The sequence below is a fragment of the Schistocerca serialis genome, chromosome 4 (genome assembly GCF_023864345.2).
Source record: "Schistocerca serialis cubense isolate TAMUIC-IGC-003099 chromosome 4, iqSchSeri2.2, whole genome shotgun sequence".
NCBI classification, from domain to species: Eukaryota; Metazoa; Arthropoda; class Insecta; order Orthoptera; family Acrididae; genus Schistocerca; species Schistocerca serialis.
The window spans coordinates 960,463,057-960,535,145 of record NC_064641.1 but is presented as its reverse complement, the minus strand read 5'-3'; positions in this window follow the sequence as shown (position 1 = coordinate 960,535,145).

The following is a 72,089-nucleotide window of genomic DNA, read 5'->3' as shown; positions in this document are numbered from 1 at the left end:
CAGGTTCAATGTATATCGGTAGACCTTCACATTGACGATGAAACACAGAAATAGCATCGGATTAAATACAAAAGGCACAATTCCGCCTTAAGTACAAGAATAGAGACACTTCTTACAATCGGTGCTTTGAGCATTCCCTCTGAGTGCAGTATTAGTTTCCGATACACCACTGCAGGTTCAAGGTATTCCTTGGACCTTCACATTGACTATGAAACACAGAAATCGCATCGGAATTAAATACAAAAGGCACATGGCCGCCGTAAGTACAAGAACAGAGACTCTTCTTACAGTCGGTGCTTTGAGCATTCCCTGTGAGGCCAGTATTAGTTTCCGATACACCACTGCAGATTCAAAGTATTCCTTGGACCTCCACATTGACTATGAAACACAGATATCGCATCGGAATTAAATACAAAAGGCACAATGCCGGCTTATGTACAAGAATAGAGACTCTTCTTACAGTTAGTTCTTTGAGCATTCCTTGTGAGACCAGTTTTAGTTTCCGATACACCACTGCAGGTTCAATGTATTCCTTGGACCTTCACATTGACGATGAAACACAGAAATCGCATCGGAATTAAATACAAGAAGCACAATGCCGCTTTAAGTACAAGATCAGAGACTCTTCTACAGTCTGTGCCTTGAACACTCCCTGTGAGACCAGTATTACTTTCCGATACACCACTGCAGGTTCAAATAATTCCTTGCACCTTCACATTGACTATGAAACACAGAAATCGCATCGGAATTAAATACAAAAGACACAATGCCGCCTTAAGTACAAGAATAGAGACACGTCTTACAAGCGGAGCTCTGAGCATTCCCTCCGAGAGCAGTATTAGTTTCCGATACACCACTGCAGGTTCAAGGTATTCCTTGGACCTTCACATTGACTATGAAACACAGATATCGCATCGGAATTAAATACAAAAGGTACAAGGCCGCCTTAAGTACAAGAATAGAGTCTCTTCTTACAGTTGGTTCTTTGAGCATTCCCTGTGAGACCAGTTTTAGTTTCCGATACACCACTGGAGGTTCAAAGTATTCCTTGCACCTTCACATTGACTATGAAACACAGAAACCGCATCGGAATTATATACAAAAGACACAATTCCGCCATAAGTACAAGAATAGAGACACTTCTTACAAGCGGTGATTTGAGCATTCCCTCCGAGAGCTGTATTAGTTTCCGATACACCACTGCAGGTTCAAAGTATTCCTTGGACCTTCACATTGACTATGAAACACAGAAATCACATCGGAATTAAATACAAAAGGCACAATGCCGCCTTAAGTGCAAGAAGAGTGAGACTTCTTGGAGTCTGTGCCTTGATCCATTCCTGTGCGACCAGTATTGGTTTCCGATACACCACTGCAGGTTCAATGTATTCCTTGGACCTTCACATTGACGATGAAACTCAGAAATCGCATCGAAATTAAATACAAAAGGCACAATGCCGACTTAAATACATGAATACAGGCTCTTCTTACAGTCGGAGCTTTGAGCGTTCCCTGTGAGACCAGTATTAGTTTCCGATACACCACTGCAGGTTCAATGTATTGCTTGGAGCTTCAAATTGACGATGAAACAGAGAAATCGCATCGGAATTAAATACAAAAGGCACAATGCCGAGTTAAGTAAAGGAGTAGAGACCCTTCTTACAGTTGGTGCTTTGAGCATTCCCTGTGAGGCCAGTATTCATTTCCGATACACCACTGCAGTTTCAATGTATTCCTTGTCATACACATTGACGATGAAACACTGATATTACATCGGAATTAAATACAAAAGCCACAATGCCGCCTTAAGTGCAAGAAGAGTGAGACTTCTTGAGCCTGTGCTTTGATCCTTTCCTGTGAGACCAGTATTAGTTTCCGATACACCACTGCAGGTTCAATGTATTCCTCGGACCTTCACATTGACGATGAAACACAGAAATCGCATCGGAATTAAATACAAAAGGCACAATGCCGACTTACGTACAAGAATAGAGACTCTTCTTACAGTCGGTGCTTTGAGCATTCCCTGTGAGACCAGTATTAGTTTCCGATACACCACTGCAGGTTCAATGTATTCCTTGGAACATCAAGTTGTCGATGAAACACAGAAATCGCATTGGAATTAAATACAAAAGGCACAATGCCGACTTAAGTACAAGAATACAGACTCTTCTTACAGTCGGTGCTTTGAGCATTCCCTGTGAGACCAGTATTAGTTTCCGATACACCACTGCAGGTTCAATGTATCCCTTGGACCTTCACATTGACGATGAAACCCAGAAATCGCATCGGAGTTAAATACAAAAGGCACAATACCGCCTTAAGAACAAGAATAGAGACTCTTCTTACAGTCGGTGCTTTAAGCATTCCCTGTGAGACCAGTATTAGTTTCCGATCCACCACTGTGGGTTCAATGTATTCCTTGGACATACACATTGACGTGGAAACACAGATATTACATCGGAATTAAATACAAAAGGCACAATGCTGCCTTAAGTGCAAGAAGAGTGAGACTTCTTAGAGTCTGTGCTTTGATCCTTTCCTGTGAGACCGGTATTAGTTTCCGATACACCACTGCAGGTTCAATGTATTCCTTGGACCTTCACATTGACGATGAAACACAGAAATCGCATCGGAATTAAATACAAGAAACACAATGCCGCGTAAAGTACAAGATCAGATACTCTTCTACATTCTGTGCCTTGAACTCTCCCTGTGAGACCAGTATTAGTTTCCGATACACCACTGCAGGTTCAATGTATTCCTTGGACATACACATTGACGATGAAACACTCAAATTACATCGGAATTAAATACAAAAGGCACAATGCCGCCTTAAGTGCAAGAAGAGTGAGACTTCTTAGAGTCTGTGCTTTGATCCTTTCCTATGAGACCAGTATTAGTTTCCGATACACCACTGCAGGTTCAATGTATTCCTTGGACCTTCACATTGACGATGAAACACAGAAATCGCATCGGAATGAAATACAAAAGGCACAAAGCCGCCTTAAGTACAACAATAGAGATTCTTCTTGCAGTCGGTGCTTTGAGCATTCCCTGTGAGACCAGTATTAGTTTCCAATACACCACTGCAGGTTCAATGTATTCCTTAGAACTTCAAGTTGACGAAGAAACACAGAAACCGCATCGGAATTAAATACAAAAAGCAACAATGCCGCCTTAAGTACAAGAATAGAGGACCTTCTTACAGTCGGTGCTTTGAGGATTCACTGTGAGACCGGTATTAGTTTCCGATACACCACTGCATGTTCAATGTATTCCTTGGACATTCACAATGACGATGAAACACAGAAATTACATCGGAATTAAATACAAAAGACAGAATGCCGCCTTAATGCAAGAAGATTGAGACTTCTTAGTGTCCATTCTTTGATCCTTTCCTGTGAGACCAGTATTAGTTTCCGATAAACCACTACAGGTTCAATGTATTCCTTGGACCTTCACATTGACTATGAAACACAGAAATAGCATCGGAATTAAATACAAAAGGCACAAGGCAACCTTAAGTACAAGAACAGAGACTCTTCTTACAGTCGGTGCATTGAGCAATCCCTGTGAGGCCAGTATTAGTTTCCGATACACCACTACAGATTCCAAGTATTTCTTGAACATTCACATTGACTATGAAACACAGAAATCGCATCGGAATAAAATGCAAAAGGCACAATGCCGCCTTAAGTACAAGAATAGTGACTCTTCCTACAGTCGGTGCTTTGAGCATTCCCTGTAAGACAAGTATTAGTTTCCGATACACCACTGACGGTTCAAAGTATTCCTTGGACCTTCACATTGACTATGAAACACAGAAATCGCATCGGAATTAAATACAAGAAGCACAATGCCGCTTAAAGTACAAGATCAGAGACTCTTCTACAGTCTGTGCCTTGAACACTCCCTGTGAGACCAGTATTACTTTCCGATACACCACTGCGGGTTCAAATAATTCCTTGCACCTTCACATTGACTATGAAACACAGAAATCGCATCGGAATTAAATACAAAAGACACAATGCCGCTTTAAGTACAAGAATAGAGACACTTCTTACAAGCGGAGCTTTGAGCATTCCCTCCGAGAGCAGTATTAGTTTCCGATACACCACTGCAGGTTCAAGGTTTTCCTTGGACCTTCACATTGACTATGAAACACAGATATCGCATCGCAATTAAATACAAAAGGTACAAGGCCGCCTTAAGTACAAGAATAGAGTCTCTTCTTACAGTTGGTTCTTTGAGCATTCCCTGTGAGACCAGTTTTAGTTTCCGATACACCACTGCAGGTTCAAAGTATTCCTTGCACCTTCACATTGACTATGAGACACAGAAATCGCATCGGAAATATATACAAAAGACACAATTCCGCCATAAGTACAAGAATAGAGACACTTCTTACAAGCGGTGCTTTGAGCATTCCCTCCGAGAGCTGTATTAGTTTCCGATACACCACTGCAGGTTCAAAGTATTCCTTGGACCTTCACATTGACTATGAAACACAGAAATCACATCGGAATTAAATACAAAAGGCACAATGCCGACTTAAGTACAAGAATAGAGACACTTCTTACAGTCGGTGCTTTGAGCACTCCCTCTGAGAGCAGTATTAGTTTCCGATACACCACTGCAGGTTCAATGTATTCCTTGGACATACACATTGACGATGAAACACTGAAATTACATCGAAATTAAATACAAAAGGCACAATGCCGCCCTAAGTGCAAGAAGAGTAATACTTCTTATAGTCTGTGCTTTGATCCTTTCCTGTGAGACCAGTATTAGTTTCCGATTCACCACTGTGTGTTCAATGTATTCCTTGGACATACACATTGACGATGAAACACTGAAATTACATCGAAATTAAATACAAAAGGCACAATGCCGCCTTAAGTGCAAGAAGAGTGAGACTTCTTAGAGTCTGTGCTTTGATCCTTTCCTGTGAGACCAGTATTAGTTTCCGATTCACCACTGTGTGTTCAATGTATTCCTTGAACATACACATTGACAATGAAACACTGAAATTACATAGAAATTAAATACAAAAGGCACAATGCCGCCTTAAGTGCAAGAAGAGTGAGACTTCTTAGAGTCTGTGCTTTGGTCCTTTTCTGTGAGACCAGTATTAGTTTCCGATTCACCACTGCTGGCTCAATGTATTCCTTGGACCTACTCATTGACGATGAAACACACAACTTACTTCGGAATTAAATACAATAGGCACAACTCCGTCTTAAGTACAAGAATAGTGACTGTTCTTACAGTCTGTGATTAAGCATTCCCTGTGAGACAAGTATTAGATACCGCAGCACCAATGCAGGATTAATGTATCCTTTGGACCCACACATTGACGATGAAACACAGAAATTTCATTGGAATTAAATACAAAAAGCACGATGCCGACTTAAGTGCAAGAAGAGTGAGACTTCTTAGAGTCTGTGCTTTGATGCTTTCCTGTGAGACCAGTATTAGTTTCCGATACACCACTGCTGGTTCAATATATTCCTTGGACATACACATTGACGATGAAACACAGAAATTGCATTGGAATTAAATTAAAAAGGCACAATGCTGCCGTAAGTACAAGAATAGAGACACTTCTTACAGGCGGTGTTATGAGCTTTCCCTGTGAGACCAGTATTAGTTTCCGATACACCACTGCAGGCTCAATGTATTTCTTGGACCTACACATTGACTATGGAACATAGAAATCGCATCGGAATTAAATACAAAAGGCACAGTGCCGACTTAAGTCCAAGAATAGAGACTCTTCTTACAGTTGGTGCTTTGAGCTTTCCCTGTGAGACCAGTATTATTTTCCGATACATCACTGCAGGTTCAATGTATTCCTTGGACATTCACATTGACGATGAAACACAGAAATCGCATCGGAATTAAATACAAAAGGCACAATGCCACCTTAAGTACAGGAATAGAGACTCTTCTTACAGTCGGTGCTTTGAGCATTCCCTGTTACCAGTATTAGTTTCCGATACACCACAGCAGGTTCAATGTATTCCTTGGACATACACAATGACGATGAAACACTGAAATTACATCGGAATTAAATACATAAGACACAATGCCGCCTTAATGCAAGAACAGTGAGACTTCTCAGAGTCCATTCTTTGATCCTTTCCTGTGTGACCAGTATTAGTTTCCGATACACCACTGCAGGTTCAAATAATTCCTTGCACCTTCACATTGACTATGAAACACAGAAATCGCATCGGAATTAAATACAAAAGACACAATGCCGCCTTAAGAACAAGAATAGAGACACTTCTTACAAGCGGTGCTTTGAGCATTCCCTCCGAGAGCAGTATTAGTTTCCGATACACCACTGCAGGTTCAAATAATTCCTTGCACCTTCACATTGACTATGAAACACAGAAATCGCATCGGAATTAAATACAAAAGACACAATGCCGCCTTAAGAACAAGAATAGAGACACTTCTTACAAGCGGTGCTTTGAGCATTCCCTCCGAGAGCAGTATTAGTTTGCGATACACCACTGCAGGTTCAAGGTATTCCTTGGACCTTCACGTTGACTATGAAACACAGATATCGCATCGGAATTAAATACAAAAGGCGCAATGCCGCCTTAAGTGCAAGAAGAGTGAGACTTCTTAGAGTCTGTGCTTTGATCCTTTCCTATGAGACCAGTATTAGTTTTCGATTCACCACTGCGGGTTCAATGTATTCCTTGGACATACACATTGACGATGAAACACAGAAATTACATCGGAATTAAATACAAAAGGCACATTGCCGCCTTAAGTACAAGAATAGAGACACTTCTTACAAGCGGTGCTTTGAGCAATCCCTCCGAGAGGAGTATTAGTTTCCGATACACCACTGCCGGTTCAAGGTATTCCTTGGACCTTCACGTTGACTATGAAACACAGAAATCGCATCGGAATTAAATACAAAAGGCACAATGCCGCTTTTAGTGCAAGATGAGTGAGACTTCTTAGTATCTGTGCTTTGATCCTTTAGTGTGAGACCCGTATTAGTTTCCGTTACACCACTGCAGGTTCAATGTATTCCTTGGACTTACACATTGACGATGAAACACATAAATTCCATCGGAATTAAATACAAAAGGCACATTGCCGCCTTAAGTGCAAGAAGAATGAGACATCTTAGAGTCTGTGCTTTGGTCCTTTCCTGTGAGACAAGTATTAGATACCGAAGCACCAATGCAGGATTAATGTATCCCTTGGACCCACACATTGACGATGAAACACAGAAATTTCATTGGCATTAAATACAAAAGGCACGATGCCGCCTTAAGTGCAAGAAGAGTGAGACTTCTTAGAGTCTGTGCTTTGATCCTTTCCTGTGAAACCAGTATTAGTTTCCCATACACCACTGCAGGTTCAATGTATTCCTTTGATACACACATTGACAATCAAACACTGAAATTACATCGGAATTAAATACAAAAGGCACAATGCCGCCTTAAGTGCAAGAAGAGTGAGACTTCTTAGAGTCTGTTCTTTGATCCTTTCCTGAGAGACCAGTATTAGTTTCCGATACACCTCTGCAGTTTCAATGTATTCCTTGGAGCTTCACATTGACGATAAATCACAGACATCACATCGGAATTAAATATAAGAAGCACAATGCCACTAAAGTACAAGATCAGAGACTCTTCTACAGTCTGTGCCTTGAACACTCCCTGTGAGGCCAGTATTAGTTTCCGATACACCACTGCAGGTTTAATGTATTCCTTGATCATACACATTGACGATGAAACACTCAAATTACATCGGAATTAAATAGAAAAGGCACAATTCCGTCTTAAGTATAAGAATAGTGACTCTTCTACAGTCTGTGCCTTGAACACTCTCTGTGAGACCAGTATTAGTTTCCGATACACCACTGCATGTTCAATGTATTCCTTGGACATACACATTGACGATGAAACGCAGAAATTGCATTGGAATTAAATACAAAAGGCACAATGCTGCCGTAAGTACAAAAATAGTGACACTTCTTACAGTCGGTGCTTTGAGCTTTCCCTGTGAGACCAGTATTAGTGTCCGATACATCACTGCAGGTTCAATGTATTCCTTGGACCTTCACATTGACGATGAAACACAGAAATCACATCGGAATTAAATACATGAAGCACAATGCCGCGTAAAGTACAAGAACAGAGACTCTTCAAAAGTCAGTGCCTTGAACACTCTCTGTGAGACCAGTATTAGTTTCCGATACACCACTGCAGGCTCAATGTATTCCTTGGACACACACATTGACGAGGAAACACAGAAATTTCATCCGAATTAAATACAAAAGGCACAAGACCGCCCTAAGTACAAGAATAGTGACTCTTCTTACAGTCTGTGATTTGAGCATTCCCTGTGAGACCAGTTTTAGATGCCGATGCACCAATGCAGGATTAATGTATTACTTGGTCCCACACATTGACGATGAAACACAGAGATTGCATTGGATTTAAATACAAAAGGCAAAATGCCGCCGTAAGTACACAAATAGTGACTCTTCTTACAGTCTGTACAATGAGCATTCCGTGTGAGACCAGTATTAGTTTCCGATAAACCACTGCAGGTTCAATGTATTAACTGGACCTTCACATTGACGATGAAACAAAGAAATTGCATCGGAATTAAATACAAAAGCCACAATGCCGCCTGATGTCCAAAAAGAGAGACTCTTCTATGAGTCTATACTTTGACCGTTTTCTGTGAGACCAGTACTAGAATCCGATGCACCACTGAAGGTTTAATGCATAACTCGGACCTTCACATTGACGCTGAAACACAGAAATTGCATCGGAATTAAATACAAAAGGCACAATGCCGCCTTAAGTACAGGAATAGAGACTCTTCTTACAGTCGGTGCTTTGATCCTTTCCTGTGAGACCAGTATTAGTTTCCGATACACCACTGCAGGTTCAATGTATTCCTTGGACCTTCAAATTGACGACGAAACACAGCAATCGCATCGGAAATAAATACAAAAGGCACAATTCCACCTTAAGTACATGAATATAGTCTCTTCTTAGAGTCGGTGCTTTGATAATTTCCTATGAGACCAGTATTAGTTCCCGATACACCACTGCTGGTTCAATGTATTCCTTTTACATACACATTGACGATGAAACACTGAAATTACATAGGAATTGAATACAAAAGGCACAATGCCGCCTTGAGTGCAAGATGAGTGAGACTTCTTGGAGTCTGTGCTTTGATTCTTTCCTATGAGACCAGTATTAGTTTCCGATACACCACTGCCGGTTCAATGTATTTCTTGGACCTTCACATTGACGGCGAAACACATAAATCGCATCGGAATTAAATACAAAAGGCACAATGCCGCCTTAAGTACAAGAATATAGACTCTTCTTAGAGTCGGTGCTTTTATCCTTTCCTGTGAGACCAGTACTAGTTTCCGATACACCACAGCAGGTTCAATGTATTCCTGGGACATTCACATTGACGATGAAAAACTGCAATTACATCGGAATTAAATACATAAGGCACAATGACGCCTTAAATGCAAGAAGAGTGAGACTTCTTAGAGTGTGTGCTTTGATCCTTTCCTGTGAGACCAGTATTAGTTTCCGATACACCACTGCAGGTTCAATGTATTCCTTGGACCTTCACACTGACGATGAAACACTGAAATTACATCGGAATTAAATACAAAAGGCACAATGCCGCCTTAAGTGCAAGAAGTGTGAGACTTCTTAGAGTCTGTGCTTTCATCCATTCCTGTGAGACCAGTATTAGTTACCGATACACCACTGCAGGTTCAATGTAATCCTTGGACCTTCACATTGACGATGAAACACAGAAATCGCGTCGGAATTAAATACAAAAGGCACAATGCCGCCTTAAGAGCAAGAAGAGTGAGACTTCTTAGAGTCTGTGCTTTGATCCTATCCTGTTACACCAGTTATAGTTTCCGATACACCACTGCAGGTTCAATGTATTCCTTGGACCTTCACATTAACGATGAAACACAGAAATCGCGTCGGAATTAAATACAAAAGACACAATGCCACCTTAAGTACAAGAATAGAGACTCTTCTTACTGTCGGTGCTTTGATCCTTTCCTGTGAGACCAGTATTAGTTTGCGATACACCACTGCAGGTTCAATGTATTCCTTTTACATACACATTGACGTTGAAACACTGAAATTACATCTGAATATAAATACAAAAGGCAGAATGCCACCGTAAGTGCAAAAGGTGAGAGACTTCTTCCAGTCTGTGCTTTGATCCTTTCCTATGAGACCAGTATTAGTTTCCGATACACCACTGCAGGTTCAATGTATCACTTTTACATACACATTGACGATGAAACACTGAAATTACATCGGAATTAAGTACAAAAGGCACAAAGCCACCTTAAGTGCAAAAGGAGTGAGACTTCTTAGAGTCTGTACTTTGATCCTTTCCTATGAGACCAGTATTGGTTTCCGATACGCCACTGCAGGTTCAATGTATTCCTTTTACATACACATTGACGATGAAACACTTAAATTACATCGGAATTAAGTACAAAATGCACAATGCCGCCTTAAGTGCAAGAAGAGTGAGACTTCTTAGAGTCTGTGATTTGATCCTTTCCTGTGAGACCAATATTTGTTTCCGATACACTACTGCAGGTTCAATGTATTCCTCGGACCTTCACATTAACGATGAAACACAGAAATCGCGTCGGAATTAAATACAAAAGGCACAATGCCGCCTTAAGTACAAGAATAGAGACTCTTCTTACAGTCGGTGCTTTGATCCTTTCCTGTGAGACCAGTATTTGTTTGCGATACACCACTGCAGGTTCAGTGTATTCCTTTTACATACACATTGACGATGAAACACTTAAATTACATCGGAATTAAGTACAAAAGGCACAATACCGCCTTAAGTGCAAGAAGAGTGAGACTTCTTAGAGTCTGTGATTTGAACCTTTCCTGTGAGACCAGTATTGGTTTCCGATACACCACAGCAGGTTCATGGTATTCCTTGGACCTTCACATTGACGATGAAACACAGAAATCGCATCGGAATTAAATATAAAAGGCACAACGCCGCCTTAAGTACAAGAATTGAGTCTCTTCTTACAGTCGGTGTTTTGATCCTTTCCTATAAGACCAGTATTAGTTTCCGATACACCACTGCAGGTTCAATGTATTCCTTGCACCTTCACATTGACGATGAAACGCAGAAATCGCATCGGAATTAAATACAAAAGGCACAATGCCGCCTTAAGTACCAGAATAGAGACACTTCTTACAGTCGGTGCTTTGATCCTTTCCTGTAAGACCAGTATTAGTTTCCGATACACCTCTGCAGGTTCAATGTATTCCTTAGACATTCACATTGACGATGAAACACTGAAATTACATCGGAAGTAAATACAAAAGGCACAATGCCGCCTTAAATGCAAGAAGAGTGAGACTTCTTAGAGTCTGTGCTTTGATCCTTTCCTATGAGACCAGTATTAGTTTCCGATACACCACTGCAGGTTCAATGTATTGCTTTTACATACACTTTGACGATGAATTACTGAAATTACATCGGAATTAAATAGAAAAGGCATAATGCCGCCTTAAGTGCCAAAGGAGTGAGACTTCTTAGAGTCTGTGCTTTGATCATTTCCTATGAGACCAGTATTAGTTTCCGATACACCACTGCAGGTTCAATGTATTCCTTGGACCTTCGCATTGACAATGAAACACAGAAATTGCATCGGAATTAAATACAAAAGGCACAATGCCGCTTTAAGTACAAGAATAGAGACTCTTCTTACAGTCGGTGTTTGATCCTTTCCTGTGAGACCAGTATTAGTTTCCGATACACCACTGCAGGTTCCATGTATTCCTTGGACATTCACATTGACGAAGTGAAACACTGAAATTACATCGGAATGAAGTACAAAAGGTACAATGCCGCCTTACGTTCAAGAAGAGTGAGACTTCTTAGAGTCTGTGATTTGATCCTTTCCTGTGAGACCAGTATTAGTTTCCAACACACCACTGCAGGTTCAATGTATTCCTTGGACATTCACATTGACGATGAAACACAGAAATCGCATCGAATTAAATACTAAAGGCTCAATGCCGCCTTAAGTACAAGAATAGAGACTATTCTTACAGTCGGTGCTTTGAACCTTTCCTGTGATACCAGTATTAGTTTCCGATACACCACTGCAGGTTCAATGTATTCCTTGGACTGTCACATTGACGATGAAACACAGAAATTACATCGGAATTAAATACAAAAGGCACAATGCCGCCTTAAATTCAAGAATAGTTAGACACCTTAGAGTCTGTGCTTTGATCCTTTCCTATGTGACCAGTATTAGATTCCGATACACCACTGCAGGTTGAATGTATTCGTTTTATGTACACATTGCCAATGAAACACTGAAATTACATCGGAATTAAATATAAAAGGCACAATGCCGCCTTAAATGCAAGAAGAGTGAGACTTCTTAGAGTCTGTGATTTGATCCTTTCCTGTGAGACCAGTATTAGTTTCCGATACACCACTGCAGGTTCATGGTATTCCTTGGACCTTCACATTGAAGATGAAACACAGAAATCTCATCGGAATTAAATACAAAAGGCACAACGCCGCCTTAAGTACAAGAATTGAGTCTCTTTTTACAGTCGGTGCTTTGATCCTTTCCCGTGAGACCAGTATTAGTTTCCGATACCCCACTGCTGGGTCTATGTATTCCTTGGACATTCACATTGACGATGAAACACTGAAATTACATCGGAATTAAATACAAAAGTCACAATGCCGCCTTAAGTGCAAGAAGAGAAACACTTCTTAGAGTCTGTGCTTTGTTCCTTTCCTGTGAGACCAGTGTTAGTTTCCGATACTCCACTGCAGGTTCAATCTATTCCTTGGACTTTCACATTGACGATGAAACACAGAAATCGCATCGGAATTAAATACAAAAGGCACAACGCCGCCTTTAGTACAAGAATTGAGACTCTTCTTACAGTCGGTGCTTTGATCCTTTCCTGTGAGACCAGTATTCGTTTCCGATACACCACTGTTAGTTCTATGTATTCCTTGGACATTCACAATGGCGATGAAACACTGAAATTACATCGGAATTAAATGCAAAAGGCACAATGCCGCCTTAAGTGCAAGAAGAGTGAGACTTCTTACAGTCTGTGCTTTGATCCTTTCCTGTGAGACCAGTGTTAGTTTCCGATACTCCACTGCAGGTTCAATGTATTCCTTTTACATACACATTGACGATGAAACACTGAAATTACACCGGAATTAAATACTAAAAGGCACAATGCCGCCTTAAATGCAAGAAGAGTGAGACTTCTTAGAGTCTGTGCTTTGATCCTTTCCTATGACACCAGTTTTAGTGTCCGATACACCACTGCAGGTTCAATGTATTCCTTTTACATACACACTGACGATGAAACACTGAAATTACATTGGAATTAAATACAAAAGGCACAATGCCGCCTTAAATGCAAGAAGAATGAGACTTCTTTGATTCTGTGCTTTGATCCTTTCCTATGAGAACAGTATTAGATTCCGACACACCACTGCAGGTTCAATGTATTCCTTTTACATACACATTGACAATGAAACACTGAAATTACATCGGGATTAAATACAAAAGGCACAATGCCGCCTTAAATGCAAGAAGGTTGAGACTTCTTAGAGTCTGTGCTTTGATCCTTTCCTATGAGACCAGTATTAGTTTCCGATACACAACTGCACTTTCGATGTATTCCTTTAACATACACATCGACGATGAAACACTGAAATTACATCGGAATTGAATAGAAAAGGCACAATGCCGCCTTAAGTACAAGTATAGAGACTCTTCTTACAGTCTCAGCTTTGATCCTTTCCTGTGAGACCAGTATTAGTTTCCGATACACCACTGCACGTTCAATGTATGCCTTGGACATTCCCAATGACGATGAAACACTGAAAATACTCCGGAATTAAATACATAAGGCACAATGCCGCCTTAAGTGCAAGAAGAGTGAGACTTTTTAGAGCCTGTGCTTTGATCCTTTCCTGTGAGACCAGTATTAGTTTCCGATACACCACTGCAAGTTCAATGTATTCCTTTTACAAACACATTGACGATGAAACACTGAAATTACATCGGAATTAAATACAAAAGGCACAATGCCGCCTTAAGTGCAAGGAGAGTGGGACTTTTTAGAGTCTGTGCTTTGATCCTTTCCTATGAGACCAGTACTATTTTCCGATACACCACTGCAGGTTCAATGTATTCCTTGGACCTTCACATTTTCGGCAAATCACAGAAATCGCATCGGAATTAAATACAAACGGCACAATGCCGCCTTAAGTACAAGAATATAGACTCTTCTTACAGTCGGTGCTTTGATCCTTTCCTGTGAGACAAGTATTAGATTTCGATACACCACTGCAGGTTCAATGTATTCCTTGGACATTCACATTGACGATGAAACACTGAAATTACATCGGAATTAAATACAAAAGGCGCATTGCCGCCTTAAATGCAAGTAGATTGAGACTTCCTAGAGTCTGTGCTTTGATCCTTTCCTGTGGGACCATTTATAGTTTCCGATACACCACTGCAGGTACAATGTATTCCTTGGACATTCACATTGACGCTGAAACACTGAAATTACATCGGAATTAAATACAAAAGGCACAATGCCACCTTAAGTCCAAAAGGAGTGAGACTTCTTAGAGTCTGTGCTTTGATCCTTTCCTATGAGACCAGTATTAGTTTCCGATACACCACTGCAAGTTCAATGTATTGCTTGGACCTTCACATTGACGATGAAACACAGAAGTCGCATCGGAATTAAATACAAAAGGCACAACGCCGCTTTAAGTACAAGAATTAAGACTCTACTTACAGTCGGTGCTTTGATCCTTTCCTGTGAGACCAGTAATAGTTTTAGATACACTACTGCTGGTTTTATGTATTCCTTGGACCTTCACATTGACGATGAAACACAAAAATCGCAACGGAATTAAATACAAAAGGCTCAACGCCGCCTTAAGTAGAAGAATTGAGAGTCTTCTTACAGTCGGTGAATTGATCCTTTCCTGTGAGACCAGTATTAGTTTCCGATACACCACTGTAGGTTCAATGTATTCCTTGTACCTTCACATTGACGATGAAACCCAGAAATCGCATCGGAATTAAATACAAAAGGCAAAACGCCGCTTTAAGTACAAGAATTAAGACTCTACTTACAGTCGGTGCTTTGATCCTTTCCTTTGAGACCAGTATTAGCTTCAGATACACCACTGCTGGTTTTATGTATTCCTTGGACCTTCACATTGACGATGAAAAACAAAAATCGCATCGGAATTCAATACAAAAGGCTCAACGCCGCCTTAAGTAGAAGAATTGAGACTCTTCTTACAGTCGGTGCTTTGATCCTTTCCTGTGAGACCAGTATTAGTTTCCGATACGCAACTGCAGTTTCAATGTATTCCTTGGACATTCACATTGACGATGAAACCCAGAAATCGCATCGGAATTAAATACAAAAGGCACAACGCCGCTTTAAGTACAAGAATTAAGACTCTACTTACAGTCGGTGCTTTGATCCTTTCCTGTGAGACCAGTATTAGTTTCAGATACACCACTGCTGGTTTTATGTATTCCTTGGTCCTTCACATTGACGATGGAACACAAAAATCGCATCGGAATTAAATACAAAAAGGCTCAACGCCGCCTAAAGTAGAAGAATTGAGACTCTTCTTACAGTCGGTGCTTTGATCCTTTCCTGTGAGACCAGTTATAGTTTCCGATCCACCACTGCAGGTTCAATGTATTCCTTGGACCTTCATATTAACGATGCAACACAGAAATCGCGTCGGAATTAACTACAAAAGGCACAATGCCGCGTTAAGTACAAGAATAGAGACTCTTCTTACAGTCGGTGCTTTGATCCTTTCCTGTGAGACCAGTATTAGTTTCCGATAGACCACTGCAGGTTCAATGTATTCCTTGGACCTTCACATTAACGATGAAACACAGAAATCGCATCGGAATTAAATACAAAAGGCACAACGCCGCTTTAAGTACAAGAATTAAGACTCTACATATAGTCGGTGCTTTGATCCTTTCCTGTGAGACCAGTATTTGTTTCAGATACACCACTGCTGGTTTTATGTATTCCTTTGACCTTCACATTGACGATGAAACACAAAAATCGCATCGGAATTAAATACAAAAGGCTCAACGCCGCCTTAAGTAGAAGAATTGAGACTCTTCTTACAGTCGGTGCTTTGATCCTTTCCTGTGAGACCAGTTATAGTTTCCGATCCACCACTGCAGGTTCAATGTATTCCTTGGACATTCACATTGACGATGAAACACTGAAATTACATCGCAATAAAATACAAAAGGCAGAATGTCGCCTTACATGCAGGAAGAGTAAGACTTCTTAGAGTCTGTGCTTTGATCCTTTCCTGTGAGACCAGTGTTAGTTTCCGATACTCCACTGCAGGTTCAATGTATTCCTTGGACTGTCACATTGACGATGAAACACAGAAATTACATCGGAATTAAATACAAAAGACACAATGCCGCCTTAAATGCAAGAATAGTGAGACACCTTAGAGTCTGTGCTTTGATACTTTCCTATGAGACCAGTATTAGTTTCCGATACACCTATGCAGGTCGAATGTATTCGTTTTACGTATACATTGCCAATGTAACACTGAAATTACATCGGAATTAAATACAATAGGCACAATGCCGCCTTAAGTGCAAGAAGAGTAGGAATTCTTAGAGTCAGTGCTTTGATCTTTTCCGGTGAGACCAGTATTAGGTTCCGATACACCACTGTCGGTTCAGTGTATTCCTTGGACCTTCACATTGACGATGAAACACAGAAATCGCATCGAAATTATATACATAAAGCACAATGCCGCCTTAAGTACAAGAATTGAGACTCTTCTTACAGTCGGTGCTTTGATCCTTTCCTGTGAGACCAGTATTAGTTTCCGATACACCACTGCTGGTACTATGTATTCCTTGCACCATCACATTGACTTGAAACACAGAAATCGTATGGGAATTTAATACAAAAGGCACAACGCCGCCTTAAGTACAAGAATTAACACTCTTCTTACAGTCGGTGCTTTGATCCATTCCTGTGAGACCAGTATTAGTTTCCGATACACCACTGCTGGTTCTATGTATTCATTGGACATTCACATTGACGATGAAACCCTGAAATTACATCGGAAAAAAATACAAAAGGCACAATGCCGCCTTACGTGCAAGAAGAGTAAGACTTCTTAGAGTCTGTGCTTTGATCCTTTCCTGTGAGACCAGTGTTAGTTTCCGATACTCCACTGCAGGGTCAATGTATTCCTTGGACTCTCACATTGACGATGAAACACAGAAATCGCATCGGAATTAAATACAAAAGGCACAATGCAGCTTTAAGTTCAAGAATAAAGACTCGTATTACAGTCGGTGCTTTGAGCATTTCCTGTGAGACCAGTATTAGTTTCCGATACACAACTGCAGGTACAATGCATTCCTTGGACCTTCACTTTGACGATGAAACACAGAAATCGCATTGGAATTAAATACAAAAGGTATAATGACGACTTAAGTACAAGAATAGGGACTATTCTTTCAGTCGGTGCTTTGATCCTTTCCTGTGAGACCAGTATTAGTTTCCGATACACCACTGCAGGTTCAATGTATTCCTTTTACATACACATTGACGATGAAACACTGAAATTACATTGGAATTAAATACAAAAGGCACAATGGCGCCTTAAATGCAAGAAGAGTGAGACTTCTTAGAGTCTGTGCTTTGATCCTTTCCTATGACACCAGTATTAGTTTCCGATACACCACTGCACGTTCAATGTATGCCTTGGACATTCCCAATGACGATGAAACACTGAAAATACTTCGGAATTAAATGCAAAACACACAATGCCGCCTTAAGTGCAAGAAGAGTGAGAATTTTTAGAGTCTGTGCTTTGATCCTTTCCTATGAGACAAGTATTAGTTTCCGATACACCACTGCAGGTTCAATGTATTCCTTTTACATACACATTGAAGATGAAACACTGAAATTACATCGGAATTAAATACAAAAGGCACAATGCCGTCTAAAGTGCAAGAAGAGTGAGACTTCTTAGAGTCTGTTCTTCGATCCTTTCCTGTGAGACCAGTATTATTTTTCGATATACCACTGAAAGTATTCGTAAGGAGTGTAGCCATGTATGGAAAGGAAACATGGACGATAAATAGTTTGGACAAGAAGAGAATAGAAGCTTTCGAAATGTGGTGCTACAGAAGAATGCTAAAGATTAGATGGGTAGATCACATAACTAATGAGGAAGTATTGAATAGGATTGGGGAGAAGAGAAGTTTGTGGCACAACTTGACCAGAAGAAGGGATCGGTTGGTAGGACATGTTCTGAGGCATCAAGGGATCACCAATTTAATACTGGAGGGCAGCGTGGAGGGTAAAAATCGTAGAGGGAGACCAAGAGATGAATACACTAAGCAGATTCAGAAGGATGTAGGTTGCAGTAAGTACTGGGAGATGAAAAAGCTTGCACAGGATAGAGTAGCATGGAGAGCTGCATCAAACCAGTCTCAGGACTGAAGACCACAACAACAACAACAACACCACTGCAGGTTCAATGTATTCCTTGGACCTTCAAATTGACGGCTAAACACAGAAATCGCATCGGAATTAAATACAAAATTCACAATGCCACCTTAAGTGCAAAACGAGTGAGACTTGTTAAAGTCTGTGCTTTGATCCTTTCCTATGAGACCAGTATTAGTTTCCGATACACCACTGCAGGTTCAATGTATTCCTTTTACATACACACTGACGATGAAACACTGAAATGACATCGGATTTAAATACAAAAGGCACAATGCCACCTTAAGTGCAAAAGGAGTGAGACTTCTTAGAGTCTGTGGTTTGATCCTTTCCTATGAGACTAGTATTAGTTTCCGATACACCACTGCAGGTTCAATGTATTCCTTTTACATACACATTGACGATGAAACACTGAAATGACATCGGATTTAAATACAAAAGGCACAATGCCACCTTAAGTGCAAAAGGAGTGAGACTTCTTAGAGTCTGTGGTTTGATCCTTTCCTATGAGACCAGTATTAGTTTCCGATACACCACTGCAGGTTCAATGTATTCCTTCTACCTTCACATTGACAATGAAACACAGAAATCGCATTGGAATTAAATACAAAAGGCACAACGCCGCTTTAAGTACAAGAATTAAGACTCTACTTACAGTCAGTGCTTTGATCCTTTCCTGTGAGACCAGTATTAGTTTCAGATACACCACTGCTGGTTTTATGTATTCCTTGGACCTTCACATTGACGGTGAAACACAAAAGCCGCATCGGAATTAAATACAAAAGGCTCAACGCCGCCTTAAGTAGAAGAATTGAGACCCTTCTTACAGTCGGTGTTTTGATACCTTCCTGTTGGACCAGTATTAGTTTCCGATACACCACTGCTGGTTCTATGTATTCCTTGGTCATTCACATTGACGATGAAACACTGAAATTACATCGGAATTAAATACAAAAGGCACAATGCCGCCTTAAATGCAAGAAGAGTGAGACTTCTTAGACTCTGTGCTTTGATCCTTTCCTATGAGACCAGTATTATTTTCCGATACACCACTGCCGGTTCAATGTATTCCTTGGACCTTCACATTGACGATGAAATACAGAAATCGCATTGGAATTAAATACAAAAGGCACAATGCCGCCATAAGTACAAGAATAAAGACTCTTCTTACAGTCGGTGCTTTGAGCATTCCCTGTGAGACCAGTATTAGTATTCGATACACCACTGCAGGTTCAATGTATTCCTTGGACCCCTACATTGTCGATGAAACACAGAAATTGCATCGGAATTAAATACAAAAGGTACAATGCCGCCTTAAGTACAAGAATAGAGACTCTTCTTACAGTCGGTGCTTTGATCCTTTCCTGTGAGACCAGTATTAGTTTCCGATACACCACAGCAGGTTCAATGCATTCCTTGGACATTCACATTGACGATGAAATACTGAAATTACATCGGAATTAAATACAAAAGGCACAATGCCACCTCAAGTGCAAAAGGAGTGAGACTTCTTCGAGTCTGTGCTTTGATCCTTTCCTATGAGACCAGTATTAATTTCCGATACACCACTGCAGGTTCAATGTATTCCTTTTACATACACATTGACGATGAAACACTGAAATTACATCGGAATTAAGTACAAAAGGCACAATGTCACATTAAGTGCAAAAGGAGTGAGACTTCTTAGAGTCTGTGCTTTGATCCTTTCCTATGAGACCAGTATTAGTTTCCGATACACCACTGCAGGTTCAATGTATTCCTTTTACATACACATTGTCGAAGAAACACTGAAATTACATCGGAATTAAGTACAAAAGGCACAATGCCGCCTTACGTGCAAGAGGGGTGAGACTTCTTAGAGTCTGTGATTTGATCCTTTCCTGTGAGGCCAGTATTAGTTTCCGATACACCACTGCAGGTTCAATGTATTCCTTGGACCTTCACATTCACGATGAAACACAGAAATCGCATCGGAATTAAATACAGAAGTCACATCGCCGCCTTAAGTACAAGGATTGAAACTCTTCTTACAGTCGGTGCTTTGATCCTTTCGTTTGAGACCAGTATTCGTTTCCGATAAACCACTGCAGGTTCAACGTATTCCTTGGACCTTCGCATTAACGATGAAACACAGAAATCGCGTCGGAATTAAATACAAAAGGCACTATGCCGCCTTAAGTACAAGAATAGAGACTCTTCTTACAGTCGGTGCTTTGATCATTTCCTGCGAGACCAGTAAAAGTTTCCGATTCACCACTGCAGGTTCCATGTATTCCTCTTACATACACATTGACGATGAAACACTGAAATTACATCGGCATTAAATACAAAAGGCTAAATGCCGCCTTAAGTACAAGAATAGAGACTCTTCTTACAGTGTGAGCCTTGATCCTTTCCTGTGAGACCAGTATTAGCTTCCGATACACCACTGCACGTTCAATGAATTCCTTGGAAATTCCCAATGACGATGAAACACTGAAATTACATCGGAATTAAATACAAAAGGCACAATGCCACCTTAAGTACAAAAGGAGTGAGACTTCTTAGAGTCTGTGGTTCCATCCTTTCCTATGAGACCTGTATTAGTTTCCGATACACCACTGCAGGTTTAATGTATTCCTTTTACATTCACATTGACGATGAAACACTGAAATTACATCGGAATTAAATACAAAAGGCACAATGCCGCCTTAAGTGCAAGAAGAGTGAGACTTCATAGAGTCTGTGCTTTCATCCATTCCTGTGAGACCAGTATTAGTTACCGATACACCACTGCAGGTTCAATGTATTCATTTTACATACACATTGACGATGAAACACTGAAATTGAATCGGAATTGAATACAAAAGGCTAAATGCCGTCTTAAGTGCAAGAGGAGTGAGATTTCTTAGAGTCTGTGCTTTGATCCCTTCCTGAGAGACGAGTATTAGTTTCCGATACACCACTGCAGGTTCAATCTATTCCTTGGACCTTCACATTGACGACGAAACACAGAAATCGCGTCGCAATTAAATACAAAAGGCACAATGCCGCCTTAAATGCAAGAAGAGTGAGACTTCTTAGAGTCTGAACTTTGATTCTTTCCTATGAGACCAGTATTAGTTTCCGATACACCACTGCAGGTTCAATGTATTCTTTTACATACACATTGACGATGAAACACTGAAATTACATCGGAATTAAATACAAAAGGCACAATGCCATCTTAAGTGCAAAAGGAGTGAGACTTCTTAGAGTCTGTGCTTTGATTCTTTCCTATGAGACCAGTATTAGTTTCGGATACACCACTGCAGGTTCAATGTATTCATTTTACATACACATTGACGATGAAACACTGAAATGACATCGGATTTAAATACAAAAGGCACAATGCCACCTTAAGTGCAAAAGGAGTGAGACTTCTTAGAGTCTGTGCTTTGATCCTTTCCTATGAGACCAGTATTAGTTTCCGATACACCACTGCCGGTTCAATGTATTCCTTGGACCTTCACATTGACGATGAAACACAGAAATCGCATCGGAATTAAATACAAAATGCACAACGCCGCTCTAAGTACAAGAATTAAGACTCTACTTACAGTCGGTGCTTTGATCCTTTCCTGTATTAGTTTCAGATACACCACTGCTGGTTTTATGTATTCCTTGGACCTTCACATTGACGGTGAAACACAAAAATCGCATCGGAATTAAATACAAAAGGCTCAACGCCGCCTTAAGTAGAAGAATTGAGACCCTTCTTACAGTCGGTGCTTTGATCCCTTCCTGTGAGACCAGTATTAGTTTCCGATACACCACTGCTGGTTCTATGTATTCCTTGGACATTCACATTGACGATGATACACTGAAATTACATCGGATTTAAATGCAAAAGGCACAATGCCACCTTAAGTGCAAAAGGATTGAGACTTCTTAGAGTCTGTGCTTTGATCCTTTCCTATGAGACCAGTATTAGTTTCCGATACACCACTGCAGGTTCAATGAATTCCTTGTACCTTCACATTGACGATGAAACACAGAAATCGCATCGGAATTAAATACAAAAGGCACAATGCCGCCATAAGTACAAGAATGAAGACTCTTCTTACAGTCGGTGCTTTGAGCATTCCGTGTGAGACCATTATTAGTAATCGATAAACCACTGCAGGTTCAATGTATTCCTTGGCCCTCCATATTGTCGATGAAACACAGAAATTGCATCGGAATTAAATACAAAAGGTACAATGCCGCCTTAAGTACAAGAATAGAGACTCTTCTTACAGTCGGTGCTTTGATCCTTTCCTGTGAGACCAGTATTAGTTTCCGATACACCACAGCAGGTTCCTTGCATTTCTTGGACATTCACATTGACGATGAAACACTGAAATTACATCGGAATTAAATACAAAAGGCACAATGCCACCTTAAGTGCAAAAGGAGTGAGACTTCTTCGAGTCTGTGCTTTGATCCTTTCCTATGAGACCAGTATTAATTTCCGATACACCACTGCAGTTTCAATGTATTCCTTTTACATACACATTGACGATGAAACACTGAAATTACATCGAAATTAAGTACAAAAGGCACAATGCCACCTTAAGTCCAAAAGGAGTGGGACTTCTTAGAGTCTGTGCTTTGATCCTTTCCTATGAGACCCGTATTAGTTTCCGATACACCACTGGAGGTTCAATGTATTCCTTTTACATACACATTGTCGGAGAAACACTGAAATTACATCGGAATTAAGTACAAAAGGCACAAGCCGCCTTACGTGCAAGAGGGGTGAGACTTCTTAGAGTCTGTGATTTGATCCATTCCTGTGAGACCAGTATTAGTTTCCGATACACCACTGCAGGTTCAATGTATTCCTTGCACCTTCACATTGACGATGATACACAAAAATCGCAACAGAATTAAATACAAAAGGCTCAACGCCGCCTTAAGTAGAAGAATTGAGACTCTTCTTACAGTCGGTGATTTGATCCTTTCCTGTGAGACCAGTATTAGTTTCCGACACACCACTGCTGGTTCTATGTATTCCTTGGACATTCACATTGACGATGATACACTGAAATGACATCGGATTTAAATACAAAAGGCACAATGCCACCTTAAGTCCAAAAGGAGTGAGACTTCTTAGAGTCTGTGCTTTGATCCTTTCCTATGAGACCCGTATTAGTTTCCGATACACCACTGCAGGTTCAATGTATTCCTTTTACATACACATTGTCGGAGAAACACTGAAATTACATCGGAATTAAGTACAAAAGGCACAAGCCGCCTTACGTGCAAGAGGGGTGAGACTTCTTAGAGTCTGTGATTTGATCCATTCCTGTGAGACCAGTATTAGTTTCCGATACACCACTGCAGGTTCAATGTATTCCTTGAACATTCACATTGACGATGAAACACTGAAATTACATCGGAATTAAATACAACAGGCACAATGCCGCCTTAAATGCAAGAAGAGTGAGACTTCTCAGAGTCTGTACTTTGATCCTTTCATATGAGACCAGTATTAGTTTCCGATACACCACTGCAGGTTCAATGTAGTCCTTTTACATACACATTGACGATGAAACACTGAAATTACATCGGAATTAAATACAATATGCACAATGCCGCCTTAAGTGCAGGAAGAGTGGGACTTCTTAGAGTCTGTGCTTTGATCCTTTCCTATGAGACCAGTATTAGTTTCCGATACACCACTGCAGGTTCAATGTATTCCTTGGACCTTCACATTGACGATGAAACACAGAAATCGCATTGGAATTATGTACAAAAGGCACAACGCCGCCTTAAGTACAAGAATTTAGACTCTTCTTACAGTCGGTGCTTTGATCCTTCCCTGTGAAACCAGTATTAGTTTCTGATACACCACTGCAGGTTCAATGCATTCCTTGGACATTCACATTGACGATGAAACACTGCAATTACATCGGAATTAAATACAAATGGCTCAATGCCGCCTTAAATGCAAGAAGAGTGAGACTTCTTAGAGTCTGAACTTTAATTCTTTCCTATGAGACCAGTATTAGTTTCCGATACACCACTGCTGGTTTTATGTATTCCTAGGACCTTCACATTGACGATGAAACACAAAAATCGCAACGGAATTAAATACAAAAGGCACAACGCCGCCTTAAGTAGAAGAATTGAGACTCTTCTTACAGTCGGTGCTTTGATCCTTTCCTGTGAGACCAGTATTAGTTTCCGATACACCACAGCAGGTTCCATGCATTCCTTGGACATTCACATTGACGATGAAACACTGAAATTACATCGGAATTAAATACAAAAGGCACAATGCCGCCTTAAGTACAAGAAAAGAGACTCTTCTTACAGTCGGTGCTTTGATCCTTTCCTGTGAGACCAGTATTAGTTTCCGATACACCACTGCTGGTTCTATGTATTCCTTGGACATTCACATTGACGATGATACACTGAAATGACATCGGATTTAAATACAAAAGGCACAATGCCACCTTAAGTGCAAAAGGAGTGAGACTTCTTAGAGTCTGTGCTTTGATCCTTTCCTATGAGACCAGTATTACTTTCCGATACACCACTGCAGGTTCAATGTATTCCTTGTACCTTCACATTGACGATGAATCACAGAAATCGCATCGGAATTAAATACAAAATGCACAATGCCGTCATAAGTACAAGAATAAAGACTCTTCTTACAGTCGGTGCTTTGAGCATTCCCTGTGAGACCAGTATTAGTATTCGGTACACCACTGCAGGTTCAATGTATTCCTTGGACCTCCACATTGTCGATGAAACACAGAAATTGCATCGGCATTAAATACAAAAGGTACAATGCCGCCTTAAGTACAAGAAAAGAGACTCTTCTTACAGTCGGTGCTTTGATCCTTTCCTGTGAGACCAGTATTAGTTTCCGATACACCACAGCAGGTTCAATGCATTCCTTGGACATTCACATTGCCGATGAAACACCGAAATTACATCGGAATTAAATACAAAAGGCACAATGCCACCTTAAGTGCAAAAGGAGTGAGACTTCTTCGAGTCTGTGCTTTGATCCTTTCCTATGAGACCAGTATTAATTTCCGATACACCACTGCAGGTTCAATGTATTCCTTTTACATACACATTGACGATGAAACACTGAAATTACATCGGAATTAAGTACAAAAGGCACAATGCCGCCTTACGTGCAAGAGGGGTTGGACTTCTTAGAGTCTGTGATTTTATTCTTTCCTGTGAGACCAGTATTAGTTTCCGATACACCACTGCAGGTTCAATGTATTGGTTTTACGTACACATTGCCAATGAAACACTGAAATTACATCGGAATTAAATACAAAAGGCACAAAGCCGCCTTAAATGCAAGAAGAGTGAGACTTCTTAGAGTCTGTGCTTTGATCCTTTCCTATGAGACCAGTATTAGTTTCCGATACACCACTGCAGGTTCAATGTATTCCTTGTACCTTCACATTGACGATGAAACACAGAAATCGCATCGGAATTAAATACAAAAGGCACAATGCCGTCATAAGTACAAGAATAAAGACTCTTCCTACAGCTGGTGCTTTGAGCATTCCCTGTGAGACCAGTATTAGTATTCGGTACACCACTGCAGGTTCAATGTATTCCTTGGACCTCCACATTGTCGATGAAACACAGAAATCGCATTGGAATTATGTTCAAAAGGCACAACGCCACCTTAAGTACAAGAATTTAGACTCTTCTTACAGTCGGTGCTTTGATCCTTTCCTGTGAGACCAGTATTAGTTTCTGATACACCACTGCAGGTTCAATGCATTCCTTGGACATTCACATTGACGATGAAACACTGAAATTACATCGGAATTAAATACAAATGGCACAATGCCGCCTTAAATGCAAGAAGAGTGAAACTTCTTAGAGTCTGTGATTTGATCCTTTCCTGTGAGACCAGTATTAGTTTCCGATACACCACTGCAGGTTCAATCTATTCCTTGGACCTTCACATTGACGGTGAAACACTGAAATTACATCGGAATTAAATACAACAGGCACAATGCCGCCTTAAATGCAAGAAGAGTGAGACACCTTAGAGTCTGTGCTTTGATCCTTTCCTAGGAGCCCAGTATTAGTTTCCGATACACCACTGCAGGTTCAATGTATTCGTTTTACGTACACATTGTCAATGAAACACTGAAATTACATCTGAATTAAATACAAAAGGCACAAAGCCGCCTTAAATGCAAGAAGAGTGAGACTTCTTAGAGTCTGTACTTTGATCCTTTCCTATGAGACCAGTATTAGTTTCCGATACACCACTGCTGGTTCAATGTAGTCCTTTTACATACACATTGACGATGAAACACTGAAATTACATCGGAATTAAATACAATATGCACAATGCCGCCTTAAGTGCAGGAAGAGTGGGACTTCTTAGAGTCAGAGCATTGATCCTATCCGGTGAGACCAGTATTAGTTTCCGATACACCACTGCAGGTTCAATGTATTCCTTTTACATAGACATTGACGATGAAACACTGAAATTACATCGGCATTAAATACAAAAGGCTAAATGCCGCCTTAAGTACAAGAATAGAGACTCTTCTTACAGTCTGAGCTTTGATCCTTTCCTGTGAGACCAGTATTAGTTTCCGATACACCACTGCACGTTCAATGAATTCCTTGGAAATTCCCAATGACGATGAAACACTGAAATTACATCGGAATTAAATACAAAAAGCACAATGCCACCTTAAGTACAAAAGGATTGAGACTTCTTAGAGCCTGTGCTTTGATCCTTTCCTATGAGACCAGTATTAGTTTCCGATACACCACTGCAGGTTCAATGTATTCCTTTTACATACACATTGACGATGAAACACTGAAATTACATCGGAATTAAATACAAAAGGCACAATGCCGCCTTAAGTGCAAGAAGAGTGAGACTTCATAGAGTCTGTGCTTTCATCCATTCCTGTGAGACCAGTATTAGTTTCCGATACACCACTGCAGGTTCAATGTATTCCTTTTACATACACATTGACGATGAAACACTGAAATTACATCGGAATTAAATACAAAAAGCACAATGCCACCTTAAGTACAAAAGGATTGAGACTTCTTAGAGCCTGTGCTTTGATCCTTTCCTATGAGACCAGTATTAGTTACCGATACACCACTGCAGGTTCAATGTATTCATTTTACATACACATTGACGATGAAACACTGAAATTGAATCGGAATTGAATACAAAAGGCTAAATGCCGTCTTATGTGCAAGAAGAGTGAGATTTCTTAGAGTCTGTGCTTTGATCCCTTCCTGAGAGACGAGTATTAGTTTCTGATACACCACTGCAGGTTCAATCTATTCCTTGGACCTTCACATTGACGACGAAACACAGAAATCGCGTCGCAATTAAATACAAAAGGCACAATTCCGCCTTAAATGCAAGAAGAGTGAGACTTCTTAGAGTCAGAACTTTGATTCTTTCCTATGAGACCAGTATTAGTTTCCGATACACCACTGCTGGTTCAATGTATTCTTTTACATACACATTGACGATGAAACACTGAAATTACATCGGAATTAAATACAAAAGGCACAATGCCATCTTAACTGCAAAAGGAGTGAGACTTCTTAGAGTCTGTGCTTTGATTCTTTCCTATGAGACCAGTGTTAGTTTCCGATACACCACTGCAGGTTCAATGTATTCCTTTTACATACACATTGACGATGAAACACTGAAATGACATCGGATTTAAATACAAAAGGCACAATGCCACCTTAAGTGCAAAAGGAGTGAGACTTCTTAGAGTCTGAACTTTAATTCTTTCCTATGAGACCAGTATTAGTTTCCGATACACCACTGCTGGTTTTATGTATTCCTAGGACCTTCACATTGACGATGAAACACAAAAATCGCAACGGAATTAAATACAAAAGGCACAACGCCGCCTTAAGTAGAAGAATTGAGACTCTTCTTACAGTCGGTGATTTGATCCTTTCCTGTGAGACCAGTATTAGTTTCCGATACACCACTGCTGGTTCTATGTATTCCTTGGACATTCACATTGACGATGATACACTGAAATGACATCGGATTTAAATACAAAAGGCACAATGCCACCTTAAGTGCAAAAGGAGTGAGACTTCTTAGAGTCTGTGCTTTGATCCTTTCCTATGAGACCAGTATTACTTTCCGATACACCACTGCAGGTTCAATGTATTCCTTGTACCTTCACATTGACGATGAAACACAGAAATCGCATCGGAATTAAATACAAAAGGCACAATGCCGTCATAAGTACAAGAATAAAGACTCTTCTTGCAGTCGGTGCTTTGAGCATTCCCTGTGAGACCAGTATTAGTTTCTGATACACCACTGCAGGTTCAATGCATTCCTTGGACATTCACATTGACGATGAAACACTAAAATCGCAACGGAATTAAATACAAAAGGCTCAACGCCGCCTTAAGTAGAAGAATTGAGACTCTTCTTACAGTCGGTGATTTGATCCTTTCCTGTGAGACCAGTATTAGTTTCCGATACACCACTGCTGGTTCTATGTATTCCTTGGACATTCACATTGACGATGATACACTGAAATGACATCGGATTTAAATACAAAAGGCACAATGCCACCTTAAGTGCAAAAGGAGTGAGACTTCTTAGAGTCTGAACTTTAATTCTTTCCTATGAGACCAGTATTAGTTTCCGATACACCACTGCTGGTTTTATGTATTCCTAGGACCTTCACATTGACGATGAAACACAAAAATCGCAACGGAATTAAATACAAAAGGCACAACGCCGCCTTAAGTAGAAGAATTGAGACTCTTCTTACAGTCGGTGATTTGATCCTTTCCTGTGAGACCAGTATTAGTTTCCGATACACCACTGCAGGTTCAATGTATTCCTTGGACCTCCACATTGTCGATGAAACACAGAAATCGCATTGGAATTATGTTCAAAAGGCACAACGCCACCTTAAGTACAAGAATTTAGACTCTTCTTACAGTCGGTGCTTTGATCCTTTCCTGTGAGACCAGTATTAGTTTCTGATACACCACTGCAGGTTCAATGCATTCCTTGGACATTCACATTGACGATGAAACACTGAAATTACATCGGAATTAAATACAAATGGCACAATGCCGCCTTAAATGCAAGAAGAGTGAAACTTCTTAGAGTCTGTGATTTGATCCTTTCCTGTGAGACCAGTATTAGTTTCCGATACACCACTGCAGGTTCAATCTATTCCTTGGACCTTCACATTGACGGTGAAACACTGAAATTACATCGGAATTAAATACAACAGGCACAATGCCGCCTTAAATGCAAGAAGAGTGAGACACCTTAGAGTCTGTGCTTTGATCCTTTCCTAGGAGCCCAGTATTAGTTTCCGATACACCACTGCAGGTTCAATGTATTCGTTTTACGTACACATTGTCAATGAAACACTGAAATTACATCTGAATTAAATACAAAAGGCACAAAGCCGCCTTAAATGCAAGAAGAGTGAGACTTCTTAGAGTCTGTACTTTGATCCTTTCCTATGAGACCAGTATTAGTTTCCGATACACCACTGCTGGTTCAATGTAGTCCTTTTACATACACATTGACGATGAAACACTGAAATTACATCGGAATTAAATACAATATGCACAATGCCGCCTTAAGTGCAGGAAGAGTGGGACTTCTTAGAGTCAGAGCATTGATCCTATCCGGTGAGACCAGTATTAGTTTCCGATACACCACTGCAGGTTCAATGTATTCCTTGGACCTTCACATTGACGATGAAACACAGAAATCGCATTGGAATTATGTACAAAAGGCACAACGCCACCTTAAGTACAAGAATTTAGACTCTTCTTACAGTCGGTGCTTTGATCCTTTCCTGTGAGACCAGTATTAGTTTCTGATACACCACTGCAGGTTCAATGCATTCCTTGGACATTCACATTGACGATGAAACACTGAAATTACATCGGAATTAAATACAAATGGCACAATGCCGCCTTAAATGCAAGAAGAGTGAGACTTCTTAGAGTCTGAACTTTGATTCTTTCCTATGAGACCAGTATTAGTTTCCGATACACCACTGCAGGTTCAATGTATTCTTTTACATACACATTGACGATGAAACACTGAAATTACATCGGAATTAAATACAAAAGGCACAATGCCATCTTAAGTGCAAAAGGAGTGAGACTTCTTAGAGTCTGTGCTTTGAATCTTTCCTATGAGACCAGTATTAGTTTCCGATACACCACTGCAGGTTCAATGTATTCCTTTTACATAGACATTGACGATGAAACATTGAAATGACATCGGATTTAAATACAAAAGGCACAATGCCACCTTAAGTGCAAAAGGAGTGAGACTTCTTTGAGTCTGTGCTTTGATCCTTTCCTATGAGACCAGTATTAGTTTCCGATACACCACTGCCGGTTCAATGTATTCCTTGGACCTTCACATTGACGATGAAACACAGAAATCGCATCGGAATTAAATACAAAAGGCACAACGCCGCTCTAAGTACAAGAATTAAGACTCTACTTACAGTCAGTGCTTTGATCCTTTCCTGTGAGACCAGTATTAGTTTCAGATACACCACTGCTGGTTTTATTGTATTCCTTGGACCTTCACATTGACGGTGAAACAAAAAAATCGCATCGGAATTAACTACAAAAGGCTCAACGCCGCCTTAAGTAGAAGTATTGAGACCCTTCTTACAGTCGGTGCTTTGATCCCTTCCTGTGAGACCAGTATTAGTTTCCGATACACCACTGCTGGTTCAATGTATTCCTTGGTCATTCACATTGACGATGAAACACTGAAATTACATCGGAATTAAATACAAAAGGCACAATGCCGCCTTAAATGCAAGAAGAGTGAGACTTCTTAGACTCTGTGCTTTGATCTTTTCCTATGAGACCAGTATTAGTTTCCGATACACCACTGACGGTTCAATGTATTCCTTGGACCTTCACATTGACAATGAAACACAGAAATCGCATCGGAATTAAATACAAAAGGCACAACGCCGCTCTAAGTACAAGAATTAAGACTCTACTTACAGTCGGTGCTTTGATCCTTTCCTGTGAGACCAGTATTAGTTTCAGATACACCACTGCTGGTTTTATGTATTCCTTGGACCTTCACATTGACGATGAAACACTAAAATCGCAACGGAATTAAATACAAAAGGCTCAACGCCGCCTTAAGTAGAAGAATTGAGACTCTTCTTACAGTCGGTGATTTGATCCTTTCCTGTGAGACCAGTATTAGTTTCCGATACACCACTGCTGGTTCTATGTATTCCTTGGACATTCACATTGACGATGATACACTGAAATGACATCGGATTTAAATACAAAAGGCACAATGCCACCTTAAGTGCAAAAGGAGTGGGACTTCTTAGAGTCTGTGCTTTGATCCTTTCCTATGAGACCAGTATTAGTTTCCGATACACCACTGCAGGTTCAATCTATCCCTTGTACCTTCACATTGACGATGAAACACAGAAATCGCATCGGAATTAAATACAAAAGGCACAATGCCGCCATAAGTACAAGAATAAAGACTCTTCCTACAGTCGGTGCTTTGAGCATTCCGTGTGAGACCATTATTAGTAATCGATAAACCACTGCAGGTTCAATGTATTCCTTGGACCTCCACATTGTCGATGAAACACAGAAATTGCATCGGAATTAAATACAAAAGGTACAATGCCGCCTTAAGTACAAGAATAGAGACTCTTCTTACAGTCGGTGCTTTGATCCTTTCCTGTGAGACCAGTATTAGTTTCCGATACACCACAGCAGGTTCCATGCATTCTTTGGACATTCACATTGACGATGATACACTGAAATTACATCGGAATTAAATACAAAAGGCACAATGGCACCTTAAGTGCAAAAGGAGTGAGACTTCTTCGAGTCTGTGCTTTGATCCTTTCCTATGAGACCAGTATTAATTTCCGATACACCACTGCAGTTTCAATGTATTCCTTTTACATACACATTGACGGTGAAACACTGAAATTACATCGGAATTAAGTACAAAAGGCACAATGCCACCTTAAGTGCAAAAGGAGTGAGACTTCTTAGAGTCTGTGCTTTGATCCTTTCCTATGAGACCAGTATTAGTTTCCGATACACCACTGCAGGTTCAATGTATTCCTTTTACATACACATTGTCGAAGAAACACTGAAATTTTATCGGAATTAAGTACAAAGGGCAAAATGCCGCCTTACGTGCAAGAGGGGTGAAACTTCTTAGAGTCTGTGATTTGATCCTTTCCTGTGAGACCAGTATAAGTTTCCGATACACCACTGCAGGTTCAATCTATTCCTTAGACCTTCACATTGACGATGAAACACAAAAATCGCAACGGAATTAAATACAAAAGGCTCAACGCCGCCTTAAGTAGAAGATTTGAGACTCTTCTTACAGTCGGTGATTTGATCCTTTCCTGTGAGACCAGTATTAGTTTCCGATACACCACTGCAGGTTCAATGTATTCCTTGGACCTCCACATTGTCGATGAAGCACAGAAATTGCATCGGATTTCATACAAAAGGTACAATGCCGCCTTAAGTACAAGAATAGAGACTCTTCTTACAGTCGGTGCTTTGATCCTTTCCTGTGAGACCAGTATTAGTTTCCGATACACCACAGCAGGTTCAATGCATTCCTTGGAAATTCACATTGACGATGAAACACTGAAATTACATCGGAATTAAATACAAAAGGCACAATGCCACCTTGAGTGTAAAAGGAGTGAGACTTCTTCGAGTCTGTGCTTTGATCCTTTCCTATGAGACCAGTATTAATTTCCGATACACCACTGCAGGTTCAATGTATTCCTTTTACATACACATTGACGATGAAACACTGAAATTACATCGGAATTAACTACAAAAGGCACAATGCCAGTTTAAGTGCAAAAGGAGTGAGACTTCTTAGAGTCTGTGCTTTGATCCTTTCCTATGAGACCAGTATTAGTTTCCGATACACCACTGCAGGTTCAATGTATTCCTTTTACATACACATTGTCGAAGAAACACTGAAATTACTTCGGAATTAAGTACAAAAGGCACAATGCCGCCTTACGTGCAAGAGGGGTGAGACTTCTTAGAGTCTGTGATTTGATCCTTTCCTGTGAGACCAGAATTAGTTTCCGATACACCACTGCAGGTTCAATGTATTCCTTGAACATTCACATTGACGATGAAACACTGTAATTACATCGGAATTAAATACAACAGGCACAATGCCGCCTTAAATGCAAGAAGAGTGAGACACCTTAGAGTCTGTGCTTTGATCCTTTCCTATGAGACCAGTATTAGTTTCCGATACACCACTGCAGGTTCAATGTATTCGTTTAACGTACACATTGCCAATGAAACACTGAAATTACATCGGAATTAAATACAAAAGGCACAAAGCCGCCTTAAATGCAAGAATAGTGAGACTTCTTAGAGTCTGTACTTTGATCCTTTCCTATGAGACCAGTATTAGTTTCCGATACACCACTGCGGGTTCAATGAATTCCTTTTACATACACATTGACGATGAAACACTGAAATTACATCGGAATTAAATACAATATGCACAATGCCGCCTTAAGTGCAGGAAGAGTGGGACTTCTTAGAGTCAGAGCATTGATCCTATCCGGTGAGACCAGTATTAGTTTCCGATACACCACTGCAGGTTCAATGTATTCCTTGGACCTTCACATTGACGATGAAACACAGAAATCGCATTGGAATTATGTACAAAAGGCACAACGCCACCTTAAGTACAAGAATTTAGACTCTACTTACAGTCGGTGCTTTGATCCTTTCCTGTGAGACCAGTAATAGTTTCTGATACACCACTGCAGGTTCAATGCATTCCTTGGACATTCACATTGACGATGAAACACTGAAATTACATCGGAATTAAATACAAATGGCACAATGCCGCCTTAAATGCAAAAAGAGTGAGACTTCGTAGAGTCTGTGCTTTGATCCTTTCCTATGAGACCAGTATTAGTTTCCGATACACCACTGCAGGTTCAATGTATTCCTTTTACATACACATTGACGATGAACACTGAAATTACGTCGGAATTAAATACAAAAGGCATAATGCCGCCTTAAGTGCAAGAAGAATGAGACTTCTTAGAGTCAGGGCTTTGATCCTTTCCTGTGAGACCAGACTTAGTTTCCGATACACCACTGCAGTTTCAATGTATTCCTTGGACCTTCACATTGACGATGAAACACAGAAATCGCATCGGAATTAAATACAGAAGTCACATCGCCGCCTTAAGTACAAGAATTGAGACTCTTCTTACAGTCGGTGCTTTGATCCTTCCTGTGAGACCAGTATTCGTTTCCGATACACCACTGCTGGTTCTATGTATTCCGTGGACATTCATATTGACGATGAAACACTGAAATTACATCGGAATTAAATTCAAAAGGCAGAATGCCGCCTTAAGTGCAAGAAGAGTGAGACACTTAGAGTCTGTGCTTTGATCCTTTCCAGTGTGACCAGTATTAGTTTCCGATACACCACTGCAGGATCAATGTATTGCTTGGACCTTCACAGTGAAGATGAAACACAGAAAACGCATCGGGATTAAATACAAAAGGCACAACGCCGCCTTAAGTACAAGAATAGAGACTCTTCTTACAGTCGGTACTCTGATCCTTTCCTGTGAGACCAGTATTAGTTTCCGATACACCACTGCACTTTCAATGTATTCGTTTTACATACACATTGACGATGAAACACTGAAATTACATCGGAATTAAATACAAAGGCCACAATGCCGCCATAAATGCAAGAAGAGTGAGACTTCTTAGAGTCTGTGCTTTGATCCTTTCCTATGACACCAGTATTAGTTTCCGATACACCACTGCAGGTTCAATATATTCCTTTTACATACACATTGGCGATGAAACACTGAAATTACGTCGGAATTAAATACAAAACGCAAATTGCCGCCTTAAGTGCAAGAAGAGTGAGGCTTCTTAGAGTCTGTGTTTTGATCCTCTCCTGTGAGACCAGTATAAGTTTCCGATACACCACTGCCGGTTCAATGTATTCCTCTTACATACACATAGACGATGAAACACTGAAATTACATCGGCATTAAATACAAAAGGCTAAATGCCGCCTTAAGTACAAGAATAGAGACTCTTCTTACAGTCTGAGCTTTGATCCTTTCCTGTGAGACCAGTATTAGTTTCCGATACACCACTGCACGTTCAATGAATTCCTTGGAAATTCCCAATGACGATGAAACACTGAAATTACATCGGAATTAAATACAAAAAGCACAATGCCACCTTAAGTACAAAAGGATTGAGACTTCTTAGAGCCTGTGCTTTGATCCTTTCCTATGAGACCAGTATTAGTTTCCGATACACCACTGCAGGTTCAATGTATTCCTTTTACATACACATTGACGATGAAACACTGAAATTACATCGGAATTAAATACAAAAGGCACAATGCCGCCTTAAGTGCAAGAAGAGTGAGACTTCATAGAGTCTGTGCTTTCATCCATTCCTGTGAGACCAGTATTAGTTTCCGATACACCACTGCAGGTTCAATGTATTCCTTTTACATACACATTGACGATGAAACACTGAAATTACATCGGAATTAAATACAAAAAGCACAATGCCACCTTAAGTACAAAAGGATTGAGACTTCTTAGAGCCTGTGCTTTGATCCTTTCCTATGAGACCAGTATTAGTTACCGATACACCACTGCAGGTTCAATGTATTCATTTTACATACACATTGACGATGAAACACTGAAATTGAATCGGAATTGAATACAAAAGGCTAAATGCCGTCTTATGTGCAAGAAGAGTGAGATTTCTTAGAGTCTGTGCTTTGATCCCTTCCTGAGAGACGAGTATTAGTTTCTGATACACCACTGCAGGTTCAATCTATTCCTTGGACCTTCACATTGACGACGAAACACAGAAATCGCGTCGCAATTAAATACAAAAGGCACAATTCCGCCTTAAATGCAAGAAGAGTGAGACTTCTTAGAGTCAGAACTTTGATTCTTTCCTATGAGACCAGTATTAGTTTCCGATACACCACTGCTGGTTCAATGTATTCTTTTACATACACATTGACGATGAAACACTGAAATTACATCGGAATTAAATACAAAAGGCACAATGCCATCTTAACTGCAAAAGGAGTGAGACTTCTTAGAGTCTGTGCTTTGATTCTTTCCTATGAGACCAGTGTTAGTTTCCGATACACCACTGCAGGTTCAATGTATTCCTTTTACATACACATTGACGATGAAACACTGAAATGACATCGGATTTAAATACAAAAGGCACAATGCCACCTTAAGTGCAAAAGGAGTGAGACTTCTTAGAGTCTGTGCTTTGATCCTTTCCTATGAGACCAGTATTAGTTTCCGATACACCACTGCCGGTTCAATGTATTCCTTGGACCTTCACATTGACGAGGAAACACAGAAATCGCATCGGAATTAAATACAAAAGGCACAACGCCGCTCTAAGTACAAGAATTAAGACTCTACTTACAGTCGGTGCTTTGATCCTTTCCTGTAAGACCAGTATTAGTTTCAGATACACCACTGCTGGTTTTATGTATTCCTTGGACCTTCACATTGACGATGAAAGACAAAAATCGCAACGGAATTAAATACAAAAGGCTCAACGCCGCCTTAAGTAGAAGAATTGAGACTCTTCTTACAGTCGGTGATTTGATCCTTTCCTGTGAGACCAGTATTAGTTTCCGATACACCACTGCTGGTTCTATGTATTCCTTGGACATTCACATTGACGATGAAACACTGAAATGACATCGGATTTAAATACAAAAGGCACAATGCCACCTTAAGTGCAAAAGGAGTGAGACTTCTTAGAGTCTGTGCTTTGATCCTTTCCTATGAGACCAGTATTAGTTTCCGATACACCACTGCAGGTTCAATGTATTCCTTGCACCTTCACATTGACGATGAAACACAGAAATCGCATCGGAATCAAATACAAAAGGCACAATGCCGCCATAAGTACAAGAATAAAGACTCTTCTTACAGTCGGTGCTTTGAGCATTCCCTGTGAGACCATTATTAGTAATCGATACACCACTGCAGGTTCAATGTATTCCTTGGACCTCCACATTGTCGATGAAACACAGAAATTGCATCGGAATTAAATACAAAAGGTACAATGCCGCCTTAAGTACAATAATAGAGACTCTTCTTACAGTCGGTGCTTTGATCCTTTCCTGTGAGACCAGTATTAGTTTCCGATACACCACTGCAGGTTCCATGCATTCCTTGGACATTCACATTGACGATGAATCACTGAAATTACATCGGAATTAAGTACAAAAGGCACAATGCCACCTTAAGTGAAAAAGGTGTGAGACTTCTTAGAGTCTGTGCTTTGATCCTTTCCTATGAGACCAGTATTAGTTTCCGATACTCCACTGCAGGTTCAATGTATTCCTTTTACATACACATTTTCGAAGAAACACTGAAATTACATCGGAATTAAGTACAAAAGGCACAATGCCGCCTTACGTGCAAGAGGGGTGAGACTTCTTAGAGTCTGTGATTTGATCCTTTCCTGTGAGACCAGTATTAGTTTCCGATACACCACTGCAGGTTCAATGTATTCCTTGGACATTCACATTGACGATGAAACACTGAAATTACATCGGAATTAAATACAAAAGGCACAATGCCGCCTTAAATGCAAGAAGAGTGAGACACCTTAGAGTCTGTGCTTTGATCATTTCCTATGAGACCAGTATTAGTTTCCGATACACCACTGCAGGTTCAATGTATTCGTTTTACGTACACATTGCCAATGAAACACTGAAATTACATCGGAATTAAATACAAAAGGCACAATGCCGCCTTAAATGCAAGAAGAGTGAGACTTCTTAGAGTCTGTACTTTGATCCTTTCCTATGAGACCAGTATTAGTTTCCAATACACCACTGCAGGTTCCATGTATTCGTTTTACGTACACATTGCCAATGAAACACTGAAATTACATCGGAATTAAATACAAAAGTCACAATGCCGCCTTAAATGCAAGAAGAGTGAGACTTCTTAGAGTCTGTACTTTGATCCTATCCTGTGAGACCAGTATTAGTTTCCGATACACCACTGCAGGTTCAATGTATTCCTTGGACCTTCACATTGAAGATGAAACACAGAAAACGCATCGGGATTAAATACAAAAGGCACAACGCCGCCTTAAGTACAAGAATAGAGACTCTTCTTACAGTCGGTACTCTGATCCTTTCCTGTGAGACCAGTATTAGTTTCCGATACACCACTGCACTTTCAATGTATTCGTTTTACATACACATTGACGATGAAACACTGAAATTACATCGGAATTAAATACAAAGGCCACAATGCCGCCTTAAATGCAAGAAGAGTGAGACACCTTAGAGTCTGTGCTTTGATCATTTCCTATGAGACCAGTATTAGTTTCCGATACACCACAGCAGGTTCAATGTATTCATTTTACGTACACATTGACGATGAAACACTGAAATTACATCGGCATTAAATACAAAAGGCTAAATGCCGCCTTAAGTACAAGAATAGAGACTCTTCTTACAGTCTGAGCTTTGATCCTTTCCTGTGAGACCAGTATTAGTTTCCGATACACCACTGCACGTTCAATGTATTCCTTGGAAATTCCCAATGACGATGAATCACTGAAATTACATCAGAATTAAATACAAAAGGCACAATGCCACCTTAAGTACATAAGGAGTGAGACTTCTTAGAGTCTGTGCTTTGATCCTTTCCTATGAGACCAGTATTAGTTTCCGATACACCACTGCAGGTTCAATGTCTTCCTTTTACATACACATTGATGATGAAACACTGAAATAACATCGGAATTAAATACAAAAGGCACAATGCCGCCTTAAGTGCAAGAAGAGTGAGACTTCATAGAGTCTGTGCTTTCATCCATTCCTGTGAGACCAGTATTAGTTACCGATACACCACTGCAGGTTCAATGTATTCATTTTACATACACATTGACTATGAAACACTGAAATTGAATCGGAATTGAATACAAAAGGCTAAATGCCGTCTTAAGTGCAAGAAGAGTGGGATTTCTTAGAGTCTGTGCTTTGGTCCTTTCCTATGAGACCAGTATTAGTTTCCGATACACCACTGCCGGTTCAATGTATTCCTTGGACCTTCACATTGACGATGAAACACAGAAATCGCATCGGAATTAAATACAAAAGGCACAATGGCGCCTTAAGTACAAGAATAGAGACTCTTCTTACAGTCGGTGCTTTGATCCTTTCATGTGAGACCAGTATTAGTTTCCGATACACCACTGCAGGGCTAATGTATTCCTTGGACCTTCACATTGACGATGAAACACAGAAATCGCAACGGAATTAAATACAAATGGCACAATGCCGCCCTAAGTACAAGAATAAAGACTCTTCTTACACTCGGTGCCTTGATCCTTTCATATGAGAATAGTTTTAGTTTCCGATACACCACTGCAGGTTCAATGTATTACTTTTACATACACATTGACGATGAAACACTGAAATTACATCAGAATTAAATACAAAAGGCCCAATGCCGCCTTAAGTGCAAGAAGAGTGAGACTTCTTAGAGTCTGTGCTTTGATCCTTTCCTGTGAGACCAGTATTAGTTTCCGATACACCACTGCAGGTTCAATGAATTCCTTGGACCTTCACATTGACGATGAAAAACAGAAATCGCATCGGAATTAAATACAGAAGGCACAATGCCGCCTTAAGTACAAGAATAGAGACTCTTCTTCCAGTCGGTGCTTTGATCCTTTCCTGTGAGACCAGTATTAGTTTCCGATACACCACTGCAGGTTCAATGTATTCCTTCGACCTCCACATTGACAATGAAACACAGAAATCGCATCGGAATTAAATACAAAAGGCACAATGCCGCCTTAAGTACAAGAATAGAGACTCTTCTTACAGTCGGTGCTTTGATCCTTTCCTATGACACCAGTATTAGTTTCCGACACACCACTGCAGGTTCAATGTATTCCTTGGACCTTCCCGTTGACGATGAAAGACAGAAATCGCATCGGCATTAAATACAAAAGGCACAATGCCGCCTTAAGTACAAGAATAGAGACTCTTATTACAGTCGGTGCTTTGATCCTTTCCTATTAGACGAGTTTTAGTTTCCGATACACCACCGCAGGTTCAATGTATTCCTTTTACATACACATTGACGATGAAACACTAAATTTACATCGGAATTTAGTACAAAAGGCACAATGCCGCCTTAAGTGCAAGAGGAGTGAGACTTCATAGAGTCTGTGCTTTGATCCTTAACTGTGAGACCAGTTTCAGTTTCCGATACACCACTGCAGGTTCAATGTATTCCTTGGACATACAAGTTGACGATGAAACACAGAAATCGCATCGGAATGAAATACGAAAGGCACAATGCGGCCTTTAGTGCAAGAAGAGTGACACCTCTTAGAGTCTGTGCTTTGATCCTTTCCTGTGACACCAGTATTAGTTACCGATACACCACTGCAGGTTCAATATATTCCTTGGACCTTCACTTTAACGATGAAACACAGAAATCACATCGGAGACAAATACAACAGGCACAATGCCGCCTTAAGTGCAAGAAGAGTAAGACTTCTTAGGGTCTGTGCTTTGATCCTTTCCTGTTTGTCCAGTATTAGTTTCCGATACACCACTGCAGGTTCAATGTATTCCTTGGACATACACATTGACGATGAAACACAGAAATCGCATCGGAATTAAATACAAAAGGCACAATGCCGATTTAAGTGCAAGAAGACTGAGATTTCTTATAGTCTGTGCTTTGATCCTTTCCTGTGAGACCAGTTTTGGTTTCCGATACACCACTGACGGTTCAATGTATTCCTTGGACGTACGCAATGTCAAGGAAACACTGAAATTACATCGGAATTAAATACAAAAGGCACAATGCCGCTTAAGTGTAAGAAGAGAGAGACTTCTTAGAGTCTGTGATTTGATCCTCCCCTGTGCGACCAGTATTAGTTTCCGATACACCACTGCAGGTTCAATGTATTCCTTGAATATACACATTGACAATAAAACACAGAAATCGCGGCGGAATTAAATACAAAAGGCACAATGCTGCCTTAAGTGCAAGAAGAGTGAGACTTCTTAGAGTCTGTGTTTTGATCCTTTCCTGTGAGACCTGTATTAGTTTCCAATTCTACACTGCAGGTTCAATGTATTCCTTGGACCTTCACATTGACGATGAAACACAGAAATCGCATCGGAATTAAATACAAAAGGCACAATGCCGCCATAAGTACAAGAATAGAGACTCTTCTTACAGTCGGTGCTTTGATCCTTTCATGTGAGACCAGTATTAGTTTCCGATACACCACTGCAGGGCTAATGTATTCCTTGGACCTTCACATTGACGATGAAACACAGAAATCGCAACGGAATTAAATACAAATTGCACAATGCCGCCCTAAGTACAAGAATAGAGACTCCTCTTACACTCGGTTCTTTGATCCTTTCCTATGAGAATAGTTTTAGTTTCCGATACACCACTGCAGGTTCAATGTATTACTTTTACATACACATTGACGATGAAACACTGAAATTACATCAGAATTAAATACAAAAGGCACAATGCCGCCTTAAGTGCAAGAAGAGTGAGACTTCTTAGGGTCTGTGCTTTGATCCTTTCCTGTGAGACCAGTATTAGTTTCCGATACACCACTGCAGGTTCAATGTATTCCTTCGACCTCCACATTGACGATGAAACACATAAATCGCACCGGAATTAAATACAAAAGGCACAATGCCGCCTTAAGTACAAGAATAGAGACTCTTCTTACAGTCGGTGCTTTGATCCTTTCCTATGACACCAGTATTAGTTTCCGACACACCACTGCAGGTTCAATGTATTCCTTGGACCTTCCCGTTGACGATGAAAGACAGAAATCGCATCGGCATTAAATACAAAAGGCAGAATGCCGCCTTAAGTACAAGAATAGAGACTCTTATTACAGTCGGTGCTTTGATCCTTTCCTATTAGACGAGTTTTAGTTTCCGATACACCAACGCAGGTTCAATGTATTTCTTTTACATACACATTGACGATGAAACACTGAATTTACATCGGAATTAAATGCAAAAGGCACAATGCCGCCTTAAGTGCAAGAAGAGTGAGGCTTCTTAGGGTCTGTGCTTTGATCCTTAACTGTGAGACCAGTATTAGTTTCCGATACACCACTGCAGGTTAAATGACGATGAAACACAGAAATCGCATCGGAATTAAATACAAAAGGCACAATGCCGCCTTAAGTACAAGAATAGAGACTCTTCTTTCAGTCGGTGCTTTGATCCTTTCATGTGAGACCAGTATTAGTTTCCGATACACCACTGCAGGGCTAATGTATTCCTTGGACCTTCACATTGACGATGAAACACAGAAATCGCAACGGAATTAAATACAAATGGCACAATGCCGCCCTAAGTTCAAGAATAGTGACTCTTCTTACACACGGTTCTTTGATCCTGTCCTATGAGAATAGTTTTAGTTTCCGATACACCACTGCAGGTTCAATGTATTACTTTTACATACACATTGCCGATGAAACACTGAAATTACATCAGAAGTAAATACAAAAGGCACAATGCCGCCTTAAGTGCATGAACAGTGAGACTTCTTAGAGTCTGTGCTTTGATCCTTTCCTGTGAGACCAGTATTAGTTTCCGATACACCACTGCAGGTTCAATGAATTCCTTGGACCTTCACATTGACGATGAAACACATAAATCGCACCGGAATTAAATACAAAAGGCACAATGCCGCCTTAAGTACAAGAATAGAGGCTCTTCTTTCAGTCGCTGCTTTGATCCTTTCATGTGAGACCAGTATTTGTTTCCGATACACCACTGCAAGTTCAATGTATTCCTTTTACATACACATTGACGATGAAACACTAAATTTACATCGGAATTTAGTACAAAAGGCACAATGCCGCCTTAAGTGCAAGAGGAGTGAGACTTCGTAGAGTCTGTGCTTTGATCCTTAACTGTGAGACCAGTTTCAGTTTCCGATACACCACTGCAGGTTCAATGTATTCCTTGGACATACACGTTGACGATGAAACACAGAAATCGCATCGGAATGAAATACGAAAGGCACAATGCGGCCTTAAGTGCAAGAACAGTAAGATTTCTTAGAGTCTGTGCTTTGATCCTTTCCTGTGACACCAGTATTAGTTACCGATACACCACTGCAGGTTCAATGTATTCCTTGGACATACACATTGACGATGAAACACAGAAATCGCATCGGAATTAAATACAAAAGGCACAATGCCGACTTAAGTGCAAGAAGAGTGAGATTTCTTATAGTCTGTGCTTTGATCCTTTCCTGTGAGACCAGTTATGGTTTCCGATACACCACTGACGGTTCAATGTATTCCTTGGACGTACGCAATGACAAGGAAACACTGAAATTACATCGGAATTAAATACAAAAGACACAATGCCGCTTAAGTGTAAGATGAGAGAGACTTCTTAGAGTCTGTGGTTTGATCCTCCCCTGTGCGACCAGTATTAGTTTCCGATACACCACTGCAGGTTCAATGTATTCCTTGAATATACACATTGACGATGAAACACAGAAATCCCATCGCAATTAAATACAAAAGGCACAATGCCGCATTAAGTGCAAGAACAGTAAGATTTCTTAGAGTCTGTGCTTTGATCCTTTCCTGTGTGACCAGTATTAGTCTCCGATACACGACTGCAGGTGCAATGTATTCCTTGGACCTTCACATTGACGATGAAACACAGAAATTGCGTCGGAATTAAATACAAAAGGCACAATGCCGCCTTAAGTGCAAGAAGAGTGAGACTTCTTAGACTCTGTGCTTTGATCCTTTCCTGTGAGACCTGTATTAGTTTCCAACACTACACTGCAGGTTCAATGTATTCCTTGGACCTTCACATTGACGATGTAACTCAGAAAGCGCATCGGAATTAAATACAAAACGCACAAGGTCGCCTTAAGTACAAGAATAGAGACTCTTCTTACAGTCGGTGCTTTGAGCATTCCCTGTGAGACCAGTCTTAGTTTCCGATACACCACTGCTGGTTCAATGTATTCCTTGGACATACACATTGACGATGAAACACAGATATCGCATCGGAATTAAATACAAAAGGCACAATGCCGACTTAAGTGCAAGAAGAGTGAGACATCTTAGAGTCTGTGCTTTGATTTTCTCCTGTGAGACCAGTATTAGTTTCTGATACACCACTGCAGGTTCAATGTATTCCTTGTACCGTTACATTGACGATGAAACACAGAAATCGCATCGGAATTAAATACAAAAGGCACAATGCCGCCTTACGTGCAAGAAGGGTGAGACTTCTTAGAGTCTGTACATTGATCCATTCCTGTGAGACCAGTATTAGTTTCCGATACTCCACTGCAGGTTCAATGTATTCCTTGGACCTTCACATTGACGATGAAACACAGAAATCGCATCGGAATTAAATACAAAAGGCACAATGCCGCCTTATGTGCAAGAAGTGTGAGACTTCTTAGAGTCTGTGCATTGATCCATTCCTGTGAGACCAGTATTATTTTACGATACACCACTTCAGGTTCAATGTATTCCTTGGACCTTCACATTGACGATGAAACACAGAAATCGCGTCGGAATTAAATGCAAAAGGCACAATGCCGCCTTAAGTACAAGAATAGACACTCTTCCTACAGTCGGTGCTTTGAGCATTCCCTGTGAGACCAGTCTTAGTTTCCGATACACCACTGCAGGTTCCATGTACTCCTTGGACCTTCACATTGACGATGAAACACAGAAATCATGCCGTAATGAAATACAAAATGGACAATGCCGCCTTAAGTACAAGAATAGAGACCCTTCTTACAGTCGGTGCTTTGAGCATTCCCTGTGAGACCAGTCTTAGTTTCCGATACACCACTGCTGGTTCAATGTATTCCTTGGACAAACACATTGACGTTGAAACACTGTAATTAGATCGGAATTAAATACAAAAGGCACAATGCCGCCTTACGTGCAAGAAGGGTGAGACTTCTTAGAGTCTGTGCTTTGTTTTTTTCCTGTGAGACCAGTATTAGCTTCCGGTACACCACTGCTGGTTCAATGTATTCCTTGGACCTTCACATTGACGATGAAACGCAGAAATCGCATCGGAATTAAATACAAAAGGCACAATGCCGCCTTAAGTGCAAGAAGAGTGAGACTTCTTAGAATCTGTGCATTGATCCTTTCTTGTGAGACCAGTATTAGTTTCCGATACTCCACTGCAGTTTCAATGTATTACTTGGACCTTCACATTGACGATGAAACACAGAAATCGCATAGGAATTAAATACAAAAGGCACAATGGCGACTTCAGTGCAAGATGAGTGAGACTTCTTATAGTCTGTGCTTTGATCCTTTCCTGTGAGACCAGTATTAGTTTCCGATACACCACTGCAGGTTCAATGTATTCCTTGGACCCTCACATTGACGATGTAACACAGAAATCGCATCGGAATTAAATACATGAGGCACAATGCCGCCTTAAGTACAAGATTAGAGACTCCTCTTAAAGTCGGTGCTTTGAGCATTCCCTGTGAGACCAGTATTAGTTTCTGATATACTACTGCAGGTTCAGTGTGTTACTTGGACATACACATTGACGATGAAACACTGACATTACATCGGAATTAAATACAAAAGGCACAATGCCGCCTTAAGTGCAAGAATAGAGACTCTTCTTACAGTCGGTGCTTTGAGCATTCCCTGTGAGACCAGTATTAGTTTCCGATACACCACTGCTGGTTCAATGTATTCCTTGGACATACACATTGACGATGAAACACTGAAATTACATGGGAATTAAGTACAAAAGGCACAATGCTTTCTTAAGCGCAAGAAGAGTGAGACTTCTTAGAGTCTGTGCTTTCATCTTTTCCTGTGAGACCAGTATTAGTTTCCGATACACGACTGCAGGTTAAATGTATTCCTTGGACCTTTCATTGTCGATGAAACACAGAAATCGCATCGGAATTAAATACAAATGCACAATGCCGCGTTAAGTGCAAGAAGAATGAGACTTCTTAGAGTCTGTGCTTTGATCCTTTCCTGTGAGTCCAGTATTACTTTCCGATACACCTCTTTCTGGATCTATGTATTCCTTGGACCTTCACATTGACGATGAAACACAGAAATCGCATCGGAAATAAATACAAAAGGCACAATGCCGCCTTAAGTTCAAGAAGAGAGACACTTCTTAGAGTCTGTGCTTTGATCCTTTCCTGTGAGACCAGTATTAGTTTCCGATACACCACGGCAGGTTCAATGTATTCCTTGGACCTTCACATTGACGATGAAACACAGAAATCGCGTCGGAATTAAATACAAAAGGCACAAGGCCGCCTTAAGTACAAGAATAGAGACTCTTCTTACAGTCGGTGCTTTGAGCATTCCCTGTGAGACCAGTATTAGTTTCCGATACACCACTGCTGGTTCAATGTATTCCTTGGACCTTCACATTGACGATGAAACACTGAAATCGCATTGGAATTAAATACAAATGCACAAAGCCGCCGTAAGTGCAAGAAGAATGAGACTTCTTAGAGTCTGTGCTTTGATCCTTTCCTGTGAGACCAGTATTAGTTTCCGATACACCTCTTCAGGATCTATGTATTCCTTGGACCTTAACGTTCACGATGAAACACAGAAATTGCATCGGAATTAAATACAAAAGGCGCAATGCCGCCTTAAGTGCAAGAAGAGTGGGACTTCTTAGAGTCTGTGCTTTGATCCTTTCCTGTGGGACCAGTATTAGTTTCCGAAACACCACAGCAGGTTCAATGTATTCCTTGGACCTTCACATTGACGATAAAACACAGAAATCACATCCTAATTAAATACAAAAGGCACATTGCCGCCTAAAGTACAAGAATAAAGTCTCTTCTTAAAGTCGGTGTTTTGAGCACTCCCTGTGAGACCAGTGTTGTGTCGGTATCTTGGCCGACACCGTGAAGTTGAGATGGCTGAAAAGGCAAGCTAGACTAACGTAGACGGGCGTGAAGTACTGGAACAGGATACGTAATTAATGTTAGGAAGAAAAGTACGGAGCAGGTTTAATACTTAACTTTACTCGATCATTGAGGTACATCGATCTTGACGATACACAGGAGACTTTAAGTACAATCACTGTATGGCTAATGGCGCCTTGCTAGTTCGTAGTCATTAACTTAGCTGATGGCTATTCTGTCTCTCGGCTAATGAGAGAGAAAGGCTTCGTACATCTGGTCGGTAGCAAGGTTCTCGTACAACTGGGACGAGTGCTCTCTATTATCACGAGACCTGCCTTGGTGGTGGCGCTAGGTCTGCGATTACACAGTGGCGACACGCGGGTCCGACATGTACTAAATGGACCGCGGCCGATTTAAGCTACCACCTAGCAAGTGTGGTGTCTGGCGGTGACACCACAACCAGTATTTGTTTCCGACCCACCACTGCTGTTTCAATGTATTCCTTGGACATACACATTGACGATGAAACACTGAAATTACATCGGAATTAAATACAAAAGGCGCATACCGCCTTAAGTGCAAGAAGAGTGAGATTTCTTAGAGTCTGTGCTTTGTTCCTTTCCTGTGAGACCAGTATTAGTTTCCGAAACACCACTGCAGGTTCAATGTATTCCTTGGACCTTCAAATTGACGATAAAACACAGAAATGACATCCTAATTAAATACAAAAGGCACATTGCCGCCTAAAGTACAAGAATAAAGACTCTTCTTACAGTCGGTGCTTTGAGCATTCCCTGTGAGACCAGTATTAGTTTCCGACACACCACTGCATGTTCAATGTATTCCCTGGACCTTCACATTGACGATGAAACTCTGAAATCGCGTCGGAATTAAATACAAAAGGCACAATGCAGCCTTAAGTACAAGAGTAGAGACTCTTCTTACAGTCGGTGTTTTGAGCATTCCCTGTGAGACCAGTATTAGTTTCCGATCCACCACTGCAGGTTCAATGTATTCCCTGCACATACACGTTCACGATGAAACACTGAAATTAGATTGGATATTAATACAAAATGCACAATGCCGCCTTAAGTGCAAGAAGAGTGAGACTTCTTAGAGTCTGTGCTTTGATCCTTTCCTGTGAGACAGGTAATAGTTTTCGATACACAACTGCAGGTTCAATGTATTCCTTGGACCTTCACATTGACGATGAAACACAGAAATCACATCGGAGATAAATACAACAAAAACAATGCCGCCATAAGTGCAAGAAGAGTGAGAGTTCTTAGAGTCTGTGCATTGATCCTTTCCTGTGAGACCAGTATTAGTTTCCGATACACCACTGCTGGTTCAATGTATTCCTTGGACATACACATTGACGATGAAACACAGAAATCGCATCGGAATTAAATACAAAAGGCACAATGCGAATTTAAGTGCAAGAAGAGTGAGACTTCTTATAGTCTGTGCTTTGATCCTTTCCTGTGAGACCAGTATTAGTTTCCGATACACCACTGCAGGTTCAATGTAATCCTTGGACCTTCACATTGACGATGACACACAGAAATCGCGTCGGAATTAAATACAAAAGGCTCAATGCCTCCATAAGTACAAGAATAGAGACTCTTCTTAGAGTCGGTGTTTTGAGCACTCCCTGTGAGTCCAGTAATAGTTTGCGATACACCACTGCAGGTTCAATGTATTCCTTGGACCTTCACATTGACGATGAAACACTGAAATTAGATCGGAATTAAATAAAAAAGGCTCAATGCCGCCTTAAGTGCAAGAAGAGTGAGACTTCTTAGAGTCTGTGCTTTCATCCTTTCCTTTGTGACCAGTGTTAGTTTGCGATACACCACTGAAGGTTCAATGTATTCCTTGGACCTTCACATTGACGATGAAACACTGAAATCGCATCGGAATTTAATTCAAAAGGCTCAATGCCTCCATAGGTACAAGAATAAAGACTCTTCTTACAGTGGGTGTGTTGAGCACACCCTGTGAGAGCAGTATTTGTTTGCGATACACCACTGCAGGTTCAATGAATTCTTTGGACATACACATTGACGATGAAACTCAGAAATCGCATCGGAATTAAATACAAAAGGCACAATGCCTCCATAAGTACAAGAATAAAGACTCTTCTTACAGTCGGTGTTTTGAGCACTCCCTGTGAGACCAGTGTTAGTTTGCGATACACCACTGCAGGTTCAATGTATTCCTTGGACATACACATTGACGAGGAAACACTGAAATTAGATCGGAATTAAATAAAAAACGCTCAATGCCGCCTTAAGTGCAAGAAGAGTGAGACTTCTTAGAGTCTGTGCTTTGATCCTTTCCTGTGAGACCAGTATTAGTATCCAATACACCACTGCAGGTTCTATGTACTCCTTGGACCTTCACGTTGACGATGAAACACAGAAATCGCATCGGAATTAAATACAAAAGGCACAAGGCTTCCATAAGTACAAGAATAAAGACTCTTCTTACAGTCGGTGTTTTGAGCACTCCCTGTGAGACCAGTGTTAGTTTCCTATACACCACTGCAGGTTCAATGTATTCCTTGGACCTTCACATAGACGATGAAACACAGAAACCACATCGGAGATATATACAACAGGCACAATGCCCCTTAAGTGCAAGAAGAGTGAGACTTCTTATAGTCTGTGCATTGATCCTTTCCTGTGAGCCCAGTATTAGTTTCCGATACACCACTGCTGGTTCAATGTATTCCTTGGACATACACATTGACGATGAAACACAGAAATCGCATCGGAATTAAATTCAAAAGGCTCAATGCCTCCATAGGTACAAGAATAAAGACTCTTCTTACAGTCGGTGTGTTGAGCACACCCTGTGAGAGCAGTATTTGTTTGCGATACACCACTGCAGGTTCAATGTATTCCTTGGACTAACACATTGATGATGAAACACTGAAATTACGTCGGAATTAAATAAAAAAGGCTCAATGCCGCCTTATGTGCAAGAAGAGTGAGACTTCTTAGAGTCTGTGATTTGATCCTTTCCTGTGAGACCAGTATTAGTTTCCGATACACCACTGCAGGTTCTATGTATTCCTTGGACCTTCACATTGACGATGAAACACAGAAATCACATCGGAATTAAATACAAAAGTCACAATTTCTCCATAAGTACAAGAATAGAGACTCTTCTTACAGTCGGTGGTTTGAGCACTCCCTGTGAGACCAGTATTATTTGCGATACACCACTGCAGTTTCAATGTATTCCTTGGACATACACATTGACGATGAAACACTGAAATTAGATCGGAATTAAATAAAAAAGTCTCAATGCCGCCTTAAGTTCAAGAAGAGTGAGACTTCTTAGAGTCTGTGCTTTGATCCTTTCCTGTGAGACCAGTATTAGTCTCCGATACACCACTGCACGTTCTATGTATTCCTTGGACCTTCACATTGACGATGAAACACAGATATCGCATCGGAATTAAATACAAAAGGCACAATGCCTCCATAAGTACAAGAATAGAATCTCTTCTTACAGTCGGTGTTTTGAGCACTCCCTGTGAGACCAGTATTAGTTTGCAATACACCACTGCAGGTTCAATGCATTCCTTGGACCTTCAGATTAACGATGAAACACAGAAATCGCATCGGAATTAAATACAAAAGGCACAATGCCGACTTAAGTGCAAGAAGAGTGAGACTTCTTATAGTCTGTGCTTTGATCCTTTCCTGTTAGACCAGTATTAGTTTCCGATACACCACTGAAGGTTCAATGTATTCCTAGGACCTTCACATTGACGATGAAACACAGAAATCGCATCGGAATTAAGTACAAAAGGCACAATGCCTCCATAAGTACAAGAATAGAGACTCTTCTTACAGTCGGTGTTTTGAGCACTCCCTGTGAGACCAGTACTAGTTTGCGATACACCACTGCAGGATCAATGTATTCCTTAGACATACACATTGACGATGAAACACAGAAATCGCATCGGAATTAAATACAAAAGGCACAATGCCTCCATATGTACAAGAATAGAGACTCTTCTTACAGTCGGTGTTTTGAGCACTCCCTGTGAGACCAGTATTAGTTTGCGATACACCACTGCAGGTTCAATGTATTCCTTGGACATACACATTGACGATGAAACACAGAAATCGCATCGGAATTAAATACAAAAGGCACAATGCCTCCATAAGTACAAGAATAAAGACTCTTCTTACAGTCGGTGTTTTGAGCACTCCCTGTGGTACCAGTATTATTTGCGATACACCACTGCAGGTTCAATGTATTCCTTGGACATACACATTGACGATGAAACACTGAAATTAGATCGGAATTAAATAAAAAAGGCTCAATGCCGCCTTAAGTGCAAGAAGAGTGAGACTTCTTAGAGTCTGTGCTTTGATCCTTTCCTATGAGACCAGTATTAGTTTCCGATACACCACTGCAGGTTCTATGAATTCCTTGGACCTTCACATTGACGATGAAACACAGAAATCGCATCGGAATTAAATACAAAAGGCACAATGCCTCCATAAGTACAAGAATAGAGACTCTTCTTACAGTCGGTGTTTTGAGCACTCCCTGTGAGACCAGTATTAGTTTGCGATACACCACTGCAGCTTCAATGTATTCCTTGGACATACACATTGACGATGAAACACTGAAATCGCAACGTAATTAAATACAAAAGGTACAATGCCTCCATAAGTACAAGAATAAAGACGCTTCTTACAGTCGGTGCTCTGAGCACTCCCTGTGAGACCAGTATTTGTTTGCCATACACCACTGCAGGTTCAATGTATTCCTTGGACATACACATTGACGATGAAACACAGAAATCGCATCGGAATTAAATACAAAAGGCACAATGCCTCCATAAGTACAAGAATAAAGACTCTTCTTACAGTCGGTGTTTGAGCACTCCCTGTGAGACCAGTATTAGTTTGCGATACACCACTGCAGGTTCAATGCATTCCTTGGACCTTCACATTGACGATGAAACACAGAAATCGCATCGGAATTAAATACAAAAGGCACAATGCCTCCATAAGTGCAAGAATAGAGACTCTTCTTACAGTCGGTGTTTTGAGCACTCCCTGTGAGACCAGTATTATTTGCGATACAACACTGCAGGTTCAATGTATTCCTTCGACATACACATTGACGATGAAACACTGAAATTAGATCGGTATTATATAAAAAAGGCTCAATGCCGCCTTAAGTGCAAGAAGAGTGAGACTTCTTAGAGTCTGTGCTTTGATCCTTTCCTGTGAGACCAGTATTAGTCTCCAATACACCACTGCAGGTTCTATGTATTCCTTGGACCTTCACATTGACGATGAAACACAGAAATCGCATCGGAATTAAATACAAAATGCACAATGCCTCCATAAGTACAAGAATAGAGACTCTTCTTACAGTCGGTGTTTTGAGCACTCCCTGTGAGACCAGTATTAGTTTGCGATACACCACTGCAGGTTCTATGTATTCCTTGGACCTTCACATTGACGATGAAACACAGAAATCGCGTCAGAATTAAATACAAAAGGCACAATTCCTCTATAAGTACAAGAATAGAGCCTCTTCTTAAAGTCGGTGTTTTGAGCACTCCCTGTGAGACCAGTATTAGTTTGCGATACACCACTGCGGGTTCAATGCATTCCTTGGACCTTCAGGCTGACGATGAAACACAGAAATCGCATCAGAATTAAATACAAAAGGCACAATGCCGACTTAAGTGCAAGAAGAGTGAGACTTCTTATAGTCTGTGCTTTGATCCCCCCCTTTGAAACCAGTATTAGTTTCCGATACACCACTGCAGGTTCAATGTATTCCTTGGACATACACATTGACGATAAAACACTGAAATTAGATCGGAAATAAATAAAAAAGGCTCAATGCCGCCTTAAGTGCAAGAAGACTGAGACTTCTTATGGTCTGTGATTTGATCCTTACCTGTGAGATCAGTATTAGTTTCCGATACACCACTGCAAATTCAATGTAATCCTTGGACCTTCACATTGACGATGAAACACAGAAATCGCGTCGGAATTAAATACAAAAGGCACAATGCCTCCATAAGTACAAGAATAGAGACTCTTCTTACAGTCGGTGTTTTGAGCACTCCCTGGTAGACCAGTATAAGTTTGCGATACACCACTGCAGGTTCTATGTATTCCTTGGACCTTCACATTGACGATGAAACACAGAAATCGCATCGGAATTAAATACATCAGGCACAATGCCTCCATAAGTACAAGAATAGAGACTCTTCTTACAGTCGGTGTTTTGAGCACTCCCTGTGAGACCAGTATTAGTTTGCGATACACCACTGCCGGTTCAATGTATTCCTTGGACATAAACATTGACGATGAAACACTGAAATTAGATCGGTATTAAATACAAAAGGTACAATGCCGCCTTAAGTGCAAGAAGAGTGAGACTTCATAGAGTCTGTTCTTTGATCCTTTCCTGTGAGACCAGTATCAGTTTCCGATACACCACTGCTGGTTCAATGTATTCCTTGGACATAAACATTGACGATGAAACACAGAAATCGCATCGGAATTAAATACAAAAGGCACAATGCCGACTCAAGTGCAAGAAGATTGAGACTTCTTATAGTCTGTGCTGTGATCCTTTCCTGTGAGACCAGTTTTTGTTTCCGATACACCACTGCAATTTCAATGTAATCCTTGGACCTTCACATTGACGATGAAACACAGAAATCGCGTCAGAATTAAATACAAAAGGCACAATTCCTCTATAAGTACAAGAATAGAGACTCTTCTTAAAGTCGGTGTTTTGAGCACTCCCTGTGAGACCAGTATTAGTTTGCGATACACCACTGCGGGTTCAATGCATTCCTTGGAACCTCAGGCTGACGATGAAACACAGAAATCGCATCAGAATTAAATACAAAAGGCACAATGCCGACTTAAGTGCAAGAAGAGTGAGACTTCTTATAGTCTGTGCTTTGATCCCCCCCTTTGAGACCAGTATTAGTTTCCGATACACCACTGCAGGTTCAATGTATTCCTTGGACATACACATTGACGATAAAACACTGAAATTAGATCGGAAATAAATAAAAAAGGCTCAATGCCGCCTTAAGTGCAAGAAGAGTGAGACTTCATAGAGTCTGTGCTTTGATCCTTTCCTGTGAGACCAGTATTAGTTTGCGATACACCACTGCCGGTTCAATGTATTCCTTGGACATAAACATTGACGATGAAACACTGAAATTAGATCGGTATTAAATACAAAAGGTACAATGCCGCCTTAAGTGCAAGAAGAGTGAGACTTTATAGAGTCTGTTCTTTGATCCTTTCCTGTGAGACCAGTAGCAGTTTCCGATACACCACTGCAGGTTCTATGTATTCCATGGACCTTCACATTGACGATGAAACACAGAAATCGCATCGGAATTAAATACAAAAGGCACAATGCCTCCATAAGTACAAGAATATAGACTCTTCTTACAGTCGGTGATTTGAGCACTCCCTGTGAGACCAGTATTAGTTTGCGATAGACCACTGCAGGTTCAATGTATTCCTTGGACATACACATTGACGATGAAACACAATAAACGCAACGGAATTAAATAAAAAAGGCTCAATGCCACCTTAAGTGCAAGAAGAGTGAGACTTCTTAGAGTCTGTGCTTTGATCCTTTCCTGTGAGACCAGTATTAGTTTCCGATACACTACTGCAGGTTCTATGTATTCCTTGGACCTTCACATTGACGATGAAACACAGAAATCGCATCGGAATTAAATACAAAAGGCACAATGCCTCCATAAGTACAAGAATAGAGACTCTTCTTACAGTCGGTGTTTTGAGCACTCCCTGTGTGACCAGTATTATTTGCGATACAACACTGCAGTTTCAATGTATTCCTTCGACATACACATTGACGAAAAAACACTGTAATTAGATCGGAATTAAATATAAAATGCTCAATGCCGCCTTAAGTGCAAGAAGAGTGAGACTTCTTAGAGTCTGTGCTTTGATCCTTTCCTGTGAGACCAGTATTAGTCTCCGATACACCACTGCAGGTTCTATGCTTTCCTTGGACCTTCACATTGACGATGAAACACAGAAATCGCATCGGAATTAAATACAAAAGGCACAATGCCTCCATAAGTACAGGAATAGAGACTCTTCTTACAGTCGGTGTTTTGAGCACTCCCTGTGAGACCAGTATTAGTTTGCGATACACCACTGCGGGTTCAATGCATTCCTTGGACCTTCAGATTGACGATGAAACACAGAAATCGCATCAGAATTAAATACAAAAGGCTCAATGCCGCCTTAAGTGCAAGAGGAGTGAGACTTCTTAGAGTCTGTGCTTTGATCCTTTCCTGTGAGACCAGTATTAGTTTCCGATACACCACTGCAGGTTCTATGTATTCCTTGGACCTTCACATTGACGATGAAACACAGAAATCACATCGGAATTAGATACAAAAGGCACAATGCCTCCATAAGTACAAGAATAGAGACTCTTCTTACAGTCGGTGTTTGAGCACTCCCTGTGAGACCAGTATTAGTTTTCGATACACCACTGCCGGTTCAATGTATTCCTTGGACATATACATTGACGATGAAACACTGAAATTAGATCGGTATTAAATACAAAAGGCACAATGCCGCCTTAAGTGCAAGAAGAGTGAGACTTCTTATAGTCTGTGCATTGATCCTTTCCTGTGAGCCCAGTATTAGTTTCCGATACACCACTGCTGGATCAATGTATTCCTTGGACATAGAAATTGACGATGAAACACAGAAATCGCATCGGAATTAAATACAAAAGGCACAATGCGAACTTAAGTGCAAGAAGAGTGAGACTTCTTATAGTCTATGCTTTGATCCTTTCCTGTGAGACCAGTATTAGTTTCCGATACACCACTGAAGGTTCAATGTAATCCTTCGACCTTCACAATGACGATGAAACACAGAAATCGCGTCGGAATTAAATACAAAAGGCACAATGCCTCCATAAGTACAAGAATAGAGACTCTTCTTACAGTCGGTGTTATCAGCACTCCCTGTGAGACCAGTAATAGTTTGCGATACACCACTGCAGGTTCAATATTTTACTTGGACATACACAATGGCGATGAAACACTGAAATCGCTTCGGAATTAAATACAAAAATCACAATGCCTCCATAACTACAAGAATAAAGACTCTTCTTACAGTCGGTGTTTTGAGCACTCCCTGTGAGACCAGTATTATTTGCGATATACCACTGCAGGTTCAATGTATTCCTTGGACATACACATTGACGATGAAACTCTGAAGTTAGATCGGAATTAAATAAAAGAGGCTCAATGTAGCCTTAAGTGCAAGAAGAGTGAGATCTTAGAGTCTGTGCATTGATCCTTTCCTGTGAGACCAGTACTAGTGTGCGATACACCACTGCAGGTACAATGTATTACTTGGACATACACATTGACGATGATACACAGAAATCGCATCGGAATTAAATACAAAAGGCACAATGCCTCTATAAGTACAAGAATAGAGACTCTTCTTACAGTCGGTGTTTTGAGCACACCCTGTGAGACCACTATTAGTTTGCGATACACAACTGCAAGTTCAATGTATTACTTGGACATACACATTGAGGATGAAACACTGAAATCGCATCGGAATTAAATACAAAAGGCACAATGCCTCCATAAGTACAAGAATAAAGACTCTTCTTACAGTCGGTGTTTTGAGCACTCCCTGTGAGACCAGTATTAGTTTGCGACACACCACTGCAGGTTCAATGTATTCCTTGGTCATACTCATTGACGATAAAACACTGAAATTAGATCGGAATTAAATAGAAAGGGCTCAATGCCGCCTTAAGTGCAAGAAGAGTGAGACTTCTTATAGTCTGTGCTTTGATCCTTTCCTGTGAGACCAGTATTAGTTTCAGATACACCACTGCAATTTCAATGTAATCCTTGGACCTTCACATTGACGATGAAACACAGATATCGCATCGGTATTAAATACAAAAGGCACAATGCCTCCATAAGTACAAGAATAAAGACTCTTCTTACAGTCGGTGTTTTGAGCACTCCCCGTGAGACCAGTATTAGTTTGCGATACACCACTGCAGGTTTAATGTATTCCTTGGACATACACATTGAAGATGAAACACAGAAATCGCATCGGAATTAAATAGAAAAGGCACAATGCCCCCATAAGTACAAGGATAAAGACTCTTCTTACAGTTGGTGATTTGAGCACTCCCTGTGAGACCAGTATTATTTGCGATATACCACTGCAGGTTCAATGTATTCCTTGGACATACACATTGACGATGAAACACTGAAATTAGATCGGAATTAAATAAAAAAGGCTCAATGCCGCCTTAAGTGCAAGAAGAGTGAGACTTCTTAGAGTCTGTGCTTTGATCCTTTCCTATGAGACCAGTATTAGTTTCCGATACACCACTGCAGGTTCTATGTATTCCTTGGACCTTCACATTGAGGATGAAACACAGAAATCGCATCGGAATTAAATACAAAAGGCACAATGCCTCCAAAAGTACAAGAATAGAGACTGTTCTTACAGTCGGTGTTTTGAGCACTCCCTGTGAGACCAGCATTAGTTTGCGATACACCACTGCAGGTTCAATGTATTCCTTGGACTTACACATTGACGATGAAACACAGAAATCGCATCGGAATTAAATACAAAAGGCACAATGCCTCCATAAGTACAAGAATAAAGACTCCTCTTGCAGTCGGTGTTTTGAGCACTCCCTGTGAGACCAGTATTAGTTTGCGATACACCACTGCTGGTTCAATATATTCCTTGGACATACACATTGACGATGAAACATTGAAATTAGATCGGAATTAAAGGAAAAGGCTCAATGCCGCCTTAAGTGCAAGAAGAGTTAGGCATCTTAAAGTCTGTGCTTTGATCCTTTCCTGTGAGACCAGTATTAGATTCCGATACACCAATGCAAGATTTATGTATTCCTTGGACCTTCACGTTGACAATGAAACACAGAAATCGCATCGGAATTAAATACAAAAGGCACAATGACTCCATAAGTACAAGAATAGAGACTCTACTTACAGTCGGTGTTTTGAGCACTCCCTGTGAGACCAGTATTATTTGCGATACACCACTGCAGGTTCAATGTATTCCTTGGACATACACATTGACGATGAAACACTGAAATTAGATCGGAATTAAATAAAAAAGGCTCAATGCCGCCTTAAGTGCAAGAAGAGTGAGACTTCTTAGAGCCTGTGCTTTGATCCTTTCCTGTGAGACCAGTATTAGTTTCCGATACACCACTACAGGTTCTATGTATTCCTTGGCCGTACATATTGACGATGAAACACAGAAATCTCATCGGAATTAAATACAAAAGGCACAATGCCTCCATAAGTACAAGAATAAAGACTCTTCTTACAGTCGGTGTTTTGAGCACTCCCTGTGAGACCAGTATTATTTGCGATACACCACTGCAGGTTCAATGTATTCCTTGGACATACACATTGACGATGAAACACTGAAATTAGATCGGAATTAAATAAAAAAGGCTCAATGCCGCCATAAGTGCAAGAAGAGTGAGACTTCTTAGAGTCTGTGATTTGATCCTTTCCTGTGAGACCAGTATTAGTTTCCGATACACCACTGCAGGTTCTATGTTTTCCTTGGACCTTCTCATTGACGATGAAACACAGAAATCGCATTGGAATTAAATACAAAAGGCACAATGCCTCCACAAGTACAAGAATAGAGACTCTTCTTACAGTCGGTGTTTTGAGCACTCCCTGTGAGACCAGTATTAGTTTCCGATACACCACTGCAGGTTCTATGTATTCCTTGGACCTTCACATTGACGATGAAACACATAAATCGCATCGGAATTAAATACAAAAGGCACAATGCCTCCATAAGTACAAGAATAGAGACTCTTCTTACAGACGGTGTTTTGAGCACTCCCTGTGAGACCAGTATTAGTTTGCGATACACCACTGCAGGTTCAATTTATTCCTTGGACATATACATTGACGATGAAACACAGAAATCGCATCGGAATTAAATACAAAAGGCACAATGCCTGCATAAGTACAAGAATAAAGACTCTTCTTACAGTCGGTGTTTTGAGCACTCCCTGTGAGACCAGTATTAGTTTGCGATACACCACTGCAGGTTCAATGTATTCCTTGGACATACACATTGACGATGAAACACTGAAATTAGATCAGAATTAAATAAAAAAGGCTCAATGCCGCCTTAAGTGCAAGAAGAGTGAGACTTCTTATAGTCTGTGCTTTGATCCTTTCCTGCGAGACCAGTATTAGTTTCCCATACACCACTGCAATTTCAATGTAATCCTTGGACCTTCACATTGACGATGAAACACAGAAATCGCATCGGAATTAAATACAAAAGGCACAATGCCTCCATAGGTACAAGAATAGAGACTCTTCTTAGAGACGGTGTTTTGAGCACTCCCTGTGAGACCAGTATTAGTTTGCGATACACCTCTGCAGGTTGAATGTATTCCTTGGCCATACACATTGACGATGAATCACAGAAATCGAATCGGAATTAAATACAAAAGGCACAATGCCTCCATAAGTACAAGAATAAAGACTCTTCTTACAGTCGGTGTTTTGAGCACTCCCTGAGATACCAGTATTATTTGCGATACACCACTGCAGGTTCAATGTATTCCTTGGACATACACATTGACGATGAAACACTGAAATTAGATCGGAATTAAATAAAAAAGCTCAATGCCGCCTTAAGTGCAAGAAGAGTGAGACTTCTTAGAGTCTGTGCTTTGATCCTCTCCTGTGAGACCAGTATTAGTTTCCGATACACCACTGCAGGTTCTAATGTATTCCTTGGACCTTCACATTGACGATGAAACACAGAAATCGCATCGGAATTAAATACAAAAGGCACAATGCCTCCATAAGTACAAGAATAGAGACTCTTCTTACAGACGGTGTTTTGAGCACTCCCTGTGAGACCAGTATTAGTTTGCGATACACCACTGCAGGTTCAATTTATTCCTTGGACATACACATTGACGATGAAACACTGAAATTAGATCGGAATTAAATAAAAAAGGCTCAATGCCGCCTTAAGTGCAAGAAGAGTGAGACTTCTTAGAGTCTGTGCATTGATCCTTTCCTGTGAGACCAGTATTAGTTTCCGATACACCACTGCAGGTTCAATGTATTCCTTGGACATACTCATTGACGATGAAACACCGAAATTAGATCGTAATTAAATAAAGAAGCTCTATGCCGCCTTAAATGCAAGAAGAGTGAGACTTCTTAGAGTCTGTGCTTTGATCCTTTCCTGTGAGACCAGTATTAGTTTCCGATACACCACTGAAGGTTCAATGTATTCCTTGGACGTTCACATTCACGATAAAACACAGAAATCGCATCGGAATTAAATACAAATGGCACAATGCCTCCATAAGTACAAGAATAGAGACTCTTCTTACAGTTGGTGTTTTGAGCACTCCCTCTGAGACCAGTATTAGTTTGCGATACACCACTGCCGGTTCAATGTATTCCTTGGACATACACATTGACGATGAAACACTGAAATTAGATAGGAATTACATAAAAAAATCTCAATGCCGCCTTAAGTGCAAGAAGAGTGAGACTTCTTAGAGTCTGTACTTTGATCCTTTCCTGTGAGACCAGTATTAGTTTCCGATACACCACTGCAGGTTCAATGTGTTCCTTGGACCTTCACATTGACGATGAAACACAGAAATCGCATCGGAATTAAATACAAAAGGCACAATGCCGACTTAAGTGCATGAAGAGTGAGACTTCTTAGAGTCTGTGGAGTGATCCTTACCTATGAGACCAGTATTAGTTTCCGATACACCACTGCAGGTTTTATGTATTCCTTGTACCTTCACATTGACGATGAAACACAGAAATCGCATCGGAATTAAATACAAAAGGCACAATGCCGACTTAAGTGCATGAAGAGTGAGACTTCTTAGAGTCTGTGCAGTGATCCTTACCTATGAGACCAGTATTAGTTTCCGATACACCACTGCAGGTTTTATGTATTCCTTGGACCTTCACATTGACGATGAAACACAGAAATCGCATCGGTATTAAATACAAAAGGCACAATGCCTCCATAAGTGCAAGAAAAGAGACTCTTCTTACAGTCGGTGTTTTGAGCACTCCCTGTTAAACCAGTATTAGTTTGCGATACACCACTGCAGGTTCAATGTATTCCTTGGACCTTCACATTGACGATGAAACACAGAAATCGCATCGGAATTAAATACAAAAGGCACAATGCCCCCATTAGTACAAGAATAGAGACTCTTCTTGCAGTCGGTGTTTTGAGCACTCCCTCTGAGACCAGTATTAGTTTCCGATATACCACTGAAAGTTCAATGTATTCCTTGGACATAGACATTGACGATGAAACACTGAAATTAGATCGGAATTAAATAAAAATGGCTCAATGCCGCCTTAAGTGCAAGAAGAGTGAGATTTCTTAGAGTCTGTGCTTTGATCCTTTCCTGTGAGACCAGTATTAGTTTCCGATACACCACTGCAGGTTCAATGTATTCCTTGTACCTTCACATTGACGATGAAAAACAGAAATCACATCGGAGACAAATACAACAGACACAATGCCGCCATAAGTGCAAGAAGAGTGAGACTTCTTAGAGTCTGTGCATTGATCCTTTCCTGTGAGACCAGTATTAGTTTCCGATACACCACTGCAGGTTCTATGTATTCCTTGAACCTTCACATTGACGATGAAACACAGAATTCGCATCGGTATTAAATACAAAAGTCACAATGCCTCCATAAGTACAAGAATAGAGACTCTTCTTACAGTCGGTGTTTTGAGCACTCCCTGTGAGACCAGTATTAGTTTGCGATACACCACTGCAGGTTCAATGTATTCCTTGGACATACACATTGACGATGAAACATTGAAATTAGATCGGAATTAATTAAGAAAGGCTCAATGCCGCCTTAAGTGCAAGAAGAGTGAGACTTCATATAGTCTGTTCTTTGATCCTTTCCTGTGAGACCAGTATTAGTCTCCGATACACGACTGCAATTTCAATGTATTCCTTGGACCTTTACATTGACGATGAAACACAGAAATCGCATCGGAATTAAATACAAAAGGCACAATGCCTCCATAAGTACAAGAATAGAGACTCTTCTTACAGTCGGTGTTTTGAGCATTCCCTGTGAGACCAGTAATAGTTTCCGATACACCACTGCAGGTTCAATGTATTCATTGGACATACACATTGACGATGAAACACTGAAATTAGATCGGAGGTAAATACGAAAGGCACAATGCCCGCTTAAGTGCAAGAAGAGTGAGACTTCTTAGAGTCTGTGCTTTGATCCTTTCCTGTGAGACCAATAGAAGTTTCCGATACACCACTGCCGGTTCAATGTTTTCCTTGGACCTTCACATTGACGATGAAATACAGAAATCGCATCGGAATTAAATACAAAATGCACAATGCCGCCTTAAGTGCAAGAAGAGTGAGACTTCTTAGAGCCTATGATTTGATCCTTTCCTGAGAGACCAGTATTAGTTTCCGATACACCACTGCAGGTTCAATGTATTCCTTGGACACTCACATTGACGATGAAACACAGAAATCGCATCGGAATTAAATACAAAAGGCACAATGCCGCCTTAAGTGCAAGAACATAGACGCTTCTTACAGTCGGTGCTTTCAGCATTCCCTGTGAGACCAGTATTAGTTTCCGGCACACCACTGCAGGTTCATTGTATTCCTTGGACCTTCACATTGACGATGAAACTCAGAAATTGCGTCGGAATTAAATACAAAACGCCAATGCAGCCTTAAGTAGAAGAATAGGGACTCTTCTTACAGTCGGTGTTTTGAGCATTCCCTGTGAGACCAGTATTAGTTTCCGATGCACCACTGCTGAATCAATGTATTCCATGGACATACACTTTGACGATGAAACACTGAAATTAGATCGGAATTAAATACAAAATGCACAATGCCGCCTTAAGTGCAACGAGAGTGAGACTTCTTAGAGTCAGTGCTTTGATCCTTTCCTGTGAGAGCAGTATTAGTCTCCGATACACCACTGCAGGTTCAATGTATTCATTGGACTTTCACATTGACGATGAAACACAGAAATCGCATCGGAATTAAATACAAAAGACACAATGCCGCCTTAAGTGCAAGAAGAGTGAGACTTCTTAGAGTATGTGCATTGATCCTTTCCTGTGAGACCAGTATTAGTTTCCGATACACCACTGCAGGTTCAATGTATTCCTTGGACCTTCACATTGACGATGAAACACAGAAATCGCATCGGAATTAAATACAAAAGGCACAATGCCGCCTTACGTACAAGAATAGAGTTTCTTCTTACAGTCTGGGCTTGAGCATTCCCTGTGAGACCAGTATTAGTTCTCGATACACCACTGCAGGTTCAATGTATTCCTTGGACATACCCATTGACGATGAAACACAGAAATCGCATCGGAATTAAATACAAAAGGCACAATGCCGCCTTACGTGCAAGAATAGTGACTCTTCTTACAGTCGGTGCTTTGAGCATTCCCTGAGAGACCAGTATTAGTTTCCGATACACCACTGCAGGTTCAATGTATTTCTTGGTCATACACATTGACGATGAAACACTGAAATTAGATCGGAATTAAATAAAGAAGGCTCAATGCCGCCTTAAGTGCAAGAAGAATGAGACTTCTTAGAGTCAGTGTTTTGATCCGTCCCTGTGAGACCAGTATTAGTTTCCGATACAACACTGAAGGTTCAATGTATTCCTTGGACCTTCACATTGGCGATGAAACACAGAAATCGCATCGGAATCAAATACAAAAGGCACAATGCCTCCATAAGTACAGGAATAGAGACTGGTCTTACAGTCGGTGTTTTGAGCACTCCCTGTGAGACCAGTATTAGTTTCCGATACACCACTGCAGGTTCAATGTATTCCTTGGACACCCACATTGACGATGAAACACAGAAATCGCATTGGAATTAAATACAAAAGGCACAATGCCGCCTTAAGTGCAAGAAGAGTGTGAATCCTTAGAGTCTGTGCTTTGATCCTTTCCTGTGAGACCAGTATTAGTATCCGATATACCACTGCAGGTTCAATGTATTCCTTGGACCTTCACATTGACGATGAAACACAGAAATCGCATCGAAATTAAATACAAAAGGCACAATGCTACCTTAAGTACAAGAACATAGACGCTTCTTACAGTCGGTGCTTTGAGCATTCCCTGTGAGACCAGTATTAGTTTCCGGCACACCACTGCAGGTTCAATGTATTCCTTGGACCTTCACATTGACGATGAAACTCAGAAATCGCGTCGGAATTAAATACAAAACGCACAATGCCGCCTTAAGTGCAAGAAGAGTGAGACTTCTTAGAGTCTGTGCTTTGATTCTTTCCATTGAGACCAGTATTAGTTTCCGATACACCACTGTAGGTTCAATGTATTCCTTGGACATATACACTGACGATGAACTACTGAAATTATATCGAAATTAAATACAAAAGGCACAATGCAGCCTTAAGTACAAGAATAGAGACTCTTCTTACAGTCGGTGTTTTGAGCATTCCCTGTGAGACCAGTATTAGTTTCCGATACACCACTGCTGGTTCAATGTATTCCATGCACATACACTTTGACGATGAAACACTGAAATTAGATCGGTATTAAATACAAAAGGCACAATACGACTTAAGTTCAAGAAGAGTGAGATTTCTTATAGTCTGTGCTTTGATCCTTTCCTGTGAGACCAGTATTAGTTTCCGATTCCCCACTGCAGGTTCAATGTATTTCTCGGACATTCACGTTGACGATGAAACACTGAAATTACATCTGAATTAAATACAAAAGGCACAATGCCGCCTTACGTGCAAGAATAGTGACTCTTCTTACAGTCGGTGCTTTGAGCATTCCCTGAGAGACCAGTATTAGTTTCTGATACACCACTGCAGGTTCTATGTATTCCTTGGACGTTCACATTGACGATGAAACACAGAAATCGCATCGGAGTTAAATACAAAAGGCACAATGCCGCCTTCAGTATAAGAATAGAGACTCCTCTTACAGTCGGTGTTTTGAGCATTCCCTGTGAGACCAGTATAAGTTTCTGACACACCACTGCAGGTTCAATGTATTCCTTGGGCATACACATTGACGATGAAACACTGAAATTAAATGGGAACTGAATACAAAACTCACAATGCCGCCTTAAGTGCAAGAAGAGTGAGGCTTCTTAGAGTCTGTGCATTGATCCTTTCCTGTGAGACCAGTATTAGTTTACGATACTCCACTGCAGGTTCAATGTATTCCTTGGACCTTCACTTTGACGATGAAACACAGAAAGCGCATCGGAATTAAAATCAAAAGGCACAATGCCGTCTTAAGTACGAGAAGAGTGAGACTTCTTGGAGTCTGTGCTTTGATCCTTTCCTGTGAGGCCAGTATTAGTTTCCGATACACCACTGCAGGTTCAATGTATTCCTTGGACCTACACATTGACGATGAAACATAGAAAGCGCATCGGAATTAAATGCAAAAGGCACAATGCCGCTTTAAGTACAAGAATAGAGTCTCTTCTTACAGTCGGTGGTTTGAGCTTTCCCTGTGACACCAGTATTAGTTTCCGATACACCACTGCAGGTTCAATGTATTCCTTGGACATACGCACTGACGATGTACTACTGAAATTAGATCGGAATTAAGTACAAAAGGCACAATGCCGCCTTAAATATAAGAATAGAGACTGCTCTTACAGTCGGTGTTTTGAGCATTCCCTGTGAGACCAGTATTAGTTTCTGACACACCACTGCTGGTTCAATGTATTCCTTGGACATACACATTGACGATGAAACACTGAAATTAAATCGGAATTGAATACAAAACTCACTCTTCTTGCACGTAAGGCGGCATTGTGAGACTTCTTAGAGTCTGTGCTTTGATCCTTTCCTGTGAACCAGTATTAGGTTCCGATACACCACTGCAGGATCAATGTATTCATTGGACACACACGTTGACGATGAAACACTGAAACTAGATCGGAATTAAATACAAAAGGCACAATGCAACTTAAGTGCAAGAAGACTGAGACTTCTTAGAGTCTGTGCTTTGATCCTTTCCTGTGAACCAGTATTAGGTTCCGATACACCACTGCAGGATCAATGTATTCATTGGACCTTCACATTGATGATGAAACACAGAAATCGCATCGCAGTTAAATACAAAACTCACAATGCCGCCTTAGGTGCAGGGAGAGTGAGACTTCTTAGGGTCTGTGCTTTGATCCTTTCCTGTGAGGCCAGTATTAGTTTCCGATACACCACTGCAGGTTCAATGTACTGCTTGGACCTTCACATTGACAATGAAACACAGAAATCGCGTCGGAATTAAATACCAAAGGCACAATGCCGCATTAAATATAAGAATTGAGACTCCTCTTACAGTCGGTGTTTTGAGCATTCCCTGTGAGACCAGTATTAGTTTCTGACACACCACTGCAGGTTCAATGTACTGCTTGGACCTTCACATTGACAATGAAACACAGAAATCGCGTCGGAATTAAATACAAAAGGCACAATGCCTCCTTAAGTGCAACAAGTGTGAGAATTCTTAGAGTCTGTGCTTTGATCCTTTCCTGCGATACCAGTATTAGTTTCCGATATACCACTGCAGATTCAATGTATTCCTTGGACCTTCACATTGACGATGAAACACAGAAAGCGCATCGGAATTAAATACAAAAGGCACAATGCCGCCTTAAGTACGAGATGAGTGAGACTTCTTGGAGTCTGTGCTTTGATCCTTTCCTGTGAGACCAGTATTAGTTGCCGATACACCACTGCATGTTCAATGTATTCCTTGGACCTTCACATTGACGATGAAACACAGATATCGAAACGGAATTAAATACAAAAGGCACTATGCCGCCTAAGTGCAAGAAGAGATTGACTTCTAACAGTCAGTGCTTTGATCCTTTCCTGTGAGACCAGTATTAGTTTCCGATACATCACTGTAGGTTCAATGTATTCCTTGGACCGTCACAATGACGATGAAACACAGAAATCGCATCGGAATTAAATACAAAAGGCTCAATGCCGCCTTAAGTGCAAGAAAAGTGAGACTTCTTAGAGTCTGATATTTGATCCTTTCCTGTGAGACCGGTATTAGTTTCCGATACACCACTGCATGTTCTATGTATTCCTTGGACCTTCACAATGACGATGAAACACAGAAATCGCATCGGAATTAAATACAAAAGGCAAAATGCCGCCCTAAGTACAAGAATACAGACTCTTCTTACAGTCGGTGATTTGAGCTTTCCCTGTGAGACCAGTATTAGTTTCCGATACACCACTGCAGGTTGAATGTATTCCGTGGACCTTCACATTGACGATGAAACACAGAAATCGCTTCGGAATAAAATACAAAAGGCTCAATGCAACCTGAAGTGCAAGAAGATTGTTGGTTGGTTTGGAGGGATGAAAGGGACCAGACTGCTATGGCTATCGGTCCCTTTTTCCAAAGAAAAAAAAAACACCCACAGAGAATAAAAACGAGGAACAGAAGAGATCACAGACGATACAGAACAAGAGAAACTGAGACAAAGACAAGACAAAACGAACTAAAACCCCACAGAGTGTGACGGTGGTTGGTCGACCATAGAAATAAAAAAGGAAAAGCCAACCACTTAGAAACACATTTAAGAAAATCAGTTGGAAATCATAGGCCAAAGGCCAGAATCAACACAAAACAATAAAATAAAACAGAAAAACTCAGATTAAATGATAAAATCCCTCTGCCCGAATAAAACTTAAAACTAATTCAGCCATAGTGGAGTCGTCTGTTAAAAGGGCAGGGAGCGTATCAGGCAGCGCAAATGTCTGTCTGACCACAGCTAAAAGGGGGCAGGCCAACAGAATGTGGGCCACTGTCAAAGCCGCCCCACAGCGACATACAGGAGGGTCCTCCCTGCGCAGTAAATAACTGTGTGTCAGCCGGGAGTGGCCAATGCGGAGCCGGCAAAGAACTACCGAGTCCCTGCGAGTGGCTCGCAGGGATGACCGCCACACAGCCGTCGTCTCCTTGACAGCACGGAGTTTATTGGACATTGTCAGTTCGCGCCATTCATCGTCCCATAGCGCCAAGATTTTGCGGCGGAAGACTGCCCGCAAATCAGTCTCAGGGAGGCCAAGGTCCAGAGATGGCTTGCTGGTGGCCTCTTTCGCCAGGCGGTCAACATGTTCGTTACCCGGGATACCGACATGACCGGGGGTCCACACAAAGACCACAGAGCGGCCGCAACAGGCAAAAGTATGCAGAGACTCGTGGATAGCCATCACCAGACGAGAACGAAGGAAACACTGGTCGAGAGCTCGTAAACCGCTCAGGGAATCGCTACAGATAACGAAGGACTCACCTGAGCAGGAGCGGATATACTCTAGGGCACGAAGGATGGCGACCAATTCAGCAGTGTAAACGCTGCAGCCATCCTGCAAGGAACGTTGTTCGGAACGGTCCCCTAGAGTGAGCACATACCCGACACGACCAGCAACCATCGAACCGTCAGTGTAGATAATACCAGAGCCCTGATACGTGGCCAGGAGAGAATAAAAGCGGCGGCGGAAGGCCTCTGGAGGGACTGAGTTCTTCGGGCCCTGTGCCAGGTCCAGCCGAAGGCAAGGGCGACAAACACACCATGGGGGTGTATGCAAGGTAGCCCGGGAAGTAGGTGGAACAGTGAAAACCTGAAGCCCAGAGAGAAGCTCTTTGACGCGGACCGCTATTGTACAACCAGACCGGGGCCGACGATCTGGCAGATGGACGACCGATCGCGGGAACAGGAGACGATAATTTGGATGCCCGGGCGAGCATAGAACATGGGCAGCATAAGCGCCCAGCAAACGTTGGCGTCGGAACCGCAGGGGAGGTACACCTGCCTCCACTAGTACGCTGTCCACGGGGCTGGTGCGGAAAGCACCAGTGGCAAGGCGTATCCCGCTGTGGAGAATTGGGTCCAGCACCTGTAACGCAGATGGGGATGCTGAGCCATAAGCCAGGCTCCCATAATCCAGACGGGACTGGATTAACGCCTGGTAGAGCCGCAACAGTGTAGAGCGGTCGGCGCCCCAGCGGGTGTTGCCCAAGCATCTCAGAGCGTTTAGATGCCGCCAACACGTCTGTTTCAGCTGCCGGATATGAGGCTGCCAAGTCAACCGGGCATCGAAAACCACCCCCAAAAACCTGTGGGTCTCCACCACAGCAAGGAGTTCGTCGGCAAGATAAAGCCGCGGCTCTGGATGGACTGTTCGGCGCCGGCAGAAATGCATAACGCAGGTCTTGGCTGCCGAAAACTGAAACCCATGCGCTACAGCCCAAGACTGCGCCTTACGGATAGCGCCCTGTAGCTGACGTTCAACAGCTGCAATGCGAGTAGAGCTGTAATAAAGGCAGAAGTCGTCAGCATACAGGGAAGCGGAGACAGAATTTCCCACGGCCGCAGCAAGCCCGTTAATGGCTATTAAAAACAGACAGACACTTAAAACAGAGCCCTGTGGCACACCGTTCTCCTGGACGTGGGAGGAACTATACGAGGCCGCGACTTGCACGCGGAAGGTACGACACGACAGAAAATTGCGGATAAAAATCGGCAGAGGACCCCGAAGACCCCATCCATGAGGCGTAGAAAGAATGTGATGACGCCATGTCGTATCGTACGCCTTCCGCATGTCGAAAAGAACAGCGACCAGGTGCTGACGGCGGGCAAAAGCAGTACGGATGGCCGACTCCAGACTCACCAGATTGTCGGTGGCGGAGCGGCCTTTACGGAACCCACCCTGAGACGGAGCCAGAAGGCCCCGAGACTCCAGTACCCAATGCAAGCGCCGGCTAACCATCCGTTCCAGCAACTTACAAAGAACGTTGGTGAGGCTAATGGGACGGTAGCTGTCCACCTCCAGAGGGGTCTTCCCAGGTTTCAAAACGGGGATGACAATGCCTTCCCGCCATTGCGACGGAAACTCCCCCTCGACCCAAAGACGGTTGTAAAGATCGAGAAGGCGCCGCTGGCAGTCCACTGAAAGGTGTTTCAGCATTTGACAGTGGATGCCATCTGGCCCAGGAGCGGTATCAGGGCAAGCAGCTAGGGCACTGCGAAATTCCCACTCACTGAATGGAGCATTGTAAGATTCCGGGTGGTTGCTGCGAAACGAAAGGCTCCGACGTTCCAGCCGCTCTTTAATGGAGCGGTAGGCCTGGGGGTAATTCGCAGAAGCGGAACTCATAGCAAAATGCTCTGCTAAGCGATTTGCAATGACGTCGGAGTCGGTACAAACGGCTCCATTCAGTGAGAGCGCAGGGACGCTGGCAGGGGTCCGATAGCCGTAGACGCGTCGAATCGTGGCCCAGACCTGCGAGGGAGTGACATTGAGGCCAATGGTGGACACATACCGCTCCCAGCACTCCTTCTTGCCGTGGCGGATAAGGAGGCGAGCCCGCGCACGCAGCAGTTTGAAGGCGATAAGGTGGGCTAAGGAGGGATGTCGCTTGTGACGCTGGAGCGCCCGCCGGCGATCTTTAATCGCTTCAGCGATCTCAAGCGACCACCAAGGCACAGCCTTCCGCCGAGCGGACCCAGAAGAACGGGGAATGGCAGATTCGGCGGCAGTAACGATGCCGGTGGTGACAGATTGAACCACCGCATCAATGTCATCAGTAGAGAGAGGCTCAAAAGCTGCAGTGGAGGAGAACAAATCCCAGTCAGCCTTATTCATAGCCCATCTGCTAGGGCGCCCAGAAGAGTGACGCTGTGGTAGTGACAAAAAGAGCGGAAAGTGGTCACTACCACACAGGTCGTCATGCACACTCCATTGGACAGACGGTAAGAGGCTAGGGCTACAGATAGAAAGGTCAATGGCGGAGTAGGTGCCATGCGCCACACTGAAGTGTGTGAAGGCGCCATCATTTAACAGCGAGAGATCGAGCTGCGACAACAAATGTTCAACGATGGCGCCTCGACCTGTGGCCACTGACCCACCCCACAGAGGGTTATGGGCGTTGAAGTCGCCCAATAGCAAGAAAGGCGGCGGCAATTGGGCGACCAGTGCAGCCAGGACATGCTGCGAGACATCACCATCCGGTGGAATGTAAAGACTGCAGACGGTAATAGCCTGTGGCGTCCATACGCGTACAGCGACAGCCTCTAAAGGCGTCTGGAGAGGGACAGACTCGCTGTGCAGAGTGTGAAGGACATATATGCAGACGCCACCAGACACCCTTTCATAAGCTGCTCGGTTCTTGTAATAACCCTGATAGCCACGGAGGGCGGGGGTTCGCATCGC